Below are 72,089 nucleotides of genomic sequence, written 5' to 3'. Positions count from 1 at the left end.
CTGAGCTCTCCAATCAGCAGAGAGCATTAGTATTGTTGATTGGAGAGTTTTAGCTGGGGATCAGCTGGGGCGTGTTTGAAAGTTGCAAAGCTGCTCTTACATAAGAAAATGTCAGTTGCAAATGAGATTTATTCACCCATTTACTCAGAGAAATATGAAGGGTGTATTATGAGCTTCCTCTTTATATATAAGAATAATATATATATATATATTTACATGGCAGTGTTTCTCAGCCTTTTTACATGGGAGAACACTATAAAATACCTTTCAGGTCAGGGAACCCCTACTATAATCACTATATCCACAGCTCACAGCACATTAGTGTGGTGGTCGGTAGGAAGGATGCTTTCTACATTGTTGCCCAGTCGGAGGAATATCACCCTAAAGCTACGTACACACGTCAGATTTTTATCGCCCGATAATCGGCATCGGCCAATTATCGGGCGAAAATCTGCCGTGTGTACAGTCGGTGTCGTCCATCGTCCGGACGACCGACCTGCCGGATCCACGGACGATGGACGACAGCCGATCCTAATGAAAGGGAAGGGGAGAGCCTCCCCTCTCCATAGAGCATGAACGGTGCTGTATGTACAGCACCGTTCATGCATCGTGCACTCCCTTGTCGTTGGAAAGGATCGTGAAAGATCCTTTCCAACGACAAAAATTGGAAGTGTGTACGCAGCTTTACTGAGAGCAAAAAAAGATAATGGGTATTAGTTAAACTGACCTGAGAGTCACAAACTTCTGATTGCTCAAGGAATGCTTAGCCAACTCTGGTGGAACCCTAGAAATCATGGTTGAGAAACACTGTTCTAAAGTAAATCTGTGGCCATTTCACTCGCAAAAACTGCTGGCAGCATGGCATTCCAGCACTTCCTGTGATTTCTACTCCCATTACCCCTTGCCTTGAATTGGTCATAAAATGCAAACTCTTCATAACACTCAGTAAGAGAACATTCATGATAGGAAGCAAAGCTGAATGCTTGATTTTAGCAGGTCATGTTGCCAAAAGCAAAATGTCACTTTTTGGAACTGTGCCAACATCTACCAAAATCGTGTGCAACAACATGTTTGTAAAAAGTTCTGACCTCATTCATTCACTTGAATAGAAAACGCTGGGATTCCATCCATCTCTACATTGGACAGTGAGGATGTCTATCATATTTGTAAACCAATAGGGAAGAGAGGATAGTGTAGAGTACACAAATTTTATAAAAGATCAGGTCATCTGTTTCCTAACTAGAATTTTGCAGCTATCCATCCATCTATACATTGTCATGAGACACTGTCATGCTGACAAGTGTTCCAGTGGCTTGAGCATGGAACAGTTACAGATTCTAACTCATAAGGGGAAAATCCTTATGAATTATTCTCTGTGTAACATACTGTTGGTAATGCTACTGAACCACTGTGTATAACAATAAAAAAAATTGAAATCAGTTTAATCACTGCTCTGGAAATGTAACCTGCTGAGATAAGCAGGGGGGAATGACAGGTATGTGATTTTCAGGGCATATTGAATTTCCTGGATGCAGCCACCAGCAACTAGAAACAGGAAAACCCAGTAGAACGTGTTACACTGCAAAATTCCATGTACTACCTAGATCTAGCTCATATTTGTGTACTTTAGTCATATGACCTGTATTTATTGTACAATCGTTTTAGCATCTATCACAGGAAATAAGGAAGAACTTGGAGAGGCAGCCTTGTCACTAGTTTTATCCAGTCTATTGAGCGGACTGATGATATCACCTGAGTTCAGCTTACTTTATGACAACTGTAATCCAATTAAAAAAAAAATTTTGGTTTGGAATAAAATATTAGGCATAAACTTGAGCTGCTTCTGGATGTCTGACAATTCTAGGTTTACAAAAGATGAACCCTTCGTTATGGTCGACTGAGCCCTTGGTCTAAGAATTTGTAGTTACATCATATCAGTAACTGTATATGTAATGTTGTCTAAGGCATAGAAAGACATGTAGTTGAATATATTTCAATGATATGTTTTCACTGTTTATCATTATGCAATGTTGATTTGTACTCTGTTATATCTTTCTATGGTATAGTAATATGTACAAAATGATGTTTTTTCTATTTTATAATCAGCATTAAAGCATGCCTAAACTCAGAAATGAAAAAAAAAGCAGCACCTAGGCGATCGAGATCGAATGGGTCCTGGGAGGCTCTTGGGTAGCACGCATTTACAGGGAGATCGGCAAGTTTTTTTTCCATCCTACGTCATCCGATCTTACGCCTGGGTAAGGTGAGGTAGGAAGAAGAACCAGGATGAAGAGGAGAAGATGGCGGGACCCAATGCAAGACACCTCCAGATGCATCGGCCAGTCCTGCAGGATTGAATGTAAGTGAATTTTTTTTTTTAGGCTCTTTTTAGTTTAGTTTCTCTTTAAGCATTATCAGGGTGGTACTTAACTGCTCACTGCCACCCCCAGTTTGTTCTCTATTAGATTGCTACTACAAGTAGTATCTTCCCCAAGGCAGCGGTTCACTGCAACCTCACTGACATTCTGAACATAGCCTAAAGCTTCTTCTTCCACAAGGTTGACCCAATGGTAAGGTTCACTTTGAGAATCAATTTTAGGAAAAGGTTAGGAAAAAGTTATAGTTGCCCAGCATGACCGAGGGCTAGGGATTCAGGCAAGGAAGGGGTTAAGTAGAGAATGAAGAGAGAGGAAGGGTGAAGTAGGCTTTGGGGAAGTATACATGTATGGAGGGGATTATTTGCCTGACCAGGAAAATTGCCAAGCACTGCCCAATAAGCTAAAAATGTACTTTTCTCCTGACAAAAAAATGAAGCAAAAAAGTGTGCTGACTCATGACTGGCATTTATTTTAAATCACCTCTTTTGTAATTTCACCAGATACAGGAACATGCCTTTATTGATTTGAACTTTTTTCTTTACATGTTAAAGTGTGTTGGAGTTTTCATGTTATTTTAATGATACAGTTTATTTTAAACCTTTAAACGTCATTTTTTGCCTTAGCTAAAATGCAAAAAGCTAAAACGCAAAAAAAAAAAAAAAAAGAGGTAAAGCTACTGAATTTTCCTTCATTTAGCTGCTTTGCTAAACTAGAATGTTGGTGTTTTCGATGGAAAGGTTAGAATAGGTTTGGATGAAGTAGTAGAAGTGCTAAATTGTAAAATGATCTGCTTTATGAATTTGGACAACCTTTCTGAATAGCAGAAAGATATATGGTCAGGTATGTAAATGGTTTTAAATATGAATGAATGGAATAAATATATTTAGAAAGTTCTTTGTTGTGTAGCTACACAATGCAATATATGCTTTACAAACTAAAATAGTAGTACTAACAATTTACAACACATGTAAATAGCTGAATCCATAGAGTCTGACTTATGTTGTTTGAAATACAGAGATTGGACATAAATGGTATTCTTTTGTGCATTGAAATTTTCATTTTCGTAGTAACTATATAGATGGCAATGCAGTCATAATCTTCAGCATCCCTAAAAAATACTCAGATATTTGAGTATGGCAGGGCTTTACTGACCAGCCTTTTATTACATGCATGTGCAAAACTACTAACATTCACCATCCAGGATATGCTGCAGTAATTGTTAAAGTGTACTGAACTGATGGACAGGGCTATTACTAATAAACCATTACTTATAAAATAAGTTGAATATGAATATACATTTGTCTAGCTTCAGACATCAACCAGGGCAGTAACCACAGTCAATGACACATGTTAGGCATTATATACCTAACAACTACCTGTTCATAGTTGTGATCACACCTTCTGGCAGGGGAAAGTCTTGCAGCAACAATTTCCTTTGTGGCTCAAATGCTCTCAACAAACACAAAAGAATCCAATGTTGGAAGATGTGTATAACAATATGCAATGCTATTTAGGAACACATTAATTTCACCATGACCACCAATTCTTAGCACACTTTGCATAGTGCACTTTTTTTAACTCACAAAAAGCTTTCTTTACTATGAAGGGACCAGATGATTTTGTATGTCTCCCATTGGTAAAGTTTCCAATACTTCTGTGGGTGGACATTACTAAAGATTTTTACATTAGATTTAGCAATATACTACTAGTAGATTATAGGATTATAGCACTGACAATAATCTTTACCTTGGGTGCTTATATCAGCCTTAAACTAGGTTACAGAGAAAAGCAAACACATATGGCTGGGGTAATTTCACTATCTGGTAATTCAAGGATTAGAAAAGAAGCTTGGTTGGTTATACTATGAACTTAATTACATTGCAAATAAGGTGATGGGGTATTGTTATCTGTAATGACTACTTTAAAAACAGCTTGAGTAAGCAGGGTCAAAGATAAACAAAGCCACCATTCACATTAAGCCATAGCTTTCAACTGTCATTATTCTGGATTGGCTGTCATTGTTTTGGAGACAAGTCACTCTGCTGCTCTTTTCTTTACAAATGCCCATGTTAAAAATGATGCACACATTTCTTAATAAATATATTGTTTACCTACCTGAAGTGCTTTTATTGCTCTTGACTTTGGCAAGTCCACAATATAAATGATTGTGTAATTTTCCAAACACTGGTTTAAAAGTAATGCCAAAGAAGCTAGTCAAATGTTTGTTTTAAATTTCTAACTTTCAAAACCCTTATAGGGTTTAATTTCTTTGGGCAAAACCTATTAAAACAAATGTGTGTTTAAATGATATTTTTGTAACTGACAGTAGCTATAAATGCAGAAAAGAATGGAGAGTATTTATCAATGTTGTTGCATAGCATGACAGTGCTAAAAAGTGAGGATGAAAGCACTAAAGAGATAAATATATTATAGGATTGTAGGTTGCTTCATAAATCTCCGCCCATCACTGCTCTAAAACCTGTCCCTGACCACTTCATAATTGTACATGTATGCTTAGAGCAAAATCTTGTTGCCAACTTTTGAAAACCTGCTTCAGTTGGTTGCCGAGTACTCATGCACAGGGGTTGCAAACATGGAAAAAAGAAATGTATGCTAAATGTAGCCTAATTTGTGTTTTTTTTTCTTGATGAAATAACAACAATTGTTAAGCCAAGAGCATGTCTTTTGTTTAAACATGGTGTCCTTCTTTACTCCTTTGAAAGCTGAAAAATAGAGTATACTATGGGGTCTGGTAAATGTGTTCACCAAAGATGTACACAACATTTACCTTGGAATTTGTATTTGTTCCAGTTGGAAAAATGTCTGAAATCTGGATGAACACTGTGAGATTGTGGTTAAACATTTAGAGGTAGACTGTTCACTGCATCATTTTGTAATAGGGTGGTTAGATATTGGTTGGACTGTCCAACTACTTTCCAATCTACCAAATATATAAAACAATTTTCAGTTTCCGAGGTTTTATTCAACCAGGAAAAAGGGATGAAGAGCTGGAATCTATTCAGCCTGCAGGAGCAAAAAGTAAAACTTTAGTACCTGGCCCACGTACAAATAATTTATACCTGTTCCATCCTGTTTAGAGACGACAAAACTGACTTTTTATGCCTTGCATATAGGCTTAGTATTGTCACCCTATAACACATTCACTACCACAATGTGTAATTACATTCCTGTTAATGGAAAGTGATCTAACATTTTAAGTAATAAAGATGTTATAGGGGACATCCTAATTGCCATGATTGGCAAGCATGGGTAGCACAAATCAACATCATATGCACCTGCAATGAAAGCAACGTTAGGGCTGGCTCTTATACCAAAGGAATAAAAAAAAAGGTTGTCAAACAAGGTATGTTTAAAAGGATTTAACAGATTATACATCTCCAGTAGAGACATGTAAAGGATGAGAGCCAAGAGATTGCTTTAAATACGGGATAATCCCGTTGGAAAGAATATGAGTAGAGGGAGGGGTATGCATCTGGGTCACACTCAAGGCTATCAATCAGGAAGAAGCAGTGAACGGTTTACATGAGCAAGTGATACAAATTCCGCCACAAAAAGTGTTGCAAATAAACATTAAATAAGATATAACATGAAAATAGAACAAAACTCTCATTCTGTGCCAATAATCATTGTTGCTATAATAACTGTGCTCAGCTTTACTTTAATTGGAAATCCTGGCACAATTAATCTTAAAGAATGAGTAGTGACTGAAATCTTTCATTGATGTTCCTTTCTTGCTGTCCTGGTGACCACACAGAAAATGAATGCAAGTTTTCCAAGCAGGGGCACACACACAAAAAAAAAACCCAAACAAAGGTTCTAACACTTGCCCTCATAAAAAGGTGCTTTAATGTTACTTACACATTATTATCCTGGTGATCACACAGGAACTGACAGGAAAGAGCCAAAGAGTGTACCCCGACAAATAGTGTTACCATCCTATAGTTTAAATCTTGCACAGCTGTGCAGGTTCTGGTGCTGAAATTCTTAATCTAATTTCACTGCGCACTATGAATGTTTCACATTGTGCATTGGAAACTGTAGCAAGTCATTTAGAAAGGGTATTTTGGCCAACAGTTTAAAAGGTATAAATTGGGAAGACAGCAAATTATATATTGGCATAGCTACCTGCTGATTTTGTAAAATGTTTGTTTCACAGGCCAGATTTCCTTTTGGACATTCACAGCTGGCTTGTGTGTGAAATGAATGGAAGATCCTGACGGAGGCTTGCTGTATGCAAAAGTTCCTTGGTACAGAGACAGCAGACAAACTTTCTGTTTATATTTGCAGATCATTTTTCCCCACAATGGCAAGTCCATACCTCTTCTTTGTAAATATGCAATCTTTTCTGTAAACTCATCGTTCCTTAGTGTACACAGTCCTGAAGCACAACTGAAGATTAAACAGTAATGGGTGTGCATGCACAGCACAACCACCTTCAAAACACTGGGCCTAATTTATTAAAGCTCCTCAAAAACAGAGAGGATATACTATCATGGGAGAACCTGGAACCTGTGTTATCCAGCAAACCTGGAATGGATCTGGTCCAGGATTAAAAACATTTACCAACTAATAGCAAATATTTTTTTAGAAATCAATTCTAGGTTTGCTGGATCACACAGGCTCTCCTGTGATAGTCCATCTTCTACCATTTTGGAGAGTTTTAATAAAATCAGGCTTATGGAATCTACAGTTTGCTGCGGAGTAATTTCTTAGTCAAGGACCCATTTACACCATCATGTTCTGGTGCATTACATATATTAGGCATGTGTTGCCATATATTATGTCACTCATTTGAATGGGCTGTCCAACACACTTGAACACATAAAAGGTGCAGGTACTATTTTTAGCAATGCAGCACACCATGTCAGGTAATTGGGAAAACAAGTGCTTTGGGGTTCCAGAAAAAATATTGGGCCATGTATACTGTGTTCTATTTTTTGGTACCAGTACCAGTCACACACAGTGCTATTATTTTCTGTGCTTTACATGTAACCTATTTATTTAGCTACTGTTATATATTATTTATGTATTGAGTATTTTCTAATAAATAACTGCTATGGCTATTAAATCAACTCATATGTGGTCTGTTATATTATGGAAAATGGGTTATAGTTGGAGTGAGGTGTGATTTAGCAGTCAAGTTCTGATATACCATCATGTTTTTAGTCCAATTTCCTTTTTGTGGTTTCAGCTTTTTCCTTATTTATTACATAATACACAAGGTACTAAGTGAAAAAGGAAAGTGTCAACAAAGGACATCATAACAAGTTCAGTCTTTAAATAACTTTTCTAGCATGTGGAAAATATGGCATGACTGGTATCTCAACAAGTAATTCTACTGTCATGTGAGCATGCAAGTTGGAAGAGTAGGAAGTACATTAACAAAACGTATATTAATAGTTCATGTATTTCTTAAAGTTAATACAATAGAGACTGCTGCAGTTATGTATTCTTTTAAAATCAGTTTATGCATTTTTAATTGCAACCAGTTAAAGTACTTGGCTACACTTCAGCCTCTTGTAATCTTCTGTACAGCAGAACTACAGAGAGAAAAGAGCCAACACTTTGGGCCTGATTTATAGAAGTTTCCCAAGGCTGGAGAGGATTCACTTTCATTAGTGAAGTTTGGTGATAGTCATTTGTTTCGTCATTATTCATTAGCAAATGTTTTCAATCCTGGACCAGATCCATTCCAGGTTTGCTGGATCACCCAGCTTCACTGATGAAAGTAGTTCTTCTCCAGCCTTGGAAAGCTTTAATAAATCAGGCCTGTTGAGTCAAAGACGTATGCTGCATGCACAAGGGCTAACAATAGACCTTTTGACCGGTGGGCAGAGCAGAGGGATGAGCTCCTGTGTCAGGTGCTATTCCTTCAATGTCTGGTTGTCTAATAACCTAGCTATGTTGTCTGGCAGAGATGTGTCAATGTCAGGATAGGATGTGATTTTAACTGTTTATCTGTAGCTGCAAAACAAATTAACTAAGTTTCCTTGGTAGTAGGGAAAGAAGAAAATGAATGTAAGATTTTTTATTTTATGTGTGTGCATGTCCTGGGCCTGGTTTCTCCCACTATTTTTGTTCTGGTGACTGTTATAACTGAGACACAAAAAAAGATGTACCATTCAAATGTTGGAGCTGTCACAGAGAGGTGGAATTAGGAACATGCTGTGCATTCTCTGCAATAAAATAAACTTACATGCCATTCACAATTATTTAACCCACCTCTGCACACTTCTATCCTGACATATACAACCTCTGCTATTTAAGGTTTGGGATTTTCAGCTATTTTGATTGGCCAGGCTGAAATGATAAAGCTTTTGTGTACGGGAGTTCATTGATTAACAGTAGCCAGGTATGCAAAGATTGCTACATGCACAGCTCAGTATACATTTTAAAGAAGATTGTGAACATTTGTGTAAAATTGCTATATTGCAGAAAATCCTATTGTCTACTCGCAATTTTTATTTTAAATTTAGTTTCAGTGAAAGCTGTCTATGATAGAAATTCCCCTGTTTAGTAAAATGTCTCTAACTTACTGTTGCATCCAATATCCACATTATACAAAACTAAAAATGTGTTGATCTACATTCACAAACTGAACTCTGCAGGTCTGTAAACATTCACCTTGCATTGCTCATTCCCTCAACACATACTACTACAGATGCTCCCTGAGTTACCATGTTTCGAGTTATTTTTCGAACTTACAATAACAATACTGATACAGAAGTTTCTGCAAAATGTTACACTCTGTGCGGTACGATACGTTAGGAACAATGTGGGGATGTACACATCTCTTGCCTTGTGGGAAACATCACTCTAACCAGTGATTGACAAAATTACAGTATACAGTACTACTCCATACTGACCAACATTCTATGAGACTCGTGGGTAGGCTAGGTCAGTCTTCGACTTACGATATTTTCTAGTTACAATGGGGACGTCGTAATCAATCTCCATTGTAATTCGAAGACTACCTGTATTACTCGATTTCTCTAGGGGGAATGGAAAAAGCTCTTCACTGCTATATAGAACTTTCTCAAATATCTCAACATTCAAGTACAATGCTAGACCACCAGTCCCGCATTCTTTATAATGATTTTGGAAAGGCTCAACCAGAGGAGATGCATGGAGAAGGGGATTTGGGGACCAGTCAAACATCAGAGTGCAAAAGAACATATAACCGCTTATTCCAATCCCCTTAACATAACAATCAATTGGAGTGTGTGTTGTGCATGTGTGGGGGGATGCACTGTTAGGTGAATTTTTACAGATATCCAGAGTCTATCTTTTATGCTGTCCGTGCTTATATAATAGGGTTATTTTGAGTTGTCTATCAGAGGTGCAGTTTAAACTTCTTTTTCCACAGCACTGTAAAGGTAATAAATACATGACACATTTTATTTGCACATTTGACATGTTAAACAAGGTGAGTAAAATAACTAAACCGCAAGTGACATGAATTCTAGTTGAGCATGTAGATTTTAACCCTATAGTCAAGAGTTTCAGTACTTTTTCAGTGCCCATGATGAGCATATTGTCTGGGTTGTAATCTCAGTAAAAGTAGCTATAAATGTTACACTAACACACCTGTTATCATTAATTTAGGTCTGATGATCAGTTGATGGGCTTCTTTTGATGACACCAGTTATACATCAGGGCTTCTGGAGTCATTCCAGATTGACTGACAGGTGAATTCAACCTGCAGTTGTCCTCCATCTCACCTGCATTTGACTTGCTTCACATGTGTTTTGCACAGTGGGAATGCAAAACTCACTTGAAGCAAAGACCTAAACATAACATAAAGTTGTAATTCAGGAATTTTGCCCAAAATAAATGAGTGCATATATAATATATTATTGCAGCAGAGATTTTGATACTAAAGAACATTTACGGAAATAAATGTCAAAACTTTACTAGGAAGCCACCAGTCTGAATAGCTGGATTCTGCAGAACTTTGCAATTTTACAAATAAATGGGCACATTGCTGTCTGCAGGCACAGATCCAGCACTTGTGTAAAAATATCTGCTTCCCTATTGAAGATTTATGGGAACTCCACTGTGGACAGATGGTTCATTCTGCATTCATAATATATGAGATGCAAAGTTAACACTTCCATTAATCCTTGTGTGTTATGACGGTCTCAGTAAAGTTGTACTTTATGTACAATATAAATTATTTTTCCTGGAAGCTCTAATGTTGCCCATATCATACCAAACTATAGCACACAGTTGCTTATTCATACCAAACTGTGCTGGAGATGATACATTTTAAAACATGTTTTGCAATGTACAGCATTGATACATTTTAAAACATGTATTGCAATGTACAGCATTGCCTTAAAATAATACATAATATATTCAAAAGGAAATGTATATTAATTGTGTACATATACTATTTATTACGATTCAGACTAAATAAAATAAAATATTTGGTGATCCCTCCAGGAAGCAGGTGGCTCTTTAGTGTAATTTTCACACTTTTTGCTATTTCATATTTGTTAGAAGAAGCCAATTGAGAACCACCCCGCTTGGGGGGGGGGGGGGGGGGGAGGGCGTACCCGCCAGGGCCACGGAGCACATCTCTTTGCGACTCGCGGGCTCAGGTTGGTGAGCGAGTTGTGTCTCTGGACACATTTGGCCCACTCTCCCATCACAGGCTCAGACCTGCAATGGGAGAGTGGGCAGGTTTTAGCATCATGACCTCACTCTGAGGGAAGTTTCTTTCCCTTTGAGTGACACACAGCTCCCTGCACACGCGCAGTCCATATAGTGGTCTGCAACATGCAAAAGGTGGGCGACCACTGAGATAGTAGATGCCTGGAATAATATTATTAATAATTTTATTAAAATTATTATTATTAATAATATTAAACAGTAGTTATATAGCACCAACATATTATGCACACTGTACATTAAATAGGGGTTGCAAATGACAGACAGATACAGAAAGTGACACAGGAGGAGGAGAGGACCCTGCCCCGAAGAGTAAATGCTGTATGTCCTGACTATGAAATATATTTAGAAGAAAATAATCATACTGCACACAAAAGAAATCCCCTTTAAAAGTAATGCATATATCAAACAATGTTTTATCCCCAGCTTGGGGGGACCAGGGTGATGTGAAATGTATTTTTTCTTTAGCCCAGCGCGTTTCATGGCAGCTGTTTCTTCTGAGAATTTGATAGCAGAACAACAATGCAAACAAACAGATATCCAAAGCACCAAGGTGATGTTAAATTTCTGGTCAGTCCCACAATGCATGCAAGGCAGGTATTATCGAAAGCAATGGATTAGTGTAAATGCTGACGGTAATGTCTCCAAAATGTCACCAGTACCCTTTCCCTGGGTCAGTGAATCAAAAGTTTTTTGATATGCACCCTTCAGCCTGGTCCCACCTTCCACTCAGCAAACAAGCAAGCATGTGTAAGGATGCAGAGAAAATAAATTGGAAAATTTTTTTTATTGTATATGTGCACAAATTGTGAGGTAAAGCCATGTGGTGGTCTTTTTATTGATTGTATGTTGTATATGTTGACATGTGTTATTATAAATACATGTTTGAAATAAAATGGAATTCTTATTCGTTTGATATGGGTATGCCAGTAATTTCCTGCTTGGGTCCACTTATGGGAAGTAGAATGGGGATTTTCTTTTGTGTGCAGTATGAAATATTTTGTACAAACACAATTTGCATACATATAGGAGGGTACTTGGGGGCAGCCCCCTGGCTATCTCCCAAATTATGCATTGCAATATATAATTATATGTCTCATATTAGGAAACTGACATGGTCTAATAAATACATATCAGCCTAGTTTCCCATTTTAGAACGCAAAAGGATACTTTAGCTGGCTCCAACAATTTTGCATATGCAACCTATGCCTATGTGACCTAGTGCTGCCCAAAACGTAAAGTGGCAGTAGACCTATCAGACATAAATTCTGGGGTAAATGACTTCACCTAATTTAAAACAATTTCATGAATAAGAATTATGTATTGCCATTCATTCCAAAGCAGCACCTTGCCTTTTTTTTTTTTAGAATGTCTCCCTTTTCCAAAGGGCAGGTTATCCAAAATGATTGAGAAAAAAGGCACATAAAGCAGAGGGTGGGTGTGGAGGGCTCCACATCAGCAGTGATATTTCAAATATACTAGCAGTTCTGCATTATTATACTATTCAACAGCTGAACAGTTCAGCCTCTCTGACCCCCACTTCCAGCAAGTTGTCTTAGCACTGGAAACCATAAACCATGAAATTAAATAGCTAATTAAATTTTTATAATATTAGAAATAAAAAGTATGCAAGCTGTTAACATTGCTGCCTATTTAATCTCCAGTATTTTTGTTTTGAACAAGACTAGAAAACAATTTCTGGATACATCCTCCTCCTGTGTCACTGTCTGTCTATGTCTGTTTGTAACCCCTATTTAATGTACAGTGCCGCGTAATATGTTGGTGCTATGTAAATACAGTTTAATAATAATAACAATAATAATATATATATATGTACATGCAGATTTTATTTACATAGACAACCCTTTAGTTTCTTTTATTCGTAGCTAAAAGTTTACATGTGTCATTAGGCAAGAATGTGATTGCGATTCTATATAGCACAATCCTGAAGCTCTTTGTCTGTTACCAGTGAATGGAATACAGAATGATACAACTCCAATGCTCATTCCTAAAGAAGTGACAAGCAATCCCACTGAATGTGATGTCTCAGGAGGAGGAGGGATTGAAGAACAGGATGTTGCCCAATAGGAAGAGGAGTAATAAGTGGCTGTGTGTGATTCGGGAATTGTGGTGGGGTGATGTGATGAAGCCCCCTCTGCCTCTCCTTATGGAGTGGGGGAGGAGTGTGGTGAACACAAGGCCTCTTCTATATGGTACAATGCCATAGCTATGTGACTATGCATGCACGCTAATTGTACCCGCTCACACATATGTATTATTGTAAACCTGTCATGAGTGAAATACAGGAGCTGCTTACTGCAAGCTACAATTTTCTGTAAATGTGCAATGCATTCCTGCCCTTGTATGTAATACATAGCAGGAGACATTACTGCAGCATGTTTGTTATCCTGCAAGTTCTCCCTCTTATCAAGACACTACATGCAAGCCACACGTGTGTGCACCTCCCACTGCTCCTGCCGCCATATTCCAACTCTCCACAATGCCCTCCCTCTCTGACTGAGACCATCAGTGTTGTGGTACAGAAGACACCCCTGGCATTCCTCTAGACATAATTGATCCTTACTTTACCCTACAGGGAAAGTTTGCAAGAACAGCCAATCATTTGCTCAGCAGAACTCTGCTGAACTCAGATTATGTACACATGTTAGATCCTTTCCAACGACAAGTGATGTACATACAGCGCCATTTTATTAATATTATTATTTACACAGTATTTATAGAGCGCTGACATGTTACACAGAGCTTTACAAAGTCCAAAGTCATGTCACTAGCTGTCCCTCAATGGGGCTCACAATGTTCCTACTATAGTTATATGTCATTACCACAGTCTAAGGTCAATTTAAAGCCAATTAACCTAACTGCATGTTTTGGGGATGTGGGAGGAAACCCATGCAAACATGGGGAGAACCTGCAAACTCCATGCAGATAGTGTCATGGCACAGATTCAATCCTGGGACCCGATGCTGCAAAGGCTAGAGTGCTAACCTCTGAGTCACCGTGCAGCCCACAGTGTGTGAGTATGCACAAACACTTGATTTCAGGCAAACAGTTTAAGACAAAGATAAAAGACATATAAAGAAGTTGATTACCTTCTAAGGGTCCATCAAGTCCTAAGATTTACACAGCTCTGCCACATAGCACAGTATAGCATTTAGTATGAACAGAGACTCAACTGGAGCAGCTGAAAACCAAGTCTTTTTTTATATTCTGCTACCGGACACTGAAAGGAGGAGCGGTGGAGTGATGAGTTCAGATCCCCTCACTCTGCCTTTTGCTTTTATCAGTTTGCTTATTGCTTCTGCATCACATCCTTTTGGCTCCTTGAGCTGCTTCTCTGTCCCATTGTCTGAATTCTGCTGTGCAGGGTCTTCAAGCAGCCAATACAAAATTAAATTCTCTTAACTACACTTGCCTTTTACAAAGCTCATGCAATGATTTATTAATGCATTTCAGCTTTAAAGTAAACCTGTCATGAAAGAAATTGCCTTTCAGGAAATACCAATTGCTGGGTTGCCTTGCTAACCCTCTTCCTTCAATATTTTGGCCCTGATTTATTAAAGCTCTTTAAGGCTGGAGAAGGTATACATTCATCAGTGAACCTGGGTCATTCAGCAAACTTGGAATGGTTTTTCTAAAAGTCATTTGCTATTTGTTAGCAAATGTTTTCAATCCTTGACCAGATCCATTCCAATTTTTGGATCACCCAGCTTCACTGGTAAAAGAGTATTCTCTTCAGTCTTGGAGAGCTTTAATAAATCAGGCCCCATGACCCAGAACAAGAATGCAGATCAGATCAGGAAAAAAAAAAATCAGGACTACAATCAAAATTCATTTTGGATCAGTGAATAAAAACATTAAAGAAGTGGATTAGCATGGCACCCAGGCAAAGAACTTTTTCTGTAGCAGCCCAGCAATGGAAACTTTCAAATTTTTCTAACAAAGGGCTTCTGCGTTTCCCATCATATCACAATGGCCACCAGGACAAAAAGGAAAAGAAAAAATAATTGCCTGGTGGGGATAGCAAAGAAAACCAAACAGAGCATCTAACCTTTCACAACTTAAAAAAAAAACACAGACAACAAAAATGTTTGCTGCAGTGGCTAAATGCTAACACAGTGGCTTCAAAGCTAATCTCAGCCTTTATTTATTTTTGCACATTTGAAAGTTTCCTCTGAGTGATTCCATTTCTCTACACTATGACATCCGAGGAAACATTAGAAGCTGCAGCAGGTTGCTTGATCCCACTCCAATTTCAGTCTGATGGACTACAATTTCCAGCCTACTCCTCCAACTTTGTGTTGTCTTGACCCCACTCCTTCTAATCTATTTGCTTTCTATGCTGTCAGTCATTTAGTTAGGACGTTTTCCAGGGCGGTCAGCATGCAAATGCCATCCTGGAATGCCAATGTCTTGATACAGTGTGTGAGAAGCAGCTTTGTGGACCGAGAAAAACTGAGAAAAAGTAAATGGAACATTAGGGGCTGTTGGCACAGATGGTAGTACGAGGTCCGCACAGTACAGACACAATAAGAGGTTTGTCATTTACTGTACTGTCCGCAGTAGTAGCAGTGATTCGATAAGTGAAAAACTTTTTGGAAGACAAGCTCAGCACAAGGAAATGACTACGGAGCATATGGTGATACGGTTTTCTTTAGGTTTACAGAATAAAAAGGGTCCGGAGCAAAGCATAGGTAAGATAATACTATTTTTTGTTGCAGTTATGAAGGATATTGTTGTGGTTTTTTGCATAATCTTGTTCTGTCACCATATATATATATATATATATATATATATATATATATATATACACATGTTACTATAGCAAACTGCGCAGGTTATGCCGAGTTACATGTCACTTACAGCAATGTTTAAATAAAAAAAGAATGAGAAGAGAGAATCTGGAGCTAAACCCAGATTAAATATTACATCAGTCTTTCTCACTTACATCTTTTCATTTCATCTTCACAGCTCCATCTCCAATAATAGTTGTGTCTGTCACTGCTCTCACACAGCCTCCTGATGGTGCCATGGCAACTAGCCCATAATATTTTATATAGCAGTGCACACCCTTTAGAATACCCAGGGGAGAGAGACAAAAAGATCAAACCTGAAGGAAAACCATCTGCACTAAATGATCATATTGAACTACAAAAAAGTTTTTTCATCAAGTAGGAATAATTTCTGCTGCCAAAAAATCAAGCCACGTGGCGCAGTATGACATTTTTTGGTAAACCATTATTATAAAATAAAACAGTAAATAGGGATGCACAGAACTGATCCCTACAAAGGTCTTTTTTTGATAAAAGCCATACTTAGGATGCAGAAAAGAGCATTTGAAATTTTTAGCACACTGCAAATAAATGCAGAGATGTAATGGTGACCTTAAACCGTAGCTTATATAGTAGAGCTGTATTTCAAAACTAAACCCTGGGGAAAATTAAAAACTTCCCTTCCAGTGGGGCATCCTCTGCAATGCAAGGGTTAAATGCTGTACTCTGTGGGGGAATTAAAAAATTACCCTCCTGCACTGCAAAGGTTAAAAATGTTGGTTAGGGTGCTATTATCAGAGGTCTCCTCCTCTACTCCACCAGCACCTCAAATCTTTTCCTTTGGTGCCTGCTGGGTAGCATGGACTTTGATGTAACATACATAGCAAGGCCAGCAGTAAACTCCAGCATTTTCAGGTGAGGACAGTCTATAAGGATGTGTGTACACGGGACGTTTTCTCCAGCATTAACCCTGAGGCTTTAACCTTTAACTACACGGGTGGGGTCTACACGGACCCCAAGCGCCATTTTATTGTCGTATTTTCGATTTTATGCATTGTAGCCCGCCGCGCTTCCAGCTAATCTCAGTGTGCCACGAGAGCTGTTGAGAGAAGGACGCTTGTCACTATGTTTACATTCTATGTTAGAAGTAAGTGCCTTAAAAATGTCGGACTTTTTTTAGTTATAAGTTTCAAAGGCTGATGTTAACTAATTAAAAATAAAATATAGGTTATTTCTATTAAAATAAAGTTTTATTGATATAATATAAACCTTAAATTCTTAAATATGGTATAGAAACTTCTTTTTACACAATAATTGTATGGGGATACCTGCAGACCCCACCCGTGACGTTATGTCACTAGAAATGACGCGTATACTTAAAGGTTAAAAGCCCATGTTTGAAATTCCCATGCATTTCAATGCATTTCAACTACACCAGGGCAGTTCCTTGAAGCACGTTACTGCGGGTAAACACATCCATTGATTTCAATAGGGGTGTTTTTCTGCGTTTATAAATGCTTGAAATGTAAATCCGGGGAAAACGCAGGAAAAACGTGGCATAGACGTTTAAAAGCAAGCTTAAAAACACAAGTAAAAGTGCATAAAAACACATATAAACACAGTAGGAACGTTTACATGCATTTTTAAACAGTCCGTGTAGACCCAGCCTAAGCCATGCACTGTACAAGATGACACTGGGACCCACTCATAATTTGGGGTGTCAGAGGGGAACTTTGGCAGCTGAAGAAACAATGAGAAAGGTACATATGTTCTCCAAAAGCATTATTCTCGAGACAGAATGAGCTATTTACTCTTACAAGAAGAAAATTTTTTGGCTAGAGTTAAGCTTTTTATTTGTTCCTAACTTATGATGTAAAATTGATGGCTGAAAGTGATGAGACAGATTTGAAACTGCAGTCATTATGATAGTATTGATAAATGTCCCCTTGTGTGATTTATTACTTTCCAAAGAAGAGGGGCTCATAACTTTTGCAATTGTGGTCTGCCACATACAATTCACTCAAGTTGTTGGTGTATTAAATATAGATGAAGATGGCGCCTCATAAACTCTCATGTTGGTATTGAGCACTTTCTTTGGCTTTTAACTAAAGTTAAAAAATAAAAAATATTGTGATAAGTTATGTCTTCTCTGTAAAAAAACAAATGTTTTTAAATACTGGAAATTTTTTGACTAATCTCACCTCTTGTCACTCCTTATCCAGCACTGGAATCTTTACCTGGGTCTCTTCTGGGTTCCGGATCTTTGGCTTTCTTGATTAGCTGGGCTAGAATGGCGTAACACCTGCACATCCACACAGGTGTTCATTCATTCCCCGCAGCAAGCTATGCCGGGATTGTACACCCAGCTGCACATGCACAGGTCAGTAATAATTATAGAGAAAATTGTGAATAGGCAGGCAAGTTTTATTGTAAAATAGACATTGTCTGTCCGTTTTGCAACAAAGACGTGCCTGCTTGCTTTAAATTGAATCTATAATTGGATAAAGTTCCAATATTGCTGCTTTCAGCTGCTGGGGAGCTAATTGATGCTATAATATATATTCCCCTCTTTACCTCTGGAGTCTAACCATCAACTTTAAACCTAAATTCTAAGCCCTGATGAAGAGGGTGTGCTCAGATCCATCCCTGTCTGTCTCACCTGGATTTACATGATGGGGTCATCTCTGAGCCAATCCAGGAATTGTATGCTGACCATGGATGATAACTGAACAAAATAGCTCCATCCTCAGGGAGTGCTATGAGACACAAAAATACCTGTAAATGTTATAATTACACATTGCTTAGAATGAAGCTCTTGAAGCATATGAAGCATGGCTTCCATCAGAAACCTCTGGGCCTTATAGAAGGCCAGCTCTCCCATGTTTAAAAATTCCAGCATTGCAAAACCCAAGCTCTTGTGATCAGGGCCTAGTACAGAAGTGACTTTGCCTGTCCCCCATAATGTGGTCTTGATATGGAAATCTTTACCTGAGGCTTGCACTATTGTATTACTGAAAGTGGTAATTTATTAAAACTTTGTAATAAAACTGTTCACAGCAGATTTCAGGAAGGACACATTGTTCCTTGTAAACATTATATATTTAGGTTTTACATTGTACCTTTGTGTATTTTGTTTTTTACAGCTTAATTAGGTGTGTCGGTGCGGAACAATAACAAACCGTCAGATGTACAGCACCGCCTATCGGAGGGAGAGGGGAGGCGCATGCACAGCTATAGGGGTGCAGGCGATGCCTCGTCTCCTGTAGCCGCGCCCGCCCCCTCCCTGCTGGTCGGAGGTACCCGGGCCGTGCAGTTGATGTTTCAGCAGGAAGGCAGCGGAGCCGTGCTGGGTGTGCTGACGGAGAGCAGCATGTCCCGCTACTCGGACTGGTTGTATGGAGGGGTGGACCCTCGCCTGGCCGGGAATGGGGGGCCGGAGTGTGCTTCCTTCTTACCGGCCTCGCAGAGACTGGCAGAGAGCCTGGTGCTGCTGGTCGTGTCGGCGGGGGAGATCGGGCTGTCACTCGGCAAGATCGTCCGCAACAAGCACGGGGAAGGGGAGCTGCCTGCTGTGTGCGGCCGGCCGGACAGTCTGGGGAAGAACCTGCTGCTGGTGGCCCTGTGCCTCACTTTTGGGGTGGAGGTGGGCTTTAAGTTCGCCACTAGGACTGTCATTTACTTATTGAACCCCTGTCATGTGGTCACCATGCTACAGGTAGGTGCCAGACTTACCTCTGATTACCTGTGCAAGGTACAGTCACACACAGCAAGAGATGTCACATATCACATTGGACCGGATCACATGTTATGTATAGGAGATGTCACATGTTATATAGGACCGGATCACATGTTATATATATAGGAGATGTCACAAATCACATAGGACCGGATCACATGTTATATAAAAGAAATGTCACATGTTATATAGGACCATATCACAAGTTATATATATGAGAGATGTCACATATTATATAGGACCGGATCAGATGTTATATATAAGAGATGTCGCATATCACATAGGACCGGATCACATGTTATATATAAGAGATGTCACATATTATATAGGACCGGATCACATCTTATATATATGAGAGATATCACATAGGACCGGATCACATGTTACATATAAGAGATGTTATATAGAGATGTTATATAGGACTGGATCATATGTTGTATATAACAGATGTCACATATCATAAAGGACCAGATCACATATTATATATGAGATGTCACATGTTATATAAGACCGGATCACATGACATATAAGAGATGTCACATATTATATAGGACGGGATCACATGTTATATATAAGAGATGTCACATATTATATAGGACCGGATCACATGTTATATATAAGAGATGTCACATATTATATAGGACCGGATCACATGTTATATATAAGAGATGTCACATATTATATAGGACCGTATCACATGTTATATATAAGAGATGTCACATAATATATAGGACCGTATCACATGCTATATATAAGAGATGTCACATATTATATAGGACCGGATCACATGTTATATATATATGAGAGATATCACATATCACATAGGACCGGATCACATGTTATATATATGAGAGATATCACATATCACATAGGACCGGATCACATGTTACATATAAGAAATGTCACATGTTATATAGGACCATATCACAAGTTATATATATATGAGAGATGTCACATAATATATAGGACTGGATCACATGTTATATATAGGAGATGTCACATATCACATGGGACCGGATCACATGGTATATATATAAGAGATGTCACATATTATATAGGACCGGATCACGTTATATATAAGAGATGTCACATATTATATAGGATCGGATCACATGTTATTTATAGGAGATGTCACATATCACATAGGACCGGATCACATGGTATATATAAGAGATGTCACATGTTATATAGGACCGGATCACATGATATATGAGATGTCACATATTATATAGGACTGGATCACATGTTATATATAAGAGATGTCACATATTATATAGGACCAGATCACATGATTTATCTAAAAGAGCTTGTCACTTATTTAGGTCCCGGATCACTTGATATAAATATCTATAAGAAAATGTCACATACTATGGAAATGTTACTTTGGATCTTTACATAAGGCCATACACAGGAAGACATGACCCCATCATATAATAATATTTCACTATATCTGTACACATAGCCATGGGAAGTTATTTTATATATATATATATATATATATATATATATATATATATATATATATATATATATATACACACACACACACACACACACGATAGTGTTACATTGTATCCACGCACAGAAGGGGATGATTACACCATGTGAATGTTTTACAATATATCTATAAATGATCATATATATATATATATATATATATATATATATATATATATATATATATAAATGTGACTAGACACAGAAATGAATGATCCCACCATATATTAATATTTCACTATATGTGTACACATAGCCATGAGGCATTACGACATCATATACAGGATATCATTACATTGTGTCCATGCACAGGATGGGATGATCACACCATGTGAAAGTGTTGTATAGAATACATTATATCTATACATATAACCATACACAGAAATAAATGATCCCACCATATAAAGTATAGTCATAAAGCCATAGGAAGTGCTCGCAACATTTAAAAATATTCCAATATATCTGTACAGACAGCCATACCCAGGCATAGATGGTCACATCTATAGTATGACAAGATATTCCTAGAAGGCAGAGTATGTGCATTGAACGGTCAGCGGCTGAGTAGTAAGAGAGGATGGCTCCTAACATTTACTTTGATCTTTTGTTTGTCTTGGCCAGAGCTGAATGGAGATTGGTGGAGGTGATGAGGCCACCTAGCGTGCTTTGAATAGCAGATCTGGGTATTGAATGAACCTGTGGGGGTCATTCGGAAGGTTCTGATAGTTGGCCTCACCCACTACAACCACCTGTATGGACGGATGTAGTGTCATTTTCTTGTCATTATAGATGGGCCTATTCACACTGTGTGTGGTGTTACCTCTTTGTATGTAAAGGTGCAATGTGTTAAAGCAGCCCATTCATATGTTAATACTGCATAAAATACATCTGCATGATTTTCAGCAACACACCTCCTTATAGTGAATTGCACATATATTGTGTAGCACTGTATTGTGGGTATATTAGGGTGTCATTCTAAATAAATGAACATTCAGTATGCTTTAATGTATTCTTTACTGTCACTTATCAGTGTGAGTGGGCGCAGGACCGGCAGCATATTGTTTCAGGTTGTGTGTTATCCAGGGACAACATGTAGAGATCCATTCCAAAATCTTTATCTCTGTGATGGTCCCATCTGACACATCGCTCATTGAATGGGTGTGATGTGACAAGGAACGCCAACAGACTCACGGCTTAATATATATACATGTGCTTGTGTTTGGTTTAGGTGACATCTGTTTAAGAGTCAAGAGAGAAAAACAGAAGAAAAGAATTTTGATTTTCTTTTTCATTTTCAAATCTGTGTGAATGCTAGCATCTTGGTTCTGTGGGTTATGGCCTGGTCAATAATAATATTCATTGCTGAGCTACAACTACATCATCTTAAAGTGTACCTAAACTCAGAATTTTCAATATACATACAAGGGTAGACAACCCTTTTTTTGTTAAGTAAAAATTCTGTGTTTTTTTTTTTAAAGTGCTACACCCTTTTTTGTCCAGCACCGCCCCCTAATTCTCGATTGCCTAGGCCAGGGGTCAGCAAACTTTTTGGCTACTAGGCCTTTTCAGGAGGTCAAGAAGGCACACTAGGCCGGAGGGACTCTCTCTCAAGTCCCATGCCGATGGCACCAGGAATGCCCTAGAAGGGAAATCCCTCTCCTCCGGATTGCATACAAAGGAGAGGGAATGTCCCCTTACCCCGGTGGCAGAAGTGTTCACGCCGGCTGCAGTAAATCGGGAAGGAAAGCATAACAAGGAGGCTCAAGTGCCGCATGCAGCTCCAGGACTGCGAGTTGCCGATCCCTGCTGGCTGGGATTAGGCCAATCGACCAGGGGGGCATTAAGTCGGAACGGACTATTGGCTAGGCCGTACCTGGCCTAAAGCTGCGTACACACTTCCAATTTTTATCGTTGGAAATGAACGACGAACGAACGACCAACGATCGATTGGGCAAAAATCGTTCGTAAAAAAAGTAACCGACGCCGACGAACGAGGATAGTCGTTGGAAATGAACGACCGGACCGGCGGATCGGATTGGACGACGATCGTTGACCATCTATCGTGTGTACGGTCGTTCATTGATCGTCCATGGTCTGAGCATGCGCGGTGAACGAACGTTCGCTCACTTCCTGTGGTGCACGTCACTTCCTGTATCGTTCAAACGATCGCATCTATCGTGTGTACAATATCTGCGAACGATCGTGTCGTTATCTGTAGGTACAGGATCGCTGCTATACGATCGTTCGCAGATATCGTGCAGGATCGTTCGTCGTTCGTTTACCAACGATAATAATTGGAAGTGTGCTTTAAGGTTGTTTGTTTGTCGACCTTTGGCCTTGGCAATCAAGAATGAATGGGAGCACAAAGGAAAATGTGAGCACTCTTGGGTGCTCCTTCTGTGCATGTCTGAGCATCTTGGGCATGCTCAAAAGGAGCCTTTTCCCGCAAAGAGAAAAATTTGCAGATCTCACTCATGCCCAGTGAGATCGTCAAGTTTCTCTTCCATCTTGTGTCAGCCGATCTCACGCCTGGGTCGGGTGATGTAGTAAGAGGAACCAGGAAGAAGAGGAGAAGATGGCAGGCCCAAAGACGGGTACCTCAGTACCGATCAACTCTGCGCTGCAGGATTAAAGGTAAGTGTTTTTTTTTGTTTTTGAGTTTAGTTCCACTTTAAGGACCATGTACAATAGAAAAATAGAAGACCCAGAAAATTGTCACATATAGTTATTTGTGGTTGCTGTGGATTACAGAACATTATTGGTCCTGTACTACATTAATAAAAGAAACTGTGCGTAATGCATGGACTGCTATGTAACTAATATTCAAATCGGAATCAAAAGAACCTCACTTGCTGCATGTTAATTCAATATCTATAGTGCCCCCAGGCTTTGCACCTCTTATTTGTAGAGGTGCAAACCCACCAAACCTTAAAAAAATGTATATATATGTGTGTGTGTATGAGCCCCAGTTCACTTGCTCCATCAATTTTTTGGAAGTGTCCCCATTGTATTATGGTAGCTTAGTTATAAAGGTTTTGGAGGTGCCTATGTGCACATTTTTGGTTGTAGCATTTAAGCTTACCATATAGGAAGCTATAGGCTGGCTTTTCTTTTTACTATATAATTATACCTCTTTCATATGTTGGTTAATTAATGGATGACTACTGTATGCCATGTAAATTCACAATATAGCTTTTTACTGTGATTGATCACTGTAATTGCTATGTTGGTGCTCCTGCTGGTTATTCCAGTTGCTACTATGCGCCTTTCACACACTTACAAGATGTTGTACACGATACATTACTTATCCAATCTGTGTTCAGCTTTTCATATAGCAGTGTTCTCTCCAGAAATGTTTTAGGCTGGGTGGGAAGAAGTTGTAGGGCATTTTACATCCCTCCTATACTTTGGGCCTGATTTATTAAAGCTCTCCAAGGCTGGAGAAGATAAACTTTCATGAATGAAGCTGGGTGATCCAGCAAACCTGGAATAGATCTGGTCCAGGATTGAAAACATTTGCTATCAAATACCAAATGATTTTTAAGAAATACATTTCAGATTTTGCTGGGTCACCCAGCTTTACTAATGAAAGTGTATCCTCTCCAGTCTTGGAGAGCATTTATTAATCAGCCCCTTTTGTTCCTACTTTGTATTGCTCACTCTCCTAGTCTGTCCCATTTTTACATCATATTTGTTCTATGCCACAACTGTCCTGTGTCCTTGTATTGTGATCTATTGTTTTGTATTGTGTCAGATGTGTTGCCAGCCTATTGTTGGTAATTTTTTACTGCCGCCCAGTTACACTTTCCTAGCCAAAAGATTTGCACCTGAGCTAACCTTTATGTCGGCAATATCTGCTGAGGGCATAAACTCACACACCTATCCGTTATAGATCTATATTTTCCAGACATTACCTCAAACTTATTTGGCAGACCTGGCACACCAAGAAAAATTATTGAAGTAGAAAATATTTGACAAAAAAATGGTCAGCATAACAATAAAAAAAAATCCTTGAAACTGTACCATATGTTCTGAGAGTTCTCAAGCAGAATGCCCAGACTCATTAAGAAATACCACAGCCACAGTGCAAACATTTCAATAGGGAGGGTGTGTGAGGAGCTCCATGTTGAAGAGCAAGTTCTGCATGGCAGGAATACTGAGATAGAGGCTTCCATTGCTACTTCACATTCTGAAAATGCTAGTTGCCTGGATGCTGTGATTACTTTATGGTTTTATTACTATGTGGCCTAAAATATATAAGTAAATAAACAAATATACCTTTCCTCATGTGCATGTTTGGGACCAGGGGATCAAAGTAATAAAGCCATCAGGTAAGCAACTAGCAGGGAGTCAGTGGAGTTCTTTATAATCTAGTCTACACTAGCTGAAGCTGTGTTTTGTGTTGCAGTTTGGACGTCTGTGTTCCTCAGCCCTAGCCAGGGCTATCTGCAAGTGCAACCCCAGCCCTAGAGAATCCTGGGCTAAATGATTACCCCAGAATAAATAAAGGCAACTACCCATTGGGGGTAAACGCTCACCCTTAGCTAGCTGTAGATAATGCTAAGTAGAAGAAAAAAAAACAGAAAAACACAGACAAACCATACTGCATTATAAAACACAACCTCAAAGCAAAGGTTTTACCTGTAAGTTGCTTGGACAGCCATCTCCTGTCACAGCACACCCTGCACAATTTGTTTTGTGCTGTGAGCAATGAAGGGTTAATATTCAGGGGAGAAAGAGAACACTTCTATTGAATGGCATGTAGAGAGATGACAAATTAACCTCACCTCTTTTTAAAGACTTTGAGTGCTTACCAGAAAAAAGCAGCTACAGTGCTTGGATTCCAAAAGCACAACATTCCAATGAACACACTGGTAGAATAAAATGACATTTATTTAGAAAACATGGAAGCTGGAGCATAAACAGACATTTATTATTAGGATTTTCGGAAAAAAGTATTTAGCAATGGTAGCATGCAAGTTTTTACCATGACATATACTTCTCACTTACCATGGCGGACATATTTGTGTAAAATACAGAAGCTCCAATCTGGGAGCAAATCAGGGAATTTTAGGGAAACAAGCAGTATTATTACTAAATATTATTTATATAGTGCTAACATGTTACTTAGTTTACAAAAAAGGGTGTAGCAAATGACAGAAAGTGACAGGGGGAGAGGACCCTACCCCGAAGAGCTTACAATCTAAGAGGTGGGGGAATTACCACACAATTGGAGGGGGGATTTGGAATGGTGGGTGAGTAGTGACGGTTTGAGAGACAGAAAAAGACGGGTAGGCAAGTTTGAAATGATGGGTTTTGAGTGCTCTGGGCAAAAAGTAGATGCAAGCTGAAAAGGATGAAGAAGACTATTCCAGAGAATCGGGGCAGCCCTAGAAAAGTCTTGGAGCTGTGTGTGTGATGAGGTTTTGAAAGAGTAAATCATTAGTAGGTCATTGGAAAAGGGAAGAGAGCCGCTAGGGGAGTATTTTTCTATCGGATTACAATATTTCCAATATAGCAGAACAGGGTATTTCCTTCTGTTAGTATCAAAACTAAAGATTAGAATAGTAAAGTGGCATCTGCTAAATGTTTTAGATTTGTTTAATACCTGGCTGCCTTAATCTATCCGTCCTGCATTAGCATGTGTATAACAATTTTTATTCATCACCATGTGGGTGAAATGTAGATCATATCCATACAACTAAAGAATGGTATATTAAGATGGGATTCTTATAGCAAAAACACGCATGATTGCACTGGCCAAAGTAGTGAATTAATGCTCCCAGCAGATACCACTTTCATTAAGCTAAATTTACAGGACAGTAGTGATCTGCCGGAATAAAACCGCAAGGATGGGCTGGCCCTGGGGCACTGACAAATGTTTGCAGATTTACCTATCATCTACACAAGGCAGCAAGTGATACTTACACGTGTCAGATGATTGTGGCAAAGATGAACAGATATGCTGATGTCTGTACAGTGGTTGCCCAATTGGTGGATTCAGGATCAGGAGTGCCTGCTGTTCTTTCCTATGGAAGATAGCACAGCAAGGCACTGCTTTCTTGTCCTCCCCTCTCAAAACTACAGAACAGCACCAGGGTGCAATTCTCTTTTGTTCATCTGTGCAGCAACCACAATCTGAATTCTGTTTGGCTTTAGGTTATAGGGGCCATAGGATAACTTAACAAGATCTCTCCTCACCAAACAGTATATTCATCTAGACCTTGTGACATTCACATGTATCCAGAATGGATCAACTGCAACCAACACATTTTGCAGAGTCCCTAAATGTATATCTGTTTACTTAATTTTCTGCTTTTGTATTGTTGGAAGGTTCATACGTAAAGCATATTTCTCTGCACTGAATAGAGTCTAGCTTCTTTTATAACTCAGGGATTCTGCTTTGATTTAAATGAATAGTACATGGTGAGATACCAGACAGCGGATGCTAAAGGATTAAGCATTCCTGAGTTTATTGAGGCGTCTGGTTGACAAAGTGTGAATGTAAATTACTGTCACTTTTTAATGGCCAGTAATGAAGTACAGTATAGTGATGATAGTCTAATGTGATGAATAGCTTCTGTCCTGTAAAGTAAAATTGCAATAAAACTGTAGTTTTCCTATTTATTGTGTCATTAAAGCTGACTTGCTACTCTGCATCTCATAGCATGGTTGAAATACATGTTGACTATTTTAGCTGCCTGAAATATTTGTAGTTCTGTTCAGTTTTGTGATTTCTAGTCCACTGCCTCTTACGTACACACGTCAGATGATTCTCGACCGATAATCACCTCAGGGCTAGTATGGGACGAGAATCTGATGTGTGTACAGCAGTGGTCCGACGTTGTTCATGGATACATCCTGGCAGATCCACGAATGACTGCAATACAAGTGAAGGAGAGAGAGTGCAACTCGTTCTCCCACCTCCCCTCTACATAGAGCAGAACGGTGATGTACAGCGCTCATTCATGCTTCTTTCAGTCTTTTGTTGTTAGAAAGGATGGTGAAAGATCCTTTCCAACAACAAGAGTCCAACATGCATATGCTGCCTTAGTATGTTCACATGTGATGCCAGAGATAATTACATTGCTATAACTTGCACTCTCAGCCTGAATCCAGGTGCAGTGATGCACAAAGCTTACATAAAATAAAGGTAAATAAACAATCAGTAATTTAAATCATTCATTTTGAATATATGGACTAAGGATACTTTTTGCTGATGTGTTTCCAAAAGTTTCCCCAAGGAAAAGCAAAAACCTATAGAACATGGGGCTCGTCTAGCCTTATGTGTGTTTACTGTACAATACCACCATACTTGGGGCGGCGTGTTGCCAACCACTCTGGCACCCAATTTACCTAGCCAGCTTACAACAACAACTAGATTTAAGCCATCAGTGTGTTATGACAAAAATGTTGTAGGTCATTGTGGTGCCCTGGCAATCTCAATAAAATAAATGTCTTGGTTTACCGCATCACAACAGGTCTGTGTAAATAAGTCCTTTATACATAATGCATGATTATCAGCCTCAATGTTTTTGAAGCTACTTGGTCATCCAAGTCATATAACATCTAGCATACCTCCACAATTTTGGAGATCGGGAAGAGAGATTGTTTTAGCTTTAAGAGGAACTAAATTGAAAAGTGCCTAAAAAAAATACACTTGCCTTTATTCCCGCAGGGTGCTCCGGGCGCCGCCATCTTCTCCTCTGCTTCCTGGTTCTTTATCCTACATCACCTGACCCAGACGCGAGATCGGGTGACAGAGGATGGGAAAAAAACTTGCTGATCTCACTGCGTATGCGTAAAATCGGCAAATTTTTCTCTTCGCGCGAAAAGGCTCCTTCTGCGCATGACCGAGATGTTTGGGCATGCGTAGAAGGAGCACCCAAGAGCCTCCCGGGATGCGTGATGTAGGTATCCCAGGAGGCTTTGCTCTCCCATTCATTCTTGATCGCCTTGTTTAGGTACGCTTTAATGTTTGTAGGCAAATGAAACACCCCTGCCATTGCCCTCATTTTATGGACCAAAAAAACTATATATCCACTCAAATAGGGGGAATTGGTTCTAAAAATGGGGTAGCCCCTCAAGGTACAGTTTGGAGGTATGTATGTAATTGTGGTAAGTCAAAAGCAACTGACTTGGCATATTATTTTGAGAAATATTTGCACACCTTTCATAGCTGTTCCAATATTATTCTGCGTTATTATATACCTCAATCAAGGCAATTAGCTGAACATGCCGCCCTGACCAAGCACCAGGCCCTGGTGCCTTAGAATGTGGTGGGGACATTGAACTGTGAGCTTCTTTTAGAGAAAGTATATGAATGCATACATGGATACTAAAATAATTCTTTAATTTATTATTGTTTACAGGGAGAACCAGCAAATCTAACATTTTACCCAGAGGCACAAGCATGTGTTTGCATATGTTTTTTACAGAGGAACGGATGGGAAAATGTTTCCAATGCCTTGGGAGCTAAAGCAATATTAGCACTGGGAAATAAATATTCCAATTAGTGCTTTACTGGTGCTCTGGTAAATCCATGGAGCCCTGCTGCATTGTAGCATTGCCTTTTTTCAGCTTGTGTAGAACGTCTGACATTTTTACCTAAATTGTATGCAGTGTTTTATTAAACACATTCATTTCATCATCCTTCATCTTTCCTGCCTGATTTGTATATCTGATTTTTTTTTTTTTATGTATCCGTAGGTATCCAAAAAAAGTGGGCCCAATACAATTTATGTGTATTAGGAGAACCAGAGTTCATCTCCCATTATCCAATGACTGCTTTCTGTGCCATGCCACAGCATGAGCTATGTAAACAACTGGCATACTAGGGTGAAGGGTTTGGGTTTTAGCAAGTGATAAGTTATTGTGGAAAATTAGAGTAAAATGCACTTTGCAAGCTATGCCACATGTGCAAGAAAATGTAAAAAAAATAATATTAATGCATAGTTTTTGCTTGTGCATAATTGGATGTCTGTTAGCACAGCTGGACCTCATTTACTAACAGCCTAAGCCCCTTTATTATTATTGATAATAATAAACAGGATTTATTGTTAACATATTACGCAGCACTGTACAATACATATGGGTTGCAAATGACAGATGCACACAGTGACACAGGGAGGAGAGGACCCTGCCCAGAAGAGCTTACAGTCTATGAGGAGGGTAAGCAGCATACAATAGGATGGGAGATATTTAGTGGTGGGAAGTAGTGAGGGTTTTAAAAGACAGATGGGTAGGCAAGCCTGAAAAAATGGGTTTTGAGTGCTCTTTTAAATGAGCAGGAAGTAAGAGCAGGACGAGGAAGACCATTGCAGAGAATTGGGGCAGCTGTAGAAAAGTCTTGGAGCAATGTGTGTGATAAGGTTATGAGTGAGGAAGTCATTAGTAGGTCATTGGAAAAGGGAAGGGAGTGGCCAGGGGAGTATTTTTTCATCAGGTCAGGAAGGTAACAGAGACAAGAACTGTGGAGGGATTTGAAGGCAAAGCAAAGGAGCTTGAATATGATTCTAAGGTGAAATGGAAGCCAATGAAGAGAACTACTAAGAAGAGCAGTGGAGGGAAGGATGGATAAGTCTGGCTGCAGCGGAGAGAGTTGGGTTAGTGCAGGGGTCAGCAACCTTTACTATCAAAAGAGCCATTTTGCTTCCTCTTCCACTAAAGAAAAATAGTCTGGAGCCGCAAAACATAACACAGTTTATAAACTTTTAAAAGTTTTAATATTTTTTTAATTTTACCTGTTACAACAAGTGTGCATGTGTAGGCCTACTTTGAAATAAATAAAACACTGAACAATGCCCCTAGAAGCCTCCAGCTTGTAACGTATCAGCTGGAGGCTTCTAACGTAACAGGGTAGATTTTTTTGATGGGCAGAGTTCTTTATGTTCTGACGATGCCTTAGCGATTAAATTTTAAGGGGTGTTAGCCACAGGTGTCCCTCATTTGCAGCTTTAATTTTGTTCACCTGTACCCCCCAATCTTGAGTAATTGGGGTTCAGGTGCTAGAAGCCTCCAGCAATGTGTAACAGGGTAGATTATTTTGATGGGCAGAGTTCTTTATTTTCTGACGATGCCTTAGCGATTCAATTGTAGGTGGTGTTAGCCATAGGTGTCCCCCACTTGCACCTCTATTTTGGTCACCTGTACCGCCTCCCCCCCGTTCCAGAGAAATTGGGGTTCAGATGCTAGATGCTTCCAGCAATGTGTAACGGTAGATTTTTTGATTTTTTTGATAGGCAGAGTTTTTAGGAGGTGTTAGCCACAGGTGTCCCTTACTTGCACCTCAAATTTTTTTCACCTGTACCCCCTTCCTGTTCCAGAGAAAATGGGGTTCAGGTGCCTCCAGCAATGTGTAACGGTAGATTTTTTGATGGGCAGAGTTCTTTATGTTCTGATGATAGCCTAACAATTAAATTTTAGGGGGTGTTAGTCACAGGTGTCCCCCACTTGCACCTACATTTTTGGTTTTGTACATCTCCCTATTCCAGAGGAATTGGGGTTCAAAGGAGGGGGATGTCATTGTACACGCCCCGTGGTAGATTTATTTCACTGGTAGATTTTTTTCATTAGCACACCGGATAGGGAACCCCCCTCCTCCGCAGTGTCTTGGGAGGAAGGGGATCCCCCATCAGAGATCCCCCCGCGGCAGCCGAAGGGAGCCACAACAAGGAGGCTGAAAAGCCGCATGCGGCTCCAGAGCCACAGGTTGAAGACCCCTGGGTTAGTAGAATACCAGAGAAGAGGAGGTTACAGTAGTCCTTTAGAAAATCAACCCCAATGGCTGCTGTAGGGCTTAGAGAGCAGAGGAAAGTATGACAGGCTATGGTAGGGTAGGCTGCAAAGAGACAGATAGACATCCATTAATAAGTAATAGGGATACCCTTTTTCATCTTGAAGATAAATCTCTGTTTACTGGCTGCCTACTGGATGGGTATTCTTGACAACTTTTCACTATTCAGTTGTAACCTTTGCTGAAAATTGCAGTCGGTTTCTTATGTTGTTAAGTGCAGATTCTGTTTTGTTTGAACAAGAAATCAGGCAGTCTAGGTGTGGTGTACTGTTCAGCTGTAGTTGGCAGACTATAGCAGGTTGTAAGAAATTATGATTATTATTGAGGATAATATCTAGTATAATATGAATAATTTTTCAATAATAAAAAAAATTCCTCCTGTAAGTTCTAAGGAGGTCATCAGCAAAGGAGTAAACACACAACAACTGGCTATACAAAGATTATATTGTGCAGAAAAAGTTACATAATACATATACAATGCATATAACAAATAATACCAATGTTACAGACAGGGCCTATGTACAACCATTACCCTTCTTTGGCCAGCAATTCTTTGTGTGTCCTCTCCATGGGTCACACCTCTCCTCTCTGTCTTGGCCTTCTCCATGCTCTTCTTACACCCCTTTATATGAATTTCCAAACCCTCTGTGTAGTATACCATAGTCATGTGTAATCACCATAAAGGGTGGAACTATCTTTGGTGTAACTTTCTCACATGTATTTTCAGTGGTTTTGTCAAGAAAGGGCTCAACCCCACAGGGTACAAGAATTCCATATGTGAAGTCCTGTCTCTTTGGAAAAGGAGGTCTAATTTTCTTGTCAGAAACTTGTTTACTATCTGAATATATAGACAATATGAAATGCTGCTAACAGATGCTATCTGTACTTCCAATCTTTATATCCCAAACATACATCACCATCTTCAATCTTATGGTGGGGTTCTTTCATTCCAATGATCCACACAGCTCCTCAAAAAATAGACAATGTGTTCCCAGGTTTTTAGAAGCATTTGTTAAGGTGTGTCCCAGTGTAGAAAGGAACTATTTGTTTGGCTGGTGCTACATCTTGAGTAACTTCTCTAAATCTTTTTTAATTTTCTTAAAATATTGCAACAGTATTCACACCGCCATTGTGCTTTTAAACAGCCATTGTGTAGTGTCATTTATTTACAGTCTGTCACTACTGACTATACGGCTTTTGTTAAAGGCTTCACACCGTTCCAAAGTGGGCAGCTTACACAATGCAGTGTGGTTTTGTCCGATTTATTTCCCAGTATATACAGAGTGTGCAAACAGGAGATGGTTTCATAGTGTAATAAGTCAATTTTCCTCATGTCTAATTGATGATTCTGTTGTATATTTCTTTACAAATGGCTTTAAACAAGAGCAAAGGATCTGCAGAACAAAACATTAGGCAACTGACACATGGTAAACAGTTTAGTGTATTATTTTAATTGGAACTTAAATGCTTGACATTTGGCGAATTAAGTTGAGAGACATTTGCACACCCTTCATAGCAGCTATAATATTCACTGCAGCAAATTAGGATATTGTTTATTATATATTTTTTTTCATTTATACTCAGTGGGTTCTGGGTGGCATGACACATAGCCTTTTATTGACCTGAGCAGGGTGGGTAGCTCAGTGGCTGGCATTCTAGCCTTGGAGCACTAGGGTTCTGGTTTGATCCAACATCTTAAAAACATATCGGTAGGTTTATTGTGTTACACCTCATGCTGGCTTTGGAATGTGTTCTGACTGTGGTAAGCACATTACACTGTAAACTTAAACAGTATACAAATGCATAAAAAGGTTTATGAATAATTCTTAAATACTGCCTTTGCATAATATATTTATATTCGCTTTAATATTGTTTACAGGGATAATTATAAAAAATCATGTTTTACCCAGAGGCAAGTGCATGTGTTTGCATATGTTCTTTACAGAGAACAAGATAGAAAAATGTTTCCAATGCTCTAGAAGTTATTAGCACTGAGAGAAAATCCTCCCTATTAGTGCTTTACTGGTGCTCTGGTATATCCATGAGGCCCAGCTGCATTGTATCGTTGTGTTTGCCTTATGTATACCTCTTCTTGTATAAGCTTCTATGACATTTGTATCTACATTGTATGCAGTAATTTATTTATAAACCTATTCATCCTGTTATCATCCCTTACTATAACTCTAATTGGTACAAATGCAAAAAATGTTGATCTCAGTTTTTGTGTTTTCACATCTACTTAGGAGAGTTTATCTCCTGTAATGCAATGACTGCCCCTGTGCTGTGCCACAGCATGAGCGTCGTTATCACTTAGCATAATATGGTGGAGAGTTTAGGCCAAAAATTTATATGGAGGGAGATATTGACAGCAGTATGTCTCCTTTCAAAGAATAAATATCTCAGTGAAACCTTGGACAGTACAAGGGATTATTAGTCTCAGCATTAACTTTATGTGTGTATGTGTGTCATATTAATACTTTCCTTAAAGAGGAGTTGTGTATATGTCTCTGCTTTACTACAAGTCACCGTAATAAACAGGCCTATTCCTTGTTTTTACCCAGGAAGTATAGAGTTGTTTCACGCCTATTTTCATCATCAGTGCAGTGCATGTAAACAATGGGCTTTAGGCTGCTCACTTGGCAAAGTGTATAATCAATCTGCAGGAGATACTTAACTTGTTTTGCTAAATATGGTGCAAACCTACTTTGCAAGGAATGCTGCTTCACATGATTAGAGTATTCTTAAACATTTTGTTGTTTGTTGCAGTAACAAGATATTGTTGCCTGGAACTAAGGTAAATACCTAAGCCAATGTGGTATAGACCATATATATATATATATATATATATATATATATATATATATATATATATATAATCTCAATGCTATGGTGGTATAATAAATATATTCAGAAACCCCCAAATAAATAAAAATGTAAAAGAAAAACAAACTATAGAATGAAACTCCATCAAACTGAAGTTTTCATAAAAGATTGCCTGGTGCTATTAATGTCCTGTAGTTATTATTTATTGTTTTTGCACAGTATGATAAATATCTTTGATGGTATTGAACAGTTTGCTTTTTGTTGTTTCATAGGCTTACAGGACTGGAAGTTGTGAAAGTTTCCTCAATTAATATTGGCAAAGTTGCTGTTTTGCAAGGACTTCTCAGAGGATAGCTATATATTTTGCTCTATTGAATAATTTGCCAGAACTAATTGCCGACAGATTTTGGTCCTAATTATGCAGTCCCCAGAACAGGAGGTTTATCAGTATCTTCTAACAATTTGTGTGCCTTAGAACATTCTCAATTTGGCAGATCATATACACTGCCAGCATTTTTAAATATAAGATCAGTAAAAGAATAAAGAGCTTGAAATAGAACTGTAAAGGTGTGTGTGTGTGTTTCGAATTGTTACATGTTAGTGTTGAAAAAAAATTTTGTATTCCTTTTAGTCAATTGGGGAAAGACCTTTTTACATACTTTACGGGTTATCCCTTTCCCCATGTTGTAAAAATCCTGCTGTGTAAAGACCACAATGGCTCAAGCAAATAAAGTAATCCTTTATTAAATATCTTTTTATGATATTTCAACAAGATATTGCCTGCTTGTAAGATGCAGCTATTGCCGTTCTCTCCTTAGATAACCCTATAGTGCTCTGGCAATTGACAAGTGTCAAATGACTATTTGTAAAACACAGATTGTATACGGCAAAAAAAGATATTAAGCATAAAGATAATAATATACAAAACTATATTGGTCTGGGGTCATTTTTTCAATGTTTGTACATTATTTTAGTTTACATATGCTGATGCGTTTATGTGTGTTTTGGGGGCATCTGGAGGAATATGTAAAAGCTTAATAAATGGAGGTCAGAACCAATGACCAATGACAGAAATGTTTTTACATGTAGACAGTAGTTAGAAGTTAGAAATGTTTTTGCATGCTAGGCCTATTTTACATCACATTTCTTTATTTAAACATGTTTTCTTCTTTTTATAAGTCACCTATCACCTGCAGCCATTGGAATGATAGGTCTAGATTTATGCAGGATTTATCCTTTGGTCTACTATTATATGGTCACCTAAGGCTCACACTCTTTAGCCAAAACATTAGGAATCACCTGTCTAGTGTTTGTGTAGGATCTCCATGTGCCACCCTAACAGCTCAGACTAATCAGTGTTCTGTGGCATCTCTTTACAACACACTAGCAGCAGATTAATGACCCTTTCATAATATATATATATATTAGCGATAGTAATAAAACAACTTTTTGTGGACTTTTTGTGTTTGTCAAATTTTTGTCCCCAAATCATTTATCTATGATAGGATGTAAGATTAAATGAACACCTTTTGTGTTTCTCCTATGTTGTAGTGTCTTGCTTCCTATATACATATGTAGTGAGCATTTGCATGTGTGTGTGTATATGTATGTATGTATATGTGTGTGTATATATATATATATATATATATATATAAATATATATCAGTGTTCTCCCCGGAAATTTTTTTCAGCCAGGTGATAGGAAGCTGTTGCCGGGTGGTAAAAAAAGGGGGTGTGGCAAAACACAGCAAATTTAGTGCTTCCAGTTGTTTATGCCATGGGTATCCAGTAACCTCTTATTGTTTCAGTGTTCTACCTTCTCCCAATTATTTGTTACAACTTTGTAATGCCTCCCCTGGTAGTATATCTAATTTTTCTATTCTATGTATTTTGCCACAACTGTCCTATGCCGTGTATTGTGACCCAACTTACTAGTGTTCTAAGTTTTAATCTGTGCATGCGAGGATGAGAGCTGGGCGGGGTATTCAAATCAGCCGGGCGGAGCAACCGGCTAAATACCTCTGGGGAGAACTATGTGTGTGTGTGTATATATATATATATATATATATATATATATATAAGCCTCCCTTCCTAACACAGCGCTGCTTTGGAAAGGCCGTACTGACAGAATACTGCAAGAAAAAGTGACAGTCTATTAGCTGCATGCTAATGGGCCAAAGTCCAAGGTGTCAAGTGCACAATCATTTACTCTGATATATTCTACACTACTGCTTAATCGGCTAGCTGCTGTAATTCTTGCTCAGACCTAATAGATCAATTTCGGAGCTTTAACTCACATTCATAATCACCCAAACCTCTACCTGACGGCCCCTATCAGGACAAAAAATGTGTGATCAATATTCTTTTGGCCAATATATGTAATATTTAGATCATGTGGCTCAGTATTAGTAAATCCATACAATACTATTCCTGACAAAGCAGGGACAATTGGCCGAAGCACTACAGACACTCTTGTTACAGCAAAACATTTACTATGTGTGTCAGTATAATTGCTTCCTTTGCCTCCTGTAAATGGGTAGAATTACTTGTTGATTTATTCTGCATTAAAGCAACTGGAAGCGTTGGTATGGCAACTGGACGGTTAATTTATTCAGCTTTTCTGATCTGTTTTCTCAATAGAGATCTGCAGGTAACATGGGAGTACCCAGATTCCTGCAATATGGCAGTATAAAAAGTGTATACATATTAAATCCTGTATACTGTATATTCAGTATCTTTAATGTTCTTTGTATTCATTATTTTCTAATAGTAATACATAGGCTTGTAATATTTACCTTGTATGTTTTTTTACTTAAAGGCTTAGCCAAGGCAAATAGTCTTGGGAGCTTTTTAGGTTTATAAATTTAGTTTTTATTTTAGATTTAGATTTTAGTACATAGATAATGGGTTGTAAAACTGTTCTACCAATGGCAAGACAATTGGTCTGATTTATTAAAGTTTCACAAGGCTGGAAAAACTACACTTTTGTCAGTAAAGCTGGGTGATCCAGCAAACCTGAAAATTATTTTTTTAAGTAATTTGCTTAAGTTAGCAAATGTTTTCAATACTGGACCAGATCCATTTCAGGTTTGCTGGATTACCCGGCTTCACTGATTAAAGTGTATGATCTCCAGCCTTGGAGAACTTTAATAAATCAGGCCCACTGAATCTAGCAGGAGCAACACAACATACAAACATGCACAATATCTGCGTTGTAGTTAAGTATTGTAGTGCAGTTGCACTTCTACTAGTCACACCTGAACTGGAACATAGTTTGTTCTTTTGTTTAGAACCCCTAGATTTTTTAATCAAGAATAAATTTAGGACACATACTTATCTGTGTGCTCGAGAGGTCTTCTGATATAGGATGCACTGGGTGAATCTGCCTTCCAGCTTCCTAAAAAAGAATAAACACTCCATAAAGTCCCTACATTGTCCTAATATTAATATTAATACCATGCTTTTATCATTTGATTGGCATTTAAGATTATCTTTAATTTATCACCCAGTTAATATTAAAAGTGTATTAATAATATACTCCAAAAAATGACACAATTAAAATGATAAACATTTGCACCTATCAGCAGTCTGTATTATTACAAGCACAACGAAGTTTGTTTTTACAGAATATATTGTGTTGCATTTATTTAGGAATGACTTTATCTAGAAAAAGAAAGATGCATCTGGGAATTGTTTGTTGAGTGCTAATTGATTTCACTTTTTTTTTCTTAGTGCAACAAATAAAGAATTACTAACATTGTTTATAGTGGAGTTGAGGACACAGTGGATAGATTTTTAAAAGTTCTGGCACAATTAACGCAACCACTTGCAGGTTTATTTCACTTTGTTCAGTTGTCATTCTTCATACTCTAGGTGGTTATCGACTTTTATCCCAGAAGATATTAAGGAGGAAAGCTAAGCATACACCCTTATATACAAACAATACACCAGGAAAGACTTTTGAACTCTTTCTTTCATAAGGTGACAGTGGTTACATACTGATATTGAAATTTACATTGTCACCTTTTGCTACAGTCTGCAGCTGTTTTACAGTGTAATGTGGTGTGTAACAAATCTTCATATTTAACATGCAGGGATTGTTGAGAAGTAGCTTATGTTGGTGAACTCACATCACAGCTGCAAACACCTTTTCTTCAGAAGTGATAAGAGCAATCTATGTTGGTTTACAGGCAGGGAAAATGAAAAATATGCAAATATTGTAGATATCAGCTTAAATCCACATAAAGGCAGTAGATGATCATTAAATAAAGGTATCAAGATATGTAATGTGGTGATAACTGTTTAAATTTGGTTTAAATAATAGCAGGTAACTTGTGGTGTCTGCTGTTAGGTGTCTGTCCAATGATCAATCCAAAACTATTATTCAAAATAATAACAAATGATCATTTTAATATGATGTAAGTGAGAGAAATGGCAAAGCCAGGAAAGCCAGTGAATGGATCTAATCATTTCGATCTCAATCACTCATTTAACTCCCCAGCATAGATCGGTATTGTAAAATATCACTGTTTGGTGGACTACCCCTTTTCTCATAGGTTTTCTTAACTTCTAAATTTCTTTGTACCACAAAATAATTATAATGAGCATTTCTAAACCATTATCTGTTTTATCTTGAATCTTGAGAAACTTTTTTATGTTTTGCAGATATTTCTTCTGGCCTGTCCGCCATGTAAAGTTGCCACTGTAATATTTAGGTGAGTATGGTACTACAAATGAAATTAGATAATCATAACATTTATTACTTTATTTATTGTGATTCATTGTGAAAGCATTTATTACAGAGGCAGAAATCATTTTACTGGGTTCAAAGATTGGTGATGGCAGGGGTGTTGTGATATGTCAGAACCAACACAACTTATGATTCATACTCTGAGCTTCAGGCTTTATTTTATAACTAGTATAAGTTCCAAAAGTATAGAAGTATTGTAAACTTCTTCCAAGTGAAATGGAGAGGCTCCTAATCTGCTTCTGAAATCCCATTTGCCTGGGTGTTATGCTAACACTCAGCTTCAATACTTTCAGTGATGCCAGATCAAGCAAACATATCATAAAAACTCAGAAATTCTTATTTAGGGTTAGTGACTTGAGGTGTCACCTTGACAGCCAGGCAATTAATGTTCACAGTACAAGAGGTTCACAGAAGCAACTACAGTTTTTCTCTTGGGAAAATGTTCATCTATATATGAGTTGAGAAAATGAAATCAAAACTGGTCTTCGTATACACTCATTTCATTTTCACATCTCATTTCAGTAGCCACATTCTCAAGTTATTACTAAAGAAATTACATTTTCTAACTACAGATGTAAAATGTTATTTTTCTGTTTTAGATTACAGATGCATATGCTGAATGGAGCCCTCCTTGCATTGTTATTTCCAGTGCTGAATACACGAATGGTACGTAGATGGTATTACTTGTATTGGCTTATTTTTATTTTAAAAGATAACTTTGTCTTACTAAAAATACTACTTGCCTGGCTGTTACTGCCTTCCAGACCTGAAGCAAGCAGCAAATAAAATATAAAGGTGCGTACACACTTCCAATTTTTATCGTTCAAAACGAACGACGAACGATTGATTGGGCAAAAAATCGTTCGTAAAAAAGTAACCAATGACGCCGACGAACGAGGAAAGTCGTTGGAAACGAACGACCGGACCGGCGGATCGGATTGGACGACGACCGTTGAACATCGTTCGTGTGTACGGTCGTTCGTTGATCGTCCATGGGCTGAGTATGCTTAATGAACGAACGTTCGTTCACTTTCCTGTCGTGCACATAGTTCCTCTATCGCTCAAACGATCGTATCTATTGTGTGTACAATATCTACGAACGATCGTGTCGTTATCTCTATGTGCAGGATCGGTGCTATACGATCGTTCGTAGATATCGTGCAGGATCGTTCGTCGTTCGTTTTCCAACGATAATAATTGGAAGTGTGTACGTAGCTTAAGAAAAGTTTGCATTTCTTATCTTTTCTACTTCATGATTAAGAGGTGTGGAAACCAAATAAAGACAAGTGGCATTTTTATGAGGAGATGTGGTGTTGGCTTAAGTAATTCTGTTCAGAAGGGTTTGCTTTGAAGAGACTCCATCCCAAAAATAATTCCACTTGGTATAGAGTTCCCTGCAAAGTGTAAATAAAACATAAACTTTGCCCATTTGGAGGTATTAACTATGTAGTAACCAGTGAATGCAGCAGGTAACAAATAACTGGCACCTCAGATGTGTCTAAACACTTTCCAACAGCAAATCCTGATCACTGGAGTCATGTTCATTAGGTATTGTGCGTAGGCACCTTTTGCTGTGACTCCTAAAAGGTCTTCTGTTTTTAGAGATCTTACAGGGTACAGTAGTGATTGACTCCTTTGCCAATAACAGTTCAAAGCCTCTCAATATGAACTTGTCCTCTCTCAATATGAACTTGTCCTTTCCTCGGACTTTTGAATCCATATATCATGAAAGAACACATAATACTTATAATTAATAACCATAGAATAAAAGCTGTTTCTGGCTTCTCTAGACAGTACAATTATATAAAATATACAGGGTATGACTAATTAGTAGGAATTCCCAGTGCAGACATACAATCTACATCAGCGGTTGCCAACCGGTGGTCCATGAGAAAATTTGGGTGGTCTGTGGCTCTGGTTGTTGCGCTCCCAGTGGAGTCAGAAAAAGGACCCTGCTGGGGGGCGCACCAGCCAGAGCCGCTGACCATGTCCCCCGCGCTGATCGCAGGCTCAGGGCGGGGGCCAAGTTGTGTCTCTGGACACAAGAAATGGCTCAGAACTGCGATGGGAGAGTGGGTGGGTACTGGCATGATGTCACTATGGGGGAAGTTTCTTACCCTTTGAGTGACACACAGCTCCCTGGAGTCCATGAAATTAGTTGTCCGTGACATCCAAAAGGTTGGCAACCAATGACCTAGACCACATTGTCAGATGTGTGTAGGGGGTTTCATGTTCTTAGCAAAGATTGAAACTCCTTTAAGAAACTCTATAGTTCCACCAAAAAAAAAAATGAGATCAGTCTATTATAGCAGAAGGGACAGGCAATGTCCTTACTGTAATAAAACACCCTTACCTCTCGGATCGCTATCCTATTAAAAAAAAAAAAAAAAAAAAGAAGGCATCCCTGGAGGTTCAACAGGACTGACTGATCCGAACCCAGAAGAGAAAAGGAAAATGGCGGCTCCTCCATGGAATGGGGACAAGTTGATCAGGCAAGTGATGTCCCTTCCTGAGGACCTGCCTGATTGCAATGTTTTAAAGGGTTTAGTTTCACTTTAAGAACATTCCAACAGGTAATGATTTTTTTTTCTGTGGAACCTTAGACCCACTTCGAATCCTATACTTCAGATAACCTTGTGTGCAAACAGTTTACATTAGAATTAATAAATACTTCTTCTTTACCTTTCCCTTGGCCCTGTACAAAGTGTAAAGTAGACAAAAAAACGGTGAAAAAAACAATGTTGACAGTGTTTGTTTAAAATGCTTGCGTTTTACATATTTTTAGAATATACAATTTACTTTTACAAATATTCAAAGCATCAAACACTTCACTGCATTACCCATGTCCATGTATTTTTTTTCAAACATATTACTTTCATTTGTACTAGCTATAATAATGTCCCTTCTTTGTTTGTCATTCTTTGTTTGGGTCATGCCAGTTATAATTTTCAGTAATAGCAATAAAAATGGGTCTTCCTGACTCTGTATAATGGTTCGGAAGGTAGGCTGGAAGTCTACAGGCTAGTCACGGCGCCAAAATAAAAAGATTTAAAAGCAAAAAATGTGTTTGTTCTACACTTTTACAAGTGAGTAGAGAGAGAACTCCCTGCCAGGATCTCAATAATAATTTAACTTTTTACCTATTCTATTTCAGGAAATCTAGGATGATAGAATTGTCTTTAAGATTCTTAAATCATAAAGTGGGTTTGTACCATGATACAAACACTTGCCTTTGCACAGGTTATCATGGCATCACAAGGCCCAGGAAAAGTTAGGAAATACTGTTTTGACTTAACCGTTTTCAAGTCTACAGTGTAGAAGATATAGCAGAGCAGAGATAAATAATAAAACAAAGTTTTAGCATTTTAGAAAGGGTAATTTTTGGGTAGGGCATTGGTCTCTGTGCAAGGATATTGGTGCTGAAAACCAATATATTTCTTTTTTTTGTTGGTGGGTGTTGGCTCTTATCTTTGCTTAGAGTAAGTTTTGTAGAACCACCTCTTTATTCTTTGTTTTAGGACGTATTGTGTAGCTATAGAGGAAAGAAAGAGGTTTAAGGCTCAGAGTTTTTGTGCAAAAAGTCAAGTGTGTATTTTGTGGTTAATACATACAGCAGTGATACAAAGTAATTTTTTCACCAAATATCCAATTGCCTGTTACTGTCACAGGGTTTGGATATTTTTCCTAGACATAATTTTCCTAAACATCATACAATATTTTATTGAAAACGAAAAGAGGACCTGTAGCGGTCACACAATTCCTGACCCTTTTCATCAATTATAGGCTTCCTCAGGGGTATGTGGTTGCAGAGATTGTATGATTTCTATGTTGTACAGATACAAAATATTTAGCACCAAAACTTGCAATATCATACAGTAATGTTTAAATTCTATTGCATTATTTGTAAAGATATTTGACAACTGATACTGGTTTACATGTTACTAGATTGAATATATTATACATCAGTTATACATCATACATACCGATGTTTGTTTTCAATATTATATTGTATGATTACTTTGTACCACTGCTGTATGTATTAACTACAAAATACACACTTGACTTTTTGCACAAAAAATCTGAGCCTTAAATATCTTTCTTTCCTGTATATCTACACATTATTTTTTTTTTGGATATGTTATACCAGGCCTATTTTTCTTTTTTATTATTGAAATATCCTTCCAGTGACTTATTTCACTCATAGGTTGTTACAAACTAATAACACAAACTGTGTGTTACAAAATGTGTGTACTGAGAGGCCACTAAATAATGTAAATTATCAGTACATTTTTGCATTCATTGTACTGTTTCTTGCTTCATTCTACTATTCAGTTTATAATAGTGTTTTTTGTGTCTTGATCAGCCCTGTAAACATCCATATTTGGTGTAGTTCCCTGGGATCTGCCATCCCAGTATTGATTTTATATTATGATAGCACTGTCACATCTAATTCAAGTAAATAGGACAGATTGCTCTTTTGCCATGAGCATCTAGTGAATCACAAAATAATGTAATTGCTTATCTCATTTATTATGCAGACAAAGGTTGCATTAAGATTCCAAAATAGAATTTGCCAGTGCAGTTTCCTGCGTGGTGATGTTTTTTTTTTTTCCCGCTCCAAGGAAAAGGAGATAACTCTCGGTTGAATATTAATTGTCGAAACCATACTGTTTAGCTAGTAAAGAGTATGCTTAGATCATATTAGTGTTGGGTGTCATATGCTATGATACAAACATGGTCAGTGTCTGGCAGGGCTGATAAACTTGGAATTTGTCTTTTGAACCCCCTGTCATCCATAAATTGTTGAGTTTTTATTGCACAAAATGGCATTTGGGAACCCTGCCACCACCAGTGACTCTACAAGGTACTTTCTCAAGTCTTTCTCTAAAGGACTTTAGAAAACTCATGCTAAATTAAATTATTTGCTTTTAGCACAGCTGCAGTATTTGGTAAATGGAATAAATAGCTCTCTGGGTACATTTGCTTTTTGCCTGAAATTGCTCTTAAACTCTTTAACTTCCAAAGCAGACCCTGCTTGAGATTCTCAGATTTCCCAAGATCCTGGTAACATCGGTGCACGCAGGAAGTAATGAGAAGTAGGGTGTAAGGTCTGGAAGAGGAGAGCCTGCTCAAAGTTTTGGAACCCATTGCTTGTTTAGCAAAAGCATAACATATTTATCATTAAAGTGAACCTGAGCTTTTTCCTGAGTTTTGTCAGGAAAGAGAAACCTTCATGTACTGCAGCATTAGGCTATGTTCACACTGATCGGTTGCTTAGTCGGGCACTGTTTCCTTATGCTCGAGAACCGCTGCCTCTGGGAGGACACTACATGTAGCTTCTCCCCACAGTAGCCCAATGGGGAATGAATGGAGGCGGCAGGGAGTGGTAACAGTACTGCTTATAGCCGACAGTGCAAGCGACTGGCTAGGTGCAGGATTGCTCAAACATGAAGCAGGCCTGAATATGCTACTAGTTAACTACTTTTGCCTGCCTTCTCCTCATTCCTTTAGTACATCATTTAGGGAATAAGAGCATAAAAAACTCTGTATTTGCAAGTATGGGAAGCTTGTGATTCTCCCGCCTTCTCCCACAAATGCAGAGCTGGGTGTCTGAATGGGTAGGCATCTGTTCTGTCTCGAAGTGGCTATGAGTGAGTCATAAGCTCTAGAGGGGATGCTAAATTCCAAGTTGAAACCACCTAAAGCTTACATGGGGGCTTTCGCTTCCATTTCACAGGCAGATGGACTAGCAGAGAGGAAAGGAATGCATCAGTTATGTAAACCTGTTGCTTTAACCCGCATGCATAATATATAAGTTCGCCTTAATTAATGCAGCTTGTAAGAGTAACATGCTTTCACTTCTGGCTTATGCACATGCTTGGTAAATAATTTACTTGCATGGGTTGTTATTTTCTTTTTTCCTTTATTCAGTTAAAGACTCACTGCTAACAATGGTAAATGTGCATTTGATTTGTTCATAGGCAAAACTTTGTTATGAAGTTCTACTAACATAAAAAGAACTTTTTAACCATTTATCATTTATATTGTTTTATTGTTGTATCATCATCATCATTGTAGCTTACAGACTTTTATTTTTTAGGGTGTCATGTTGGTTTTTGTTTGGCAACAAAGCTGAATATACACATTTTAATATTTTATTCTTTCAGGATTTATTTCTGAAGAAAAATAAGACAAAATATAGTATGAAATATTCAGTCTACTTACGTATACCCATTTTTATGTGCTCATTTCAGTGCAGTGTTGTAGAGTTATACAATCAGTATATTCAAAGCATCCTTCTAGTTTTTGAAAGTTTGTCTATGTTGATATAACATAGTAACACATGTTTGTAAAATATAAAAATTTAAAAGATTTCACAGGGTTGTGAAAATGGTGGATAACATTGGTGGGTTTTTTTTGTGTGTGCGTATGTAAGCACTTCATACTTTCACAAAAACCTCAATTTTGTTCATAGCAGAGATGGATTTTGGCAAAGGACTGTAATCTGACTTAAACATTTCAGGCTTCTGCTAAGGTAGATATAGTCTGCAAAAGGTTAATGAAGAGTTTGTTCCCATAGACAGTTGAGAAAGCAGTTTCCTAGTGGTTCAACACTCAAAAATGATCCATAACATTTGTATTATTAGGAACATGAATGCAGGAGGTGTGGTTGCAAACTTAAAAGAATATGAGCTTTTCCAAATTTGTCTGCGGGTTGGCTTGGGATTTTAGGCTGGAACCAGGACGCTATGTGCAGCGCATTCTGCACAGTTACTTGTGCAACCGTTTCTATAGACCTAAATAGAAACGCTTTCAAGTGTGTTTTTTTAAGAGTTTGAAGGAGTTTTGGAAGTTTTAAAGGAAGGAAATGCAAATCAGTGATTTGTTTCCTCCCCCCCCCAGTCAAGACAACTGCATTACTAGAGAACTGCTCCTATATTCGTTTTTAAGCATTTTTATAGAGCCCAGAAAATGTCTGTAAAACGGTTCAGGGAGTATGGAACCACATTTATGGATTGGCCATCAAAGAGTCCAGAGCTCAACTTACTTGAGAGTTTTTGGGATGTGCTTGATAAGACCTTACACATCAATTTAACTCGCCCATCCTCAAAACAATATCAAAACAATGGGGACAATTATTTTAACTCCGGATGGAAATAAAAGCCTAAAAATAAAAGAAAATGTCTATAAGAACACTTGTATCCTCTCTCATCACCTACAAGGTAGAAATGAGCCTCACCACAGCTCCATCTAAACAAATAGTGTAAGGTATTAGGTTAAGGAAGTTCAGTAATATAAGAGTGTAGACTAAGGAATAATACTGATTATTTGGTTAACTAATAAAGTTTAGATTGGGTGCATAAGTTGCTATGGCTGCTTCAGGAGAGATTTAAGCCAAAGGCTAGGGGGACATTTGCCCCTTGGATCAGTACAAGTAAGGTCTATTAGGTTGCTGCCCTGAATGAAGGTTTTGAGACATTTTCATCTCAACACATTTTCCTTGAGTTTGTGGCTACTTGACTGTGGCTTGGTAATAAAGGAAGCCCCACATTTTTTAGTACTTTTTCAGAGTTTGAGCAGTTCTGGCATTTTCAAAACTCTGGATAGTTTTTATCCTTTTCCAGATTTGTACAATTCAACTTTTTTTTCTTTCAGGTCCATTGAAAAATATTTTGCTTTCCCCATGAGTTGGTATCCAGAACATAGGAATTTTGAGTTAATAAACTAAGAGCTGTTTTTCCTTGCATTATTGTTTTCAATAAATCCAAAAAAAAGGTACAATAGGGACAATGGACACAAATCGGAAGTTTCAGATAACAAAATATTTTGTCATATGGGTAGACAGTGGCTGTCAAAAGAGTTTAAATACCTTACTTTTTTTTTTTTTTATACCTGCAGCTGCCATTTGAAGTGGAGGTGTATTATATTCAACATATCCTGCTTTATATAGTGCCCATCTATCTGCTGCGAAAAGGAGGTAAGTTGTTTATTTTACAATTTAGGCCTTTATTATATTGCCTAAATAATCATTGTAATCAAAAACAGAACAAAATAATGCATAGCAACTGATTGGAATTTTCGTCTTTTTGATTTAGCACTTAGTCTAGGAGTGTGCTGCGGTGTCCTGGACTTAATTCCAGCATGCAGTTCACAAGAAAACAAAAAATAGTCACAACTGGGTCAGCTAATACAAAAGGCTGCACTGAGTTGACATAATGTTGCTACACATAAAAGCAGAACTTTGGCAACAACTGCAACAATAATGCTTTCTCCATTGTTTCCTGTTATACAATAGTTTTATAAAGCTTCACATGTAACGATCATGAACTAACAAACATGTCCAAAGTTACCCTTTCAGTTATCTAATTTCTTTGAAAAAAAATACAAACACTAAAAAAACATATGTGACTACTATGTTTTTGTAAAAGCTGAACTCCAGATATAAAAAACTCCATTTAGTCCAGCTGCATATTCTTTGGCCTATAGTAACCCTCTGTATTTCAGTATTCACAGCGGCAGAGCTGAAAACTCTTGTTTTCAGTGCTGTTTGTCAGCAGTTTAAATATGGTTTACAAAATAGAGGATAATGAAGTATGAATATCATTGATATACTGCCTGAATGAATTATGTTGGTGAAAAATATTCAGCAATTTAACTTGTCATATTCTGCTGATGAAAGTTACTAACAATGACTCCTGTGCACTGCACTTACTTTCTGAACAATGAATCTCTTGTTTCTCCTGCATGAAGCAAAATGTTGTGCAATGCTGACATCTAGTGTTTATTTAAATGAATGTTCATTCTTTTGTCTTGAAAATCCCACACCTGCAAAATTAGAAATTGTAGTACAGTATATAAGGTTTATAGAACATGAGCAAACTTTGTCAATACACTGAATAGATGCTAAAGCCAATCTAAAACTTATTTTCAGTGACTATTGAAAAACATCCCAAGCACACTATCCAAATAACCTAGTTTTGCATTCTAAAGCCACATTGCCACATAAAAGTCTTTCTAATTGTGCCCACTCATTATAAGCTATGTGATGACTTTTAGTGTAATCTATATGTATGTGTTTGTATATATGTATTTAGAAATTTAACTATAAATCTGTGCCTTGGGTTAAGGAAGTTCAATACTATATGGTCAAAAGAGTCCCCAAGCCTGTAGGAATAATGTTATGATCTTGGGTTTCTTTAGTTGATCAGGTCTAGGTTGAGCAATTCTTGGCCTAAAACATTAGGTCCCTTGATTATCTGAATATACTTAATGACCAAATTTTTCCACTTGAACATATTCCAGGTTGACAATGGCAGGATTATTGGGGCACAGATTGATAGAGTGGTTTGAAGAGTAGTGGACATCATTTTTGCTAATGGATTGGCCATCAAAGGGTCCAGCTCAACTTGCTTGAGAATTTCTGGGATGTGCTGAATAAGACTTTACACATAAATTCAATTCTTCCATCAATAATACAATATCATGTTAAAAAAAAATTCAACTCTGGATGGAAATAAATGTGATATTGCATAGGCTTTCCAAAATAGTACCGGAGTAAATGTTTAACTATAGCAAAGTAGTCCGTTTTTTAAAATTTCGTGTAGGGTAGTAATTGTATATAAAATAACATTTTTCAAAGCCCCAGTCAAATTCAAATCTGACTTTGAATATTTAAAGGTGGGTAATATGTAGTATTCAAAGAGAAAAGAGGTTACCACACAGATTATAGAAAGTGGATATCTGTTGAACCTGTCAGATAAGACCATGATTATTGTTGCAGTGGGTGGATGGTTTCTTAAAAAATGTAAACCTTGTGAATTTGCAGCACAGCAGGAATGCATATATAGAATTAGCATCTCGCCTATTAGTGTAATGTGTTCCTGGAATTTCCCTTTATTATTATGTACAGAAAATCTCCCCTTGTCATTTACCATTCTGTTTGTGTGTCAGTGGTTTACACTCTGTGAATGTGTCAGTGATTTAGAAGTAGAATGCTTGGTCAACCTCCTAGAATTGCTGGGCATATTATTATGCACAACCTGACGTTTTCTGTGCTATTTTATCCTAGGGGTATATACATCAGAGCCACTTTGTAACTTCTGGTGGGCAATTCTTGCAACTGGACTTATGTTTTTCTACCACTTCAGCTTTCTTCAAATATTAGGCTTGGTGAGTATGTTGTTTGACTAAAAATATCAATGTAGAAATGGAATGTATATATTATGTGACATTCTACTTTCTCCTTATTGGCCTGGTACTTGAGCCATTTATTATATTAGTGATTAAAGATCGTGTGTATTTTACCTACCTAACTTCAACTTTCTTCAAAGTATATCTTTACCTTAACCATATACGTGGGCCATTAGGGACACCTGTGATCAAATCACAAACAAAACAAAAATAATTCTGTTGCATCTAACATTTGTCTCATATCTGTTTTTGCCTAGATGACGGAAGTAAACTTGAACAACATGCTATGCCCAGCTGTATCGGACCCCTTTTATGGACCATGGTACCGCATATGGGCATCAGGACACCAGACCCTGATGACCATGATACATGGGAAGTTGATTGTCACCTTGTTCTCTCCTGGCTCTCCACGCTTTAAATTTTTGGTAGACCTGTTTCCTTATTCAGGGAAGAAAGTGGATTGATAGGCCACTACAAGTGTAGCACAGCTTCAACCTCTTCTAAGCCAAAATGCATTATGCACAACTGGCATACAGAGGTTAAAAGGGCTACCAACCCTTTTATTATTAACCAGTATTAAGGACTTCCAGTTGCCTAAACAAGTGACCTTACAGAAGGGGCCAGGGTGTCAATTTTGTTTATCACTTTTAACTATTTCTAACAATTTTGCTGTCATATGAGCCAAATCGCATGCAAGGCAGCATTAGATTAACATTATGTGAGGACTATAGTGGCTGTCCATCTTTGCACAGAGAACTTCATGACCTGGTACACATCTGGGGAGTGAAGTCAGTTACAAGAACCAATACTTTTATTTATAATTATTATTGGGGCGTTTGGCACAACCCACAGCAAGTCATTTGTCTCTGTCTAGACTGAGGGCCTAAGTCTGCCTCGGTGAATCCATGCTGATTTGACTGTAGGCTCCACTCTCTTGAAATAGTACTGCACTAAGGGATCAATTTTTCTACACATTTTTATTGGCTTACATACACCCAAAGCCCAGGGTAAATATACTCAAGTTTGTTGCCAGCTAGAGGACAGAATAATGGATCTTTCTTTTATACCTTACAATGAGGCTGATTGAGACCAACTACAATAATTCTTCTATTGTTAGCCAGTTCTGTAAAATAGTTTTTAAAATCAAGTTGGTTGCAATTTTTATTTTATGGTATTTTTCCTAAAATAACCAAACTTTTTTTATTCTATTGACTCCTTGTCAATTGGAATTCTTATGAGACCGTGCCATTGCTACATTCATCCCTAGTTATAAAATGTTCTCTGCTACTTTCCATTGTAAACTATTACTATATAGTATTGGTAATATTATATGGTAAATGTATTGTAAAAAAGATTATTTTTTATGTTGAACAGTAGTTTGTGGCACTGCATTTAGAAAGCAGTGATCACATTGCGTGCATACTCAGTGCTTTTTAGCAAACTATTGCTCTCTTAAGAAGAATCTGAACTGTGACTGCTGTGCCCTAAAAGACAGGTGGAGGACAAATGATTATTCACAAGTACTGGCTGTAGTTTCCCTGCAGCTTATTCATTTCCCATTACTGACATAACCATGCCCAGAACAATGTATTATTTAATGTACAATAGTGCCTAACTTACTTTTTTGCCAACAGTGAAACAGGCATGTATTTCCCCAACATCTGGGTCCCCCAGTGGCAAAATAGCTATGAATGGTCTGCCTCTGCTCATTATCAGGGTCAAATACCAGATGGTTAGATTCAGTGTCCCCAGCAGAAACATTGCAGCTGATTCTGAAACCTGGGGTTTCCTACCCTGGTGTTGCGCACAGATCACTCAAAGTGAGTTCTTCCCCAATGCAGGTCCTAGCACTGTTGCAGTTTCTCTACCTACTATTTTAATCACCAAGGGTTGCCATCCAATTCTTCACTGCCTGCAGTCTCATTGCTTTCTCCTCTTTGCTAATGATACCCGATCTTTCTCTCTATTTCCAGCTGCAGTAGCGTCACAGTGCCTCCCATGCACATCTCTATCTGCTACCCTTTGCGTCTACCCCCCCCCCCCCCCCCCCCCCCCTTGAAATCTGGTGCTGCCCTCTGCATCCATCACTTCAAATCTGGTGCTGCCCTCTGCGTCTATCCCCTTCTGAAATCTGGTGCTGCCCTTTACAATACACTACACTGTACTATCCTCTGCAAACTTTCAGACACTTTTTTGCTAGTGCTGTGAAAAGTTACATTTCCTTATAACAAAGCAAATTTTCATCTTCTGAGTATCAAACATGCCCTTTGTGTTGATTCAAGAAAGAAAAAGAAAACTGCTAACAGATTTACAATGCAGGCCCCTAAAGTTACCTGCAGAGGCCAAATATCACCTCCTCATCCCATCACAGTATCTCCCATCCCACACAAGGGGTATCTATCAATACATTTCTGGGACAATGCTTAGAAAGAAATCCATCTAATTGGGTTGTTCTGCATTTGTCTGCAGTCTCAAAATATTTGTCAAATATTTATCGTTGAATTTACATAACACAATCTAAAAAAGAAAGTGCTAGCTGTGGCAATATAGATATGTTCACAAAGATACAGTAATGTACATTTTTAGAATTCAGTTGCATAATAGGTTGTCATTGCCCCATTGGCAATCTGTACTTGTGAAACTGATAGATTACGATCTATCATATTGATCCAGTGGCTTTACTTTTGATACCTAACCTAGATGATATATGTCATTTTGGCATCACTGGAAGCATAGTTCTGGTCTATGTGACAGGAATAATTTAGAAGGTCAGCAAATAGCTGATACTACTGTCTATTAACTTTCTCATCTTATCCCAAGGATGCCATGATAGTTCTTTCATTATTGACATGAAACTGGAACACTTTGCATTACAGTTCCATGCACACTGTGTCTGTATCATTGGCTGCTGACAAGTCCAAACATTTGATTTTTCTCCAGCTAATATAAAGTGGTGTATGGAGTACCAGACAGTACTAAGCACTCCTACTCTTTCTCTCCATATGTTTACTATGTTACTGAGAATTTGGATACCTCACCTGGCTCAAATGTACATTAAGAAAGTGCCATGAATTCTTTCCTCACCTCCCAAAGTCAAAAGCATCTCAGGTTTGCATATTATGTGAAGTGCCATACAAAAGCTTTACTTTTTTCCTAATCATGCCACCCAAGCCTTCATAGGCCGCATATTTGTAAAACTACACTGAGCACCATTTGCATCCAACATGGCCGTGTAACAGAATTGTATCATTAGTTACAACTTTTCGTACTGTATTTTTCGCATTATAAGATGCACCTGACCATAAGATGCACCTAGTTTTAGAGGAGAAAAACAAGAAAAAAAATATTCTGAACCAGTACCCTAGCTGTGTCTGTGTAAACCTTCATATAAACGTGGTACACTCTGTAGGACGCAGAGACATTTTCCCCCCCTCAATTTTTTTGGGGAAAAATGCGTCTTATGGAGCGAAAAATTTGGTAACAACCTAATATTACCAAGGAGAAAATTGCTACATTTCATACAATTACTTTAGCTTATAATGTGAGATGGTGTAAATTGCTTCAGCATAAACATTAAGTGGTGTATTTAGTTCATTACATTAAGTGGTGTATATTTCTTCTGTAACATAAAATTGTGTACATTGCTTCATATATTACAATGGCTCCTTTTAATGTGCAGTACCTGTACAGTTGACTACAGCTATGTTTACCTACAAATCTGGAACTGATGCCAATAATTTGGTTTTATATCATTTTTATTTATTTCCCCTGTTCTTATCCACTGAACATGAGTAGGAATTTACAGATATTCTATATATTTTATATTGCATTTTAAAAGTCCTTGTATAATCGTGTTTGTCAGTCATTTGATCGATTTTATACCATCAATTAGCAAGCTCTGTTTGATGTGTTTGTATGTTATTGTGGGGTCAGATTTCTATATATTTTGTAAATTTATATAATGATATTAGGAAGTTGATTCAGGAAGTGTAGGCCAGTATTACAATCCTCGTAGGCCACTTATTGTACTGAAAATGACTTTGTGTTGGATTATTGAGCTTAAAACTTTTTTTAGTAGATACTGGGGTGTTAAATCACCTGAAGGTACCACAGGAGGATTAATGGTAAAAAAAAAACAGAAACTACTGCATGATCTCATTGCCATAATTTCCAATAGTTCTAGAAAGCCATCCAGAAAATACGTACTTGAGGTTTCACTGATAGCCAATGTTGACTGAATATTTACATAAATAAAAATTTTGCTGTTTATCTCTATAGACTTTGTGATGTTGGCATAATTCAATTAATGAAGTAGCAGTTTGTTCTTACTCTGGCTATTCTGCAGTTTGTTTAATGCAATGATAGTTTTTAATAATTCTTTTTTTTGCTTGCTGTGGATGTGGCAAGTATAGATATATTGATGGAGGTGCAGTAATGGAAACTTTGAAACCTGGTTGTATTGCAGATGTTGAGAATCTTGCCTCCTCTTAGGTGTTTGTATTCTATGTTTAGATATTCTAGTTGCCTTTAAATGAAAAACAAAACATTTATAGAAGGTCTGTACTCCTTTTTTGATTCCTGGTGAAATGGATAAAAGGTAAGAAAATGGCTAAAACACTTTTCCAGGGTAAACTGTTGATCCAAGGAACACATGACGGGCATTGTGGTTAGCCTGGAGTAGCTATTTCTCTAGAAAATACAGTATTACTGTTTAAGTCCATCTGTTCCTCAGCCATTTGACTGCATTGTTTTTTTTTGTTATCCACAAACTACTAATTATTTCTTGTTAACAAAGTCACTGGATATTAATTGTGCTTTATAGTTTATTAGATGTAGCATAGAGATGCAGCTTAACTCACAAAGGTTCTGAATGTCTAGAGCAGCCTATCCCAATTGTTTTATCCAAGAAAAACCCTTGACATTTACTGGCCTTGGGGAACTGCTAAAATGCATTGACCAAGAGTTAGTGGGTAGCTTAGCCCTTTTATTTGGGAGGGGGGCGGTGAAAGAATGTATAAGTGTTCCCCTACAGTGGTGGTTAGATTGCCATCCTTACGTTCAGCTAAACAGATCTTTGATGTCATGGCACCAAAACCTCTTTCTTTCGCTCCTTTGATTTGAATGTTCAATTTTGACTAATCTAAGAGGTGGCTCAACCTTCACTGTAAAACTCTAGTAAGGAGAACACACTTCTCTTCTTATCTGTCATGGCACTGGGTGGGCCTTGTACCCATGGAACTATGCAGATACCGGAGAGGAGAACTCAACGAATCTCGTGTAATTAGTTGGTAATTAGTTGGGGAACCATGGTTGAGAATGGCTGGTCTAACATATAAAACATTCTTCCAATAACATTTTATTAGGCAAATCCTTTGCTGCTTCTGGTGGCTGTTGTTCCAATACTGCTTATAGTTTTATCAAGCAACAAAGAATCCTTTTTTAGGTGAATAATATCAAACTACATTACTAGATATAAAAAAAAAAAAAATTATATTTCTTTTTGTACTATCACTGTGTGGTCATTATGTGGTGCATTTGTCATGCCACATTTTTGTGGGATGCATATGTTGTCAGTGGGGTCTGTGTTAATTTTATACTTTCTTAGATGTTATTTGATGTAGAAACTCTGTCAGGTTTTTACACTATTGTGTTAACACTTCATAAAAAGCATAACTCTTTGTGTGATGTGTTGTGCCACGCCAACACACAAGTAAAGTAAATGCCAACAGGAATGCACTAAATGCATTGCCATGCTGTGTATTGTGGTGTGCCTGCTACATAAGAGAGGCTCTAACCCTTCTTCTCATCATCCATAAAAAAAAGTTTTGTGGGGGATCTATGTAAAATAAAAGAAAAAACATCAAATTTAAAGAAAATTGTATAGTGCAGTGCCAAATAAACAGATTTCTATTAATGTTTTGTATTAAAGAATGATTGTATGGGAAATGAGGGGGGATTGATCACTGTACTGGAAAAACATTGTGGACAGAAGTTGTATGGTCCAAGCAGAGGTTTTTAAGCCTACATAGTAACAGGATGCTTCTATAATAATCATTAATTCCTGTTTTGATTGGGGCTCTGTATAGTAACATTATGGAGTGCCCAGTTCACAGCAACTATTCAGTAAATCATATAGTGCATAAACATTGAGGAAACTCCGCAAAGGGAGCAGGATAGGCCTGGTATCTCATTACTTATTGCAGCTTGATAAAAATCTAATTTCTCATTAAAAGTATTGATCATTGTGTCCATTTGTGCTGCAGCTTGCTTACATATGTTTAATAGCAAGGATTCCATTTTTTCAAGAATTTTTTAAAAAAAAATCTACAACCCAGTCTGTGTGATAACTGTAAAGTGTATTGGCTGTTTGTGTATGGGGTGTTTTGTAACTTGGTTTTTACTAAAATGTGCTAAATAAGTTTTGGTAAAATATTTGAAATAAAATATTGTGAACAGAAAGTGTGCTGGTGTTTATTTTCACCTGTCAATCATATGCAACCTGGTCCTAAAATCTCCTTACTGGTTTTGAATGTAAAGTGACTGGCCTTACATAAACTTCAATTAACTTTCCCAACTTTGGTCTTTGCTGCATACTTTTAGGATACCATTTTTTGGGCTTTGCACTTATGCCATTCAAAATCAACAAGGCGACAGACAGTTCTGTGGATTGGTTGACCTAACCAAAGCACTTTGTACACTTAAGCTATGTACACATTTTTCTCGCCCGATAATCAGCTCAGGGCAGATATCGGGCGAGAAAAATGTGTACATAGCTTAAGTGTACAAAGTGCTTTGGTAACCTGGCGTGTGTACAGCTCGCGTCATTCATCGTCCGTGGATCTGTTCTGGCGGATCCACGGATGATGAACGACAAGCGATCCTAATGCAAGGAAAGGAGGAGAGCGCACAGCAGGGTGCCACTCTGTTCTCTCCTTCCCCTCTCCATAGAGTAGAACAGTGCTGTATGAACAGCACTCGTTCATGCATTGTGTGGTTCTTATCATTGGAAAGGATCATAAAAGATCCCTTCCAACGACAAGAATTGCACGTGTGTATGCAGCTTTAGGGACTAATAATATCTCTCACAACAAGTCTATATTTACCTACAATATCCACCAGCCTCTGTGCATTTGCAAAACTCGAGTCCCCGGGTCAAATTTCAGGCAGAATGGTATTGCCTAAAGTTTGTGTGTTCTCTCCAGGTACTCTGGTTTTCTCCAGAGTTTCTTTAAATCAGTTTGGTAGGTTTAATTGCCTCCCCCCCCCCCCCCAAACAATTGAAAATAGACATTAGATTGTGAGCTCCTCTGAACAGTAGCATGCCCATGCATAAAGAGTTGAAGCAGATATTTAAATGCATCAATAAAACAGCAGAGTACAGATCTTGTTGGAGTTGTTGATTACATATAAATTAGGTACAATGTATATATGTGTAATTACAGGATAGCTACATGCTAATACAAGCCTCTCTTGATTTTTAAAGTTTCCCATTACTACACAGATTTGTTTTATATTTTGCTAGGTAGCATCGCTAATCATTATACAGCCAGGGCCCTACATGCTGTATACAAAAATGCACACTAACCTTTATCACTTAGCCATAATATAATAGAGTTGATCTTTTGGATGATCCCCATTGCCCTCCCCATTTGAAAACCCATTTTAATCATCTATACATCTAAAGCTTCAGCCACATAATATACCTGTCTGAAGTCTTCTCTCTGCCTCTGTTTACTTCTGGAAAAGTCATTTAGGTGTCCATGTCAGCAGGAGGGGAGAAGCAGTGGAATTAAAACATGAACATGCTCTGATCATTATTTAAAAGCCCTGAAAGTGGACAGTCCTTCCACTAGGGCCTATGAAGAATAGACTGCACATGCAAACTACTGAATGACCCCGCCAGCCATGAAGAGGATTAGTGGTGTCTGGACCAGTTCTCTCACTGATTTATGGTAGAGGTGGCTTCTGGACTTGGCTTTGCCACTAATCTTTTGGCGCTTGCAAGAGGATATAGAGCACATGGGGAAGGTATTCAATGGGAATTAGGTCAGAATTAAATATCATACCACAAAATGGCAATAGAAAAAACATGTTGAAGTATTGACAATGACTTCTTTACACCCCTTAACCCAACAGTTAGCGGACACTATTGCCCAAGCTGCACCATACCCAGTCCAAAATAGTTAATTCATTTCTACTGGTAATTTTCTATATGAAGACCATCTCTAATGAACAATTTTTCAGACATTGCTTTGGTCAATTTTCAGTTTAGTTGGGCATGCATGTAAAACTGTTCAAAATAATGTGTGCACTGTGCTGTTATATACAATCCGTGGTGCTGAAACTTCAAATTGTTCTTTTAATGCATGAGTTAGTTTATACTCTGTGGTGGACAACAGTTTTTACAAAATAAGATTAATTTTTGACCCACCATGAAAACTGTTTTTATGTACTTAAACATGTTTGCTTTCTCTCCCTATTTCCCCATCTACACTGGGCATTCATCTTGTAATCTAACTCTTAGTAGATTAAACATTATGTTGGCAGAGCTAAATCTGTTAGATCCACAGTTCAGATATCAGTACAATAAAAAGTATGTCATACAATAATAACACTGCAGATTTGGAATGCTGAGGAGATATTAAATTATACATGCAAGAGGTAGTTATATAAAGGTTAGGTTTCTTATAACTAGGCTGTGTGTGGGTACTGCCACTGTTAAAAGCTCCCACCTGACATCCGAGCAGTTTGGAATGGCGTGTCAAACATGCCTGTGATGTATACAATAGCTGCTATACTGGGGTGCTCTGTAGACTAGTGGCCTGAATGAGTGAATGGGGCTATAGATAGGTATGCTTAGCTGCTGTACAATACTTTTCAAGGCGAACAATATACCTGCTTGCAAAGTGATTTTAAAGAACACAAAGAATCTGTGTGTAACTTAATCACATTGTGACTGGAAGGTTTCGAAGCTGTGCTGTCAAAATACCATTTCTGTTTTTAAAGTAGGATTTAACCCAAAACTTTTTTCAGGTTGAGTGCAGAATAGTGGCCAAAACATCACACAGTGGCTCTCCCCCGATACCTCTAAATCTGGAATGTAGTGTGTGACAACAACCGAAAATTTCCATTTCAAATCTTTTTTTTTTTTTTTTTTTATCTATGTTTTCAGCTATTTAGAATTTTGACTCCAATTCAGATTTTTTTGACCATTCAGATTTGATTTGGTAGTTCTGAGCACCTCTACATATGAGTCACACAAAATAAAGTGTTGGGACCTTTACTGTTTAACACCTTTATAAATGATATAGAGTTTAGGGTTAAAAGTACCATTTCTGTGTTTGCAGATGACGCCAAACTATGTAATGGAATTATATCCATACAGGATGTCTATAATCTACAAGCAGACCTGGATGTACTGTTTGATTAGGCAGCCAAGTGGCAAATGACATTTAATATAGATAAATGTAAAATTATGCACTTGGGGGCTAACAACATGCATGCTTCATACTGTCTAGGGGGAATACATTTGGGGAGTCAGAGTTGGAAAGAGATCTGGGGGTTCTGGTAGATCATAGGCCTAATAACAGCATGCAATGCCAAGCTGCAATATCTAAAGCTAGTAAAGTACTTTTTTGTATTAAAAGAGGAATAGACTGCGGAGATGGAGATGGAGACATAATCCTGCCCCTGTACAAAGCATTGGTCAGACCACATCTGGAATATGCAATCCAGTTTTGGTCACCAGTTCACAAAAAGGACATTGTGGAATTGGAGAGAGTGCAGAGAAGGGCAACTAAATTAATAAAAAGAATGGAGGAGCTCAGCTATGAGGAGAGATTAGCTGAACTGAATCTATTCTCCCTTGAGAAGAGACATATAAGGGGGGATATGATCACCCTGTATAAATATATAAACGGTCCATATAGAGAACTCTCTTCCCCATTATTCACTTTGAGATCATTACAAAGAATAAGAAGGCACTCTTTGCTTCTGGAGGAAAAGAAGTTTAGGCTCCGGATAAGGAAGGGATTCTTCACTGTAAGGTCTGTGAAAATGGAATCGGCTCCCTCAGGAAGTAGTTTCAGCATAGCAGCAACAGATCGCTATTGGAAAAAGCTTGGTGCTTTTCTAGAGACACAGAATATAACTGGATATTAAAAGAAAACAGAGACTGTTATTTCAGGGAACATCCAATTACCTCATTACCAAATTATTTTTTTTCCCATTGAAGCAAATTATACCAGGGTTTTTTTTTGTCTTTCTCTGGATCAACTATGTCTATAGAGTTGTTATCTGGGATGTTTATTGCCCTATTGGTTGCACTTGATAGACTTATATATTTTTTCAACCTGACTGACTATGTAACCGAATGCCCAATATCAATCAGCCCTTAGCAGGAGATGCATCAGAACACCTCTGCCAGAGACATTCCATTTCAGGTGAAACTGCAACCTGAGCATAGCATTTTGGACTTTCACCATCCTGCCATGGATGACACCTGACACACCTGATGACACCTGACACACTGTTATTACCCCCAAGGCTTGGGTTGTGTTTGACCTTTTGATAATTTTGGAAAAATGGTGGGAATCAGGCTTCAAAGCCATCTCTTTCCCAATGAATCAAGTACTCCTAGGTCTAAATCATTGAACTTGTCTGGCTGGGCCCTGACTTAAAAACATTTATCAAGACCTTTTCATGTATTAACTTACTAAAATGGTAGATACACTGTGTTCAGAAAACAAATCTAAATGACACAGCCAAACCAAAGGGTTTCTTGTAATCCTAGGGTTCCTCCAGCTGTTGCTTGAGGTTCCTTAAGCAATGAACAGTTTTTGACTTAGGTCAATTTAACTATTACCATTGATCTTTATGGCATTTTAAATCACATTTCCCAAGATGTTTACAGTGGATGCAGTTGTTCCCACTCCCACTGCTCCTTTCCAAGCCCACCTACTATACCTTTGGTGTCTGTGAGTCAAAAACACCAGAAGCAGGGTGCAAGTAATGTTGCAAGCTCTGGGCAGAAACATATTGGCTCCAGAGTGATGCCATTCATTAATGTGCACATATTTATACCTTCCATCAATTTGTCAGGAACTCAGACTGGCCTATCTTTAATTGTCTACCCCAATAGGTAAACGTAAGTATGCCATATACACTTAGGGGGAAGATCAGACTCAGATCTGAAGACCAGTTGCTGTTCTGGTAAGAGCAAACTCCTATGAAAAAGCCTACAACAAGCAAAAAAAAGTTGCTTCCTAGGGCACCGCTAATGCCCCCAGGTAAGTGTAAATAGTCTCCCTTCCAAATATAATATAGGTTATAGGGTAAACATCTGGGTATTATCTATTAATTCTTTTATGAAAGTGATATGGAGGAAGCAGTATGAAGGCCCAAACCAAACCTAGGAGGTACAATCTTCTGGTTCTTTCTGATAGGCCATACAGAATATATTTAACTAAGGCTGATAGGAAGTTACTTTTTTATATCACAGAGCCACTTGCTCTCAAATGTTGTTCTGTAAGATGATTAGGGAGGCAGCAATAATTATAATATAAAGTTTTAAACTGTCAGTCTCAGCAAAACCCACAGTGAATGTTACAAATCAACCCAGGTAAGAGAAAGATTCTCTAGCTAGTAGGTTGACGGGATGGTTCTGGTTTTTCTAGCTCATTTGCTCACTGGAATCTAAGTGTGACTAATCTAAGGAAGTGTGACCTTACCTGAAACAGTCTTCCTTGTCCACAGGAGACAAAAGCCTGATAAAAAATGCTAGCTTTTCTTCTTCAAGCGTCTTAAGAACAATTTATCCAAAATGTTCTCCTGACTTAAGGAGGTTACTGTTTTATGTTAGGCCTTGTACAGTGAGGTCCATAAAGATTTGGACATAGACAACTTTTTTCTAATTTTGGTTCTGTACATTACCACAATTAATTTTAAATGAAACAACTCAGATGCTTGTATGTGGAAGATTTTGCTGTGAACAGACAACATGCGGTGAAAGGAGCTCTCCATGCAGGTGAAACAAGCCATGCTGCTGAAGCTCAACACGTGCGCATATTCACGATCTGGAATTAGAGCCCTAAAATCAATTTATCAACCAAATGCGAGGTGCTGGCGTACTCGCGCGGAAGTCATCAACTGAAGCGATCTCTCCGAAGGATATGCGCAGCTCCGGCAGTTTCACATTGGTGAGCTTGCATTAAACTCACTGTTTCCCAAAAAAAGCATTCTTTCTAATGGCACACATATTACCCTTAGCCCTAAAAAAAATGTTTGTGCTGTTCAAATGTTTAAAACATCTATATGCGCTAAGAAAAAGCATATTTTAAAATGACATATCTTTCCTGTTAGGAAAAAGTTAACTGAGTTCTGCTCCTTTACATATGCGCCTATCTAAACGCTTACGGTGCATGATCGGAGGAGCCGCCTGGGGGTAAATCTTTCGACTTTCCGCAGGCTAAATTATATACTTCAATAATTATATATATAATTGTAAGTACTATAGTTATTTTAATTAAATTTTAAAATCCTGCTCAACTTTATTTATTTTTTTTATATAATAGAATATCCGTTTACTGGTGTACAAATCTAAAGGATCGTATCAATAAACGATTATGGGATGTCTAATTGCAAAAAAACAAACAGCCAATTTTGACAGACTGCGCAAGTGCTAATTGCAAGCAAATTTCTATCACCTGTGTGCTTAAATTTGAGCATATATAAAGGTGCTGTTTAACTTCCTTTTTCCTTGTCTTTTTTTTTCTTGGAGGGGCTGTTGTTTTGTGTATTATCCTAATTAATCTATGTTGCTGCATTTGATACTTTTGCAATTTTGAAGTCAATGTTAATGCTATGTTGTTGTGTTTGTGGCCATATTGTTTGATTGCAAAATTCTGCCTTTATTACCACTTTGAAATGTTTTTCCTGCATAAAAATTTTCTAATCCAGTTTTCCACCCTTGATAGGTCAAAATTGCATATTGGTTTGGTATTTTTTGAATGCAATATTTGTTGGGCCATTTTTTAACTATTTTGGCTTTACATGGAAGTGTGGGTTTACATGTGTTTTGTTTGTTCTTTTTAATTTTTTTGTCATGTAAATTTAGTGATGTGTTTTTGTTTTGTTTTTATGCTTTTTATATTTAATGTGACCTTTTAGCAAATGTTTCTTTTAAATAAAGTTGTTTGTAAAATGTTGTTTGTTTTTTGGGGGTTTGTTGTTATGTGATCTCATTCCAATCTCCCAGGACATACAGTTTAAAAAGTCAGTTGTGATTGTTTTTAAAGTGTGACTCGGGGTGGGAAAAATTGCAAAAAGCGGTAATCCCGAGTCACACTCGGGGTACCTTTGGGGGACCCCCTTTCCTTATCTCCACGCTCCAGCGGCGATCTCAGGATCCCGCTGTGATGGCGGGGCGCTTCTCCGTCGGGGGGCGTAGCCGGGCGGGAAATTTAAAAGCAGATTACGGAGTAATCTGCCTTTAAATACCGCCCGGGTCCCCACCAACCCGATGCACGCATCTGCAGTTAGATGCGATGCACCATGCAGGATTTCTGCTTGGTGCATCGCATCTAACTGCAGATGCGATCACCAATAGTAAATCCAGAGGGTGATGCCAGCGGAGATTTCCCGCTGGCAGCACCCCCTAGATCTACTCCTGCTCGCATCACCCCGAGATCAGCCTCCGGGTGATGCGAGCAGGAAAGTGAGCAGCGGGGACATCCCCTACTCCCGGAGGCTGGGGTGTCCTCGCTGCTCACTCTCCTGCTCGCATCACCCGGAGAACAGTCTCTGGGAGATAATATAATAAATAAATATAATTATCATACTCGGGAGTTAACCCTAAGAATTACAAGCCCACAATATAAACAAAAATTTCTATGCAAAAAAAATAGGATCACTTTTTGCATCAAAAAATTACAGAATTAGAACGCGAGGGGGGTTAATCCGTTTTTTTCTCCGATATGTTTGAAAGGCTTAAAACAGCACAATTGTCTTGTTAAAACTCAGTTGTTTGATCAGCTCATAGTTGTGCGCCAAGGCAGACCCGCTATGTGCACATGAACTGTTTTATCAGATTAATAATGCATCGCACTTTTGCACAGTCCTCATTCAGGTAAGTTTTTTATTTTTTGTGTATATTGCTTGTGTTGCTTCACATGCACTCATGTATGTATAGACATGAGTGCACATAAAGCCAAACATGTGTGTATGCATTTAGATGTGTGTACTGTGACACCAAGGCAAGATGGGAGGTGGAAGGGAGATATATTTGCCCAAGATTCCTCTCTTATGAGATATATTTGCTCAAGATTCCTCTTTTATGTGAGGTATATTTGTCTAAGATTCCTATGTGAAGTAGCAGGTGGAAGACTCTCACCTGGGAGAAAATTAATAAAGAAGCACTGAGGGTGGGGAAATAACATAGAGCCAGGAGCTCAGTCGGTAGCTTGGCTTGGAGAGACACAGACGGGTCTGTGAGAGAGTTCAGCTCTGTTTGGAGACACAGACAGGGGTCTGTGTGGAAGTTCAGCTCGGTTTGGAGACACAGACAGGTGGACTGTGTGAGTGAGCTCTGCTTGGAGAGACACAGACAGGGGCGCTCTGTGAGGAGCTCTGCTGAGAGACTCAGAAAGTCGGTCTGGGTGAGTGAGCTCAAGTCAGTCGGTGTGAGTGAGCTCAAAAGTGAGTAGAAGGTTGCTGCAAGCTTGGTTTTGAGCTGACAGGGAGAAGCCCTCCAGCTGATTGACAGGGGCGCCTGATGTATAGTAAGTGCTGGACAGGCAAGGTTTTCTTTTGCTGTTTTGTTATTTTATCTGCAACCTTCAATAAACCTGGCTGCAAGCCAGCTTAAGGCTGTTACCTTGGTGTGTGATCTGAGTTGGATGAACTAGATAAGTGTCCTTTGACCCCAGCAAAGGCGATCCTGAGCGTAACCCCTCACAGTACATATACATAGAAAAGAGAAATTATATAATGAAATAGGCAACCAGGGCTTTTTGAACCATATTGCTTCACATGCTTCAACTTGAGAAGATTGCCTATTTGTTCCTATGATTTTTGATGTCATGGGCCTTGCTACAAGCAACATTCATGGAGGATATTGCTTCTGGTTAAAAGAAGGTATTCACCTTTATGTGCTTCGACTACCAAGCTGAGGTGAGAAGGTCAATTATATATAGTGGGCCAAGATCTAAAATGCCATTCAAACCTGCAGAAACATTCTGAAGGGATGGAAAAGCAAGAAAATGTTTTGCACAAAGTGTATTTGACCCTGGAAGTTTGATATACTAGTACTATTTGTGGAAACACCTAAATAATGCATACACTCCAAGTAGTACTAATGAAAATGCATATGTATTTATATACATTTAAATGTATTTTGACATACACACACAAGTGAAATCACTAAATGTTCCCTAATACATGTATTATAACATGTTTGCCTATAATCCTTTACTAAAATATTTGTTTTCTCCAAAGTCAAACTAGAATGAAATTTTAATCCCCCTAGCGGTAACCCCGAGTGTGACTCGGGGTGGATTTTACATGCAAAAAGCAGTAATCCCGAGTCACACTCGGGTTAACTTTAGAAGCCCCCTTTACCTTTGCCCTGCGCTCTATCGGCAATCTGATGGTCCTGCTGTGATGCCGGGTCGCCAGTCCTTCAGGGGGCATGATTACCAAGTAATCTGCTTTTAAATACTACCCAGGTCCCGGCCACGCCGCTGCTCGCATCAGAAGTGTGATGCGAAGCACAATGCAGGATTCCTGCATTGTGCTTCACATCTAACTACAGATGCGAGCAGCAATACTAAATTCTGGGGGTGATGCCAGCTGGCACCACCCCCGGAATTTGCTATTGCTGCTCGCATCTCCTGGAAGATGCGATGCACAATGCAGAAGGTCTGCATTGTGCTTTGCATCTCCCTGGTGATGCAGAGCAGCAGCAGCGTTGGGGTGAGGCGGGCGGGATCAGGGCCATTGACACTACCTATAATATTCTGAGGCAGTAATTTATTTCTCATAAACACTGCATCACAAAAAAAAATTAATATTGTCTGCTACTTGGTCTATTCTATACTAAATGAAGTGTGCTGAATCCAAATCTGAGTTTATTTTTGCCTAGGACGTCAGGATTTCAGTTTATTAAACCTATAGACGCGATTAGCTACATTCTCTCATTTCACAGTTATGTAATCTCTATACATAACTAACTTTTGCCTCATAGTTCCATGACATTACAAAAACTTAGTTTTATTTTGCAACAACAAAGTTTTTCATTATTCCAATTTTATTATGAAGTGGCGGAAGGTAAACTTTCTGTGGATCAATGAGTGATTTATGCTTCACATTGTACTTGCCAACAGTGTGTTCAGGTCTGGGTGGCAATTTTTTCACCTTGTAATGGTTGCTGTCATTACAACTGTTCCACAGGCACAGAAAGCACATAAATTTTGTATATCCCAATTGCAGGTCAAGAAGAAGAGCCACCACCTTCAGATCACCACAAAGTTCCACTTGTGTTCTGAATAGTTAAATAATTTCAAAACAACCTCCATGGATTTGTATGTCTTTCATTCCCTCGGCATTAGCAAGAGGAACTGAAGGTTTTTCGTTACCTGTATGCAGTAATACAGCTTTCAAACTTGCTATGAACAATCTCCACTGATCTGTATGTATTCGCACCACTCATAGACCACTCATGTCGGTACAAAAGTAAATGTCGTTTTCCAGCTTGTAATAACCTGCAAACTGTGTGCCGATCACGAAAGTGTGAAGTTGTCATTCCACCCCTTTAATCTGGAGGCTAACAGTTCAGACTTCTGATCTAAATCTGACTGGCTTATTAAATGTGGCTTACCCTCTTCAAATTGGGGTTCATAACATTCATTATCCGACATGTCACTGTCAGTAACAACAGATGTAGAAGGAACTGGCACTGGATTCTCTGCATCATGTGGCACTGGCTTCAGAGCAGATTCACAGTTAGGATAGACAATTTTTGACTTAGTCTTCTTTAAAACCCAGGAATTTTACTTATACAGAAGTATCAGTCTGAGTCATGGTATTTTGGCTCACGCCAAACCATAGGCACAGCAAAACGCATTTTATTCCATTTCTCATTCAACCATTGTGTTAGGCCAGCGTACTACACCTGACAGCAGATATGAGGTGCCCAGCTTTTATCCTGATCTCCAATTTCACATTCAATGTAATACTTGTAAGCAAATCTCACCCTCTTGGTTAAGTACTTGCATTGATCACACGGGGTATATTTGCCACAAATGTTTTTTTACACAGCTGCGCCTACTCATCTTTAGCTCAAAACATCTTGCCTTATATACCTATTTCTGACGTCAGCTCACTGACTTGCCCTGATATGCCCAGCCGCTGCTTGAACATGCATGCCACCAGGGGCAACAGCAGGATAAGTGGTAGCTGTAACTGTTATAATGTTCCTAACTAAAAATACATTACCCAATTACCAACCATTTGAACAGCTATAGCACGCCTATAACATAAATATCTGTATGTGATAGGCAAATTGAGTTCGGATTTAGAATCAGCACACTAGATATCAAGTAAATCACATGTGTTATTCCCAGTAGCAAAATCGTTGTTGTGCAGTGTAATATTTCTCACCCATGTTTTTTTTGAGCCCTAGTGTTTCACAAGAGGTAGCTAGGGGTTCTTCCAACAATTAGCAATATATGACTATCGGATAAGTTAACCAGACTTTAGTTTTTTTTAGCTATATTTAGGGGAAGTGGGGGGCAATTCCCCACCAACATAAGCATTTGTATCACTGACCACCACATTAATGTGCCCTCCATCTGTAGATATAGTAATTACAGGCAGGGATTTCCCAACAATGAAAGGCTTAGAAAGGCTGTACTAAGCACTAAAAAAGGCATTCAATAAACATTTGTGTGCAGGTTTATTCTGGTATTACATTGTACCATAAGGTCCATCTGCTTCAGCTACATAATGGTTTTAGCAAAGCAGATTTTTATTAAGTAGATTAATGGAGCTACTAGCTATCAGTAAAGAGCAAGTGGCTGAGACATTACATTTCATTCGGTTTTATTGTATATACTTTTCCTATTTGGCTACAATGATTTGATGATAATACTGTGGATCATAAGCATGACTGCAGTCACTGCAAAAGATTAAGAACATAAATCATCAGCTTCCTTCATTTACACAAACTGTTTTACATAATAATGAAACAGAAAATATGGACGTATAGTGTTTTGTTCAAAATAATAGCAGCATGTTTAAATGAAAGTTGTGGACTTTCTCCGGAGATGCAATGAACGCCTGAACAACTACAGTCAGCTATTAGTCAGCCTTCTACCTCTGCGACTTCAACTCCAGCCCCTGTATCTGGGATTCCAGTACCCACTACAGTTCCAGCTGCCTTGCCACCATACTCTACACTTCAGCTCCCTGCTCCCCCTCGCTACTCCGGAGACCCTAAGCTCTGTCGTGAATTTGTGAACCAATGCCATATCTAGTTTAATTGCAGCCCTGGAACTTTCCCACTGAAAGAACAAAGGTGGTGTTCTTCATTTCTTTATTGTCGAGAGAGGCCCTTGCTTGGGCTTCGCCTCTCTGGGAAAAGGGTGATCCCATCGTGGGAAACTTCAGTAACTTTTTGCAGACCTTCCACAAGGTCTTTGATGAACCTGGCCGGGCCTTTTCTGCAGCTTCGGGCCTATGGGCCTATGTCAAGCCTCCCTCTCAGTAGGCCAATATTCAGTCAGATTCTGAACCTTGGCCTCTGAATTAGATTAGAACAATGACGCCCTGGTGGCAGTTTTCTGGCAGGGGCTCGCAGGCGTAAGGCCGAAGACGAGCTTGCTGGCCGTAATCTTCCTCCTTCACCTGATGACCTGGTGTCTCTCTGTGTCCAAATAGACCCCCCGGTTCCTAATTTGGAACCCATGCAGGTGGACCATGCTCGACTTTCCCCTGAAAAGCGGGCACGCCGCAGACACCAGAAACTCTGCTTGGACTGTGCAGGGGAGGGCCACTACAAACACAATTGTCCCTTGAAGGCCCCAAACGCCAGTGCCTAGGGAAAGGGGGAGAGGGCTCCCTAGGCAAACTTACTACTTCTCCCTCTAATATAACCTTTCCTGCCTGGATCTCATCTGATAAACATCATTTCTGACCCTAAGCTTTTTTGGCACTGCTGTAAACTTCATCAACCAATTGGTCTCAGATTATACCATCTCTGTGGTGCCCCTATCCAAGCCTTTGGTGGTCTCCATGGGTAATGGTACTGCTTTACCTGACTACATCCAGCATGCCACTGTGCCACTCTACATAAAAATTGGGGCTCTGCACACTGAGTGCATTTCCTCCCTGGTGGTTCCTAAGATTATTCACCCTGTTTTGTTGGGATTGCCATGGTTATTCAAACATGCCCCCATAATTGAATGGAGCACTGGAGACATACTCTTGTGGAGCAGCACATGATTTCAGGAGTGCCTTTCTAAAATCCTTCCCGTCCGGCAGGTTTGCTCTTCTGCCACATGCCCGGTCCCTGGGCTACCCAAACAATACTGGGAATTTCTGGATATTTTTTGCAAAAAGCAGGCTGAGACTCTACCACCACATCACCCTTATGATTGTGCTAATGACCTCCTTCCTGGTGCCTCCCCTCCTCGTGGCAGAGTCTACCCTCTCCCTATTCCAGAGACTAAAGTCATGTCCCACTACATCCAAGAGAATTTGGTGAGGGGCTTCATTGGTAAATCTTCCTCCCAGCGGGGGCTAGATTCTTCTTCGTCCAGAAACAGGATGGTTCCTTACGCCCTTTCATTGATTATAGAGGTCTAAACAAGATCACTGTCACAAATAAGCATCCCCCGCCTCTGATCTCTGACTTATTTGACCTCCAAGGAGCACTGTGTTGGCAACACAGTGGGTCCACCACTTGGCCATATGGAACCCTGATGTTCTATTGTTTGCAATATATTGTCTTGGGTTTACCACAGCTTGCTGGGACTGTGGTTAGTCCATGTAGAAGGGGGCTCAGAAATGTATCACAATGTCCTTGTTGTCCCCATGAGACCTTCTGAAGCCCAAACGTCTCAAATTAATAAATTTTCCCATACTAAGCTGCACTTTATTTCTTGAACATTGCTAGGATTAATAGCACTCCAAAGTGGAAGAAGGTACTGCTTCATTTATAAAACAAGTCTCCTGAGGTTGTTTTCTTGCAGGAAATGCATTGGAAAATAGGTGACAAAGCTACCTGGCGAGATACCTGGGTGGGAGAAGTTTTTGCCACTACTTATAAAGCCAAAAAGATGGCGGTAGCTATGCTTCTTCGAAAACATTTACCATACAAAATTCTGTTGGTAGAATTGGATGATATGACCAAATGGCAATTCGTCACAATTTTATGACCAATGGCTCAAGAAATTAAAGGAGCGAATATAATTCTGTTTGGAGATTTTAACACTGTTCCTCCACATCCATGAAACTATCTCCCTGTTGATGCATGAAGATTTTTTAATTTCCCTGAACATAATTACACTTGTTACTCCAAAGCACATACTTCCTTATCTAGGATTGACCATATTTTGTGGAAATCCCTTTTATCCTAAGGTATGCCATGCATCTTTAGCCAAATTCATCCTCTCAGATATTGGTTCAGTATTGCCGACGCTGGCACTCTGTAAACAGTAACAAAACCCTTTGGTTTGGAGATTCCTAAGTGACTTTGACACATACACTTTGTCAACTTGGGTAAGCATCAGTGGACCAACTGTTTGGATGACAACCTGGAACACTGGGAAACTCCTGTGTTATTGTGGTTAACTATGAAAGCAGTAATAAGGGATTACATTATAGAATATACTACCCAATATGAAATATCATTCCAAATATGCAGAATTTCAGGATAAGGCACTGAGAGCATATAGGGAATATTTAGTACAGGGAACTGCTTCATTGAAACAAAGAGGTTTATCCCACTTTAATTCCGAAGGAGGGTAGGGACCTCACTTTATTATCTTCTGATAGATCAATTTTTACTTAATTGTGATTATAAAATCTGGGCAAAACAAATGGCTAATAGATTGCAGCATACATCACATCAATTTGACTTTGTGCAAGAAAAATATTCCAGTTGGGGTCTGTACTACAATAGTGGCCACTTGTGGCTTTTTAGGTCAACACTCCCAAATCAATGTTATTAGGGTTACTGTTCAAAAAAAGTGTTTAAGCAGATTTGCATTTAAGAGGGGCCATTCCACTCTATCAATGTGTTTGGAGAAATCTTTGCTTCTTACATTTAATATATTTAGATCCCTAGCAATGAAACTCTTTAATAATGGTTCCCTATCCGCCCCAGTAATTTTTGAGGAACACACCAGGGAAGGATTTTAGAGGGACATACCATGGTTGTCCATCGTACCCCATATTGTTAGATTTAGCTTTAAACGCTCTGCTGCATCTTTTGGAATCCTCTGTATCTGTAGTTTGAAGGGATACTCATAGGCAACAAGAAAGTTAAAATTGCAGCCTTTGCCGATGATCTAATCTTATACATAGCTAAACCAAAACATAGTTTGCCATCCATTATCCAACTCTTGTCCCAATATGGATCTGTATCAGCTTATTACATTGAAGAAATCAAAGGCAAAATAAAAACAGATGTGTTAGACCATGCTGGAGCTGCCAATACCTATTTGTGTGGTGTAAGAACAGATTGAAATATTTGGGTGTGCAGATTCCTACAAATCCCTGTAAACTTTATCATTTTATTATTCTACCTCTTTGGTGTCTGGTTAAGGAAAAAACTATGAGTCCTGGGACCATCAATTGGCCCCACAGCAGAGTTCTTCCCAGCCCCCTTGCTGGTGGGCGGGGCACCTGGCTGCTGTTCATGCCCGGCTCTCATCTCATCGCAGCTCTAATCCTCTGAACAGACAACGGGAAGGCTGCTCCGTTCTCACCTGTCAGCCTTTCAGAGGATTCGAGCTCCTGAAAAGAGCCGGGTGGTGAGAACAGCACAGCTAGGATGGGATCAGGACACAGGTTCTCCGTCCCCCATTCTCTAGCTCAGTGTTTCCCAACCTTTCCTAAATCGTGGCATATATTTTACATTAGAAAAATCCCACGGAACACCACTAAACAAAAATGTCACAGATTAATTAGCTACCTGCTGCCATCTAGTGGAAGAGTACTTCTTTGTTCTGCCTATCACTAGCATTGCTGGTATAGCCAAATGAAGACAAATTATTTGCAGTAAATAAATAATTTTCACACCAATTAACCAACATTGGATAATTTCTCACGGTACACCTGATGATCTCTCATGGCACACTAGTGTGCCGCGGCACAGTGTTTGAAAATCACTGCTCTAGCTGTTATGTGGTTTCTTTTGAGAAAAAAAAAGCTGCTTGAG

At 38.6% G+C, this 72,089-nt stretch overlaps 1 protein-coding gene and 1 long non-coding RNA gene across 2 annotated transcripts in view; both read left to right on the top strand.

Annotated features, from left to right (window-relative positions):
* Positions 1-7,471, top strand: part of LOC140343997 (uncharacterized) — a 37,316-nt gene extending 29,845 nt beyond the window's left edge. The window contains exons 3-4 of the long non-coding RNA XR_011923440.1: positions 2,107-2,359; positions 6,556-7,471. This is a non-coding gene — a long non-coding RNA (uncharacterized lncRNA). The remainder of the gene's footprint in view (positions 1-2,106; positions 2,360-6,555) is intronic.
* An 11,673-nt stretch (positions 7,472-19,144) lies between these two features.
* TMEM164 (transmembrane protein 164) lies at positions 19,145-56,110 on the top strand. The gene is made up of 6 exons (XM_072431291.1): positions 19,145-19,577; positions 39,376-39,425; positions 40,060-40,126; positions 47,360-47,438; positions 49,530-49,630; positions 49,909-56,110. Exons 1-6 carry the CDS (start codon positions 19,179-19,181, stop codon positions 50,113-50,115), a joined length of 903 nt encoding a protein of 300 aa, XP_072287392.1. The 5' UTR covers positions 19,145-19,178; the 3' UTR covers positions 50,116-56,110.
* Positions 56,111-72,089: the final 15,979 nt, after the last annotated feature.

The sequence above is a fragment of the Pyxicephalus adspersus genome, chromosome Z (assembly GCF_032062135.1).
Source record: "Pyxicephalus adspersus chromosome Z, UCB_Pads_2.0, whole genome shotgun sequence".
Taxonomy (NCBI): domain Eukaryota; kingdom Metazoa; phylum Chordata; class Amphibia; order Anura; family Pyxicephalidae; genus Pyxicephalus; species Pyxicephalus adspersus.
The sequence above is the reverse complement of the archived record's forward strand: the minus strand, read 5'-3'. Positions and strand labels throughout refer to the sequence as shown.

What these genes read in the sequence shown, in the direction of transcription:
- TMEM164 (XM_072431291.1), top strand. Translation starts at nt 19,179, where the DNA reads ATGTTTCAGCAGGAAGGCAGCGGAGCCGTGCTGGGTGTGCTGACGGAG. An exon ending in GTTGCCACTGTAATATTTAG is followed by an intron (nt 39,426 to 40,059) that starts GTGAGTATGGTA and finishes TTTCTGTTTTAG; the next exon opens with ATTACAGATGCATATGCTGA. An exon ending in CTATCTGCTGCGAAAAGGAG is followed by an intron (nt 47,439 to 49,529) that starts GTAAGTTGTTTA and finishes ATTTTATCCTAG; the next exon opens with GGGTATATACATCAGAGCCA.